We start from the raw sequence: 72,089 nt of genomic DNA, 5'->3' as shown, positions 1-72,089 counted from the left end.
TGCAGATACTTACAATATTTGACCTAAATCTTATCTCCGTTTTTTAGTCTGCTGGGGTGTATTTCATGACGTTTTGAATCTTTCTTTTTGAGCCTGGGGGTGAGAACTCCACATAACTTTATTTCATATTGCAGTGACAGAGGGAAGGGTGAGACACAGAACATCTAGCCTCCAAAAAGTTTCAGTTCAAGCCAGTCTGGTGGCTCAGAGTCAGAGCATCAATTTGCACCTCTTGCTACCTAAGTTTGGGAAATGGATTTGTATCAAAAATAGGGTTGGCCAGGAGAGAAAGGAAGAAGGCACCGAAGGCCAAATTTCCTAGCCTAGGGGAGAAAGGGGGAGGGAATCCAGATGCTTACACAACTCGGGTAGAGACCAAGTGCTTTGCAGAACATTGCAGACTAACACCATGGGGACGGGAGGGCAAGGGCATCCAGACATCACTGTACTAGTCATCTCCATGTTAGAGACATTGACCAGCCACTGCAAAAATGACGTCACCCTAGCTCTGTGTTCATAACTCCCCACTGGATTTCATCCTCCCTGAAATTAACAGTGAGTACTGTTGGGAATGAATCCCCAAGGAGTCAGGGGGCCCTGCTGGTGAAGGGTTACTTCTAGAGGATTTGACAAAGAGTCATTGGGGATACAGGGACAGGCAAAAGTGGAAATATTTAATATAGCATATAGTAATTGAAAGTGTGGATTCATTTAATGACCTGGGAATATAGGCTGACCCAGCTTTGATTCTTTCTGGTCATATCAACCAATTGGTTAATGATCATTATAAAACTACAAGCAGTATAAAACATATATAAATCTAGGAAATCAGAAATGATTAAATAATTGTGTGTAAGTTACATTAGATGTAAACTAGAGTAAGTAATAATAATATGATGGAAACCTTATAAGAAAACTATCGAGTAAATTGAAAAGAATACAGATGAAACTTGTATAATGCCTCATATAGATATTTAAGAGGAGATCTCATTTAGATATATATTGAGCATTTAAAGAAAACTACCTCAGGGAATACCTGGGGTTATCAAAGAGTAATAGGGAATTGTGAGACAATCTGTGTAAGAGGTTATAAAGGTACGACAGATGTATAATACTGATTGGTTCCTAGGCTGGAGCAGAATACCAAATTATATTAAAGTAAGCACTGGTTTTGATATCAGCCATCATCAGATGCATCACTGAGTATAACGTCCTCTTCTACATGTGTCTGAACAGGCACATGCAACAATGGGAATGTCCACAAAGGTTCCTCACACAAAGAATACAGGGCATAAACACTATGTCCTACGCAGATCACCTCAAAGACCTGTCTCTATATTGTGTTTCCTTCAGACTGCTGAGAAGTGATTTGTGCTTGGCATACAATGCATCCTTGGATCACTTTCTAATGGACGTTTTACATACCTCAAAACAAACAGCATCAGAACTACTAGATCTAATGATTAAAACTTTACCTGCAACTTAAACAGGGCATGTTGGAGGAACAGATACAGAGAACACCCATTCTCTGAAATACGTTTTCCATCCATGTGAAGCAGAGCTGTTCCCTAACTTTATTCAAGCTCAACCTGGAACAGTGGATGGGAAATTGGAAATTCATCCCTGGTCTGACATCTATGTCTCTGATGGACAGAGGCAGCCATTAAATCATGTTCTAATTGAAATGCACCTCTTAAGATAACGTCTAAGACAAAATAACTTATATAAGACCCAGTGGTCATTAGCCTAGTGTACCTCTATAAACCTTTGAAGCTAAGATATTTTAAGAACTACTTGGACAATTACTATGGGAATAACTGTTTTGGTACATTGGCAAACTAGAAGGGAAGTATTTTCCATGCCTGAAATATTTGTATGTTTTTATGTATGTATGAATGTAGCTGCATAATTACAGAGAATGGGCACAATACAAGTTAACCTCGTATACCAAACTTAATCTTGTGTTTTAATTCTAAAACCTCAAACTAGTGCATTCTTAAACAATGTGAACACAGGACTGACCTCACAGATTTGCTAAACAACATTACTCACATTTATTCATTTCCCAGGCTATAAGGGATGACATAAGTGAAACTATAGATGTGATGTTGTCCTATCTCGCCTTCATTCTGTACTGGTTGGGTTTGGAACCGATCATCAGTTCCGACTTGGCATATACAAATGCTCGAGGACTTCCACTGGCTCGTGGCTGTAGCCCTATCCCATCATGCTTAGGGAAGATTACCCAGATCTCGTTTGCCGCTAATCAAGATCAGGTGCTTCCATTCAGGCTCTGAGTATGTGGAAACATTTTCTTTATCTAAAGCATTTAGATTATTAGTAGTTTAGTTTTTAGCTAAATTGGAGTATTCGGTTTGTTGTTGGCTGTTTCTTCTGGCCGTCATTTCTACATCTAGGCCTTTTTTTTCTTCTTCCTCCCTATCCTGGCTATCCAAGCTTGTTTAAGTTAGAGAGCTTGGAGAAAAATCTTTTTTTTTTGTGCTTTGGTAGCTCATTTAAGTTAGAGGGCTACCATTGGCCCATTTAACTTAGGGGGCCTTCTTTTTCCTTTTCTTTTTTCTCTACTCTAGTTAGGGGCCAGTTCGAAAGTGTTGATTTTGTACTGATACTATTAATACAAGATGTTGAAGGATCCAAATGAGTCAAAACCTTCAGGTTTTAAAAAAATATGACAAATGCAGCCACAAAATGCCATAAACTGATGGACATACTAGTTGTGTTTATTGTTTAGGTGCAGTTCACTTCAGGAATCGTGTTCTTTCTGTCATGCTTTCAGCTCCAGGGTGTTGATGGAAAGATAGAACAAATGGATCTTAAGAGGACTATTAAAGACTCCTTTCACAGAGGCTATGGAAGAGACTCAGAGTACCTCAAAAATGCAAAAATCCCCATCTCTCAGGTCTGAGAAGTCAGATAAGAGGGCATCTACCTCTGTTTCTCATTCTGAACTGACTAAAAACATTGAGAAAGACTCATCCTTGGACTCCTTGGCTCCTATTGTGATTTCAGGGCTGATGGAGTTTCAAATTCAGTGCCAGTCCCCTGTTTTGGAACCAGTCTCCCCAAATCTTAGATCTCTGTTGTTGCAGCCAGTGAGGTCTCCTACCCCTTTTTCTCAGTACTCCAGGAGCCTCTCCGACGATGATGTGGATCGTGTGGTGAGGAGACTTCTGTGGACACTGGTGCTGACCAAGATACTGTCGACTCCAACCCAGAGGGATTTGGAGCCAGTGCAGACTACCCCCCCTTCATTGATTCTTCCTCCAGCCTGATCTGGGACTTTTGAGCCAGAGTGCCTGGATCTGATCATAGTATAAACGTTGGTACCGAGACCTGTACCAGGACCTTTGGGCTCGACTACCACTCCAACTTCTTTGGTTCTATTGGAATTTGAGGGGTCTAGGAGCCAGTGCTCTCTGGTCGGGTCCTCTGATGAGAGTTGGGTCGGACAGCTGTCTGATCCAAACTTACCTCTCGGGGCTTCAGCGCAGGTGAGCTTAACTCCTACATCAGCCTTGGAGCCCATAACCTTGGTTACAGAGATATCTTCTGGTTGTTTTGAGCCAGAGGTTTCCTTGGATCAGGGCTGGAGTGCTTTCAATCTGATGAGGAGAGTGCTGTCACCATAAACAGCTCCACTTTCAGGTTCAGGTACTCCTCCCCCAAAAGCACCAGTGTCTGTCTCAGTACCAGTGCATCCACACAGCCGTGGAGACCCAATGCCTCAGAATGCCCCATTGGGTGAGACTCTCTCTAGTGAAACCTCTCCAGATTACCCTTCTGAAGAGGTCCCTTGGAAGAGATTGTGCAAGAGGAAACATTTAGACACCCCAGAGGAGTCCATCAATTCAGATACAGACCTCATTGAGTCAGAAGGGTCCCCACGGTCATCCTCTGAGGATATCTCCTTTGCAGACATCCTGGAAATTCTTAAACAGAAAGGTGGCTGGAAGCCCATCACCCCTTCTGAGGATGAGTCTGTATACCTGGAGGCTTTTGGGTCTCTTCCTTCCACCTCTTGGGTGTCTCCACCTTTCGATCAGCTCATGAATGTAGTAGTCAGTTGGAAGAGGTGGGAGTCTCCAGACTCAGTGGAACCTTTTCCTAGGAGGCCAAATAAGTTCATCACTGTGCCTTCGGATAAGGAGTTCCTTAGCAAGGGTGTCCCAGTAAATGCTATGGTGGTGGCGGCAGCCACCAAGATAGAGCTTTCAGAGACATCCTCGTCTGTCCATCCACCAAACAAGGAGTCTGCATGATGGACAGATATGAAAAGTGCATGTTTTCTTCAGTGTCTTTTGCTCTCAGGTCACTGAACTGTCTGACCCAGTTGATTAGGCTTCGGAGGGATCTCCTGAAGGAGCTAGGAGATACCCTCCAAGGTTCTGTAGCTGCTGGCGTTTCTGACAAGGTTTTCTCTCAACCTCCCACCTTAAATTCAGTGGTAAACTCCTCCATGAGACTGGTTTCTTATGCAGCTGATGGAGTGAGTAGGGCAGCAGATACAGAAATGTCCTTAAGGAGACATTCCTGGATGCGCTTATGTGATTTCATGGAACCTTTTAGGTCTTCCTTTATTAATGCTCCTTTTGATGGCCCGTCCTTGTTTGGGCCAAAAGTTAGAGACACTAACCAGGTGTGAACAGGAAGGAATGGCTCTCTCTGCCATTGTAGTCCATTTCTTCCTACCTACCAGACCTTATCCCAAAGGTCAGAGGGGGGAAAAATGTGGTTTCAAAAATCCCAGAGAGCTTTCCAGGGCACACGTGGTGATTCTTCTCCCAGGGGCAAAGGGGGAGTTAACAATGGAAGACACCAACCACATGGCAGAGGAGGTACGCTGAACCAGGGTGACAGCGACTCCTTCCTTGGTAAGCCCTTCCAGCACTCCTGAAAGAAGAACCCGTCTGTCCATCTTTGGAGGCAGTAGGAGGTCACTTATCTTTGTACCCAAGCGCCTGGCTAGAAATAACAAAAGACAAATGGGTACAAGCGCACGTATCCAGAGGTTACTACATTCCCTTTTCTTTTCCCCCTGTAAAAACAAAATCAATCCCAGATGTTCCACCCAGTCAAAGGGATCACACAACTCTAGAAATACAAAAGTTGCTAGACAAAAGACTCATCCAAACTGTCCCTGCAAACCAAATTGGATCTGGAACTTACTGAAGATTCTTTTTAGTTCCAAAAAAGACAGGGGACTGGAGGCCCATTTTGGATCTCAGCAGACTAAACAAGTCTGTAAATAAATCAAAGTTCCGGATGGTGACACTGTAGTTGATACTCCCCTTCCTGGGAAAACATGATTGGATGTGCTCGATAGATCTCTAGGATGAGTGCTACCATATCAAAATTGAAAGGTGATCCAGGAGCCATTTGCACTTTCGGCTGGGAGCCAGTCACTACCAGTTTTGAGCACTGCCCTTTGGTCTCACCTCAGCCCCCAGAGTGTTCACCAAATGCATGGCAGTGGTCATGGCTCACTTGAGGCATCTAGGATTCCGAGTGTTTCCGTACTTACACAACTGTCTCCTGGCTGCCACCACCAAGTATCTACTAACAAAAGCGAGAGACACCACCATTCATCTTTGCTCTCACCTAGTGATCACAATAAATTACAAAAAATCTGCCTTGTTGCCATCTCAGCATATCATCTTTATAGGAGCAGACAAAACAAGTGTTGGCCAAGCTTCCCCCCAAAAGGATTCAAGCCCTCCATCATCAAGTAAAAAATCTTATGGCCAAGAAAAAAGTGCAAACAAAGATTGTCCTCAGAGTTCTGTGTACTATGGCGGCAGCAATAACCTTGATACCTTTAGCACACCTGCACATAGAATTTTGCAGTGGCTGCTGTTCACTCAGTGGCCCATGCAGGAACTTTCCATGTTTCAGCAAATTATTATTACAGAATCCTGCAAGAAAGACCTTTGTTGGTGGCTTCATTCCACTCAGGTGATCCTAGGCGGACTGTTTGTTTTTCTACAACCATTAGCCACAGTGACCACGGATGCTTCCCAGATAGGGTGTGGGGGGGCATTATCTGGGAAAGACAGTCAAGGGCACTTGGCAGAATCATGAGACCCATTTGCATATCAATGTCCTAGAGATGAGAGTGGTGCTTCTAGCATTGCAGGCATTCCAAGACTCCCTTCCGCTAGGAACAATTGCGATACAGACAGACAACATGTTAATTGTGTGATACATAAACAAACAAGGAGGAACCAAGTATTACTCCCTCTGTCAAGAGGCCCTAAGAGTATGGGAGTGAGCAGTCTCTTCCCAACGTTTTCTGATAGCAATGCACATCCTGGGGAAATCCAACGTGATAGCGGACAAAATCAGCAGAGCTATTCTGATGCCTCACGAGTGGTCCCTAAAGCCAGAAGTAGGGGAAAAGATCTTCCAAAAGTGGACCCAGCCTTGCTGCGATCTCTTCACCACATCCATGAATGCCAAGTGCAGCAGCTATTTTGCCCTGACCCCCCCCCCGGGGGAGTCACCAAGGAACGCACTCATACACGATTGGCCCTGTGTCTCCTCTACGCTTTCCCCCCTTTCCTTTGATTCTCAAAGTCCTTCAGAAAGCCAGCTCATTCGGAAGAAATTTGATACTCATCGCCCCATACTGGCCTCATCAAATTTGGTTCCCCTTTTTTTGGCCCCATCTCCAGGAGGAGCCATGGATTCTGGACCCAATTCTAGACCTCCTGATTCATTCCTCATGGACACTTCATCCATCAGTTCAAACCCTCAAGTTGACAGCTTGGCTGCTGTAGTTGCACACATAGCCAGGTTTCCTGACATTTCCCATGCAGTGAAACATATTTTGATTTCGTCTCATAAGGCTTCAACCAGGAAATTATATTTAAGCAAATGGAAAATATTTTCCCATTGGGCCTTCAACAACCACATTGATCCTTTCACTGCCCCTATAACATCTGCATTAGACTTTCTGGCAAAGCTTTTTAATGAGGGTGCAGCTGTGGCTATATTCGAGTTCAACTAGCAGCTATATCCAACTACTATGTAGGAAAAATGGGATTAAAAATCATGTCCCATAGGCTTTGCAAAGCTTTCCTGAAGGGTACCTTCTTACTCAGGCCTTCAGTCAAAGAGCCCCCAGTGTCATGGGACCTAAACTTTATTTTGTCCAGTTTGATTCTACTGCCCTTTGAACCTACATCATCCTGTGACCTAAAGTTCTTAATGTGGAAGACAACTTTTCTGGTAGCCATCACATCTGCTAGAAGGGTATCAGAGCTACAAGCATTGTCAATGTGGCCCCCCCCTACATGGTTTTCCACAAAGCTAGAGTTTCTCTGCGAACAAACCCTTCCTTTCTACCCAAAGTGTGCTCAGAATCTAATTTGAATCAATCCAATGACTTACCAGTTTTTTCTCCAACTATGGCAACAGAGCAGAGTATAAACTACACCAGCTGGATGTACATAGACAGTTACATTTCCACCTAAATAGAACAAAGGATTACAGGAAATTGGACCAGTTATTTGTATCATTTTCATACAAAAAGAAAGGTGCCCCCATATCAAAGGTCACTCTTTCAAAATGGCTTACAGATTGTATTAATTTCACTTGCAAATCTCAAAACAGAGAACTTCCTGGAAAGGTAAAAGGTCATTCTATAAAGGCTATAGCAACCTCATCTGCCTTTCAGGCGAAGCTACCTATGGATTCTCATTCATACCTTTATCACTCATTACAAAGTGGATTTGGCCTCCAGGAGCAGGGCCTCTTTTGGGTCCACTGTTCTGAAGGGTATTCTCCCTTGAGCCACCCAAGAAAGATGGTGCTAGGGACGCTGTCCCAACCAGTACAGAATGAAGGTGAGATAGGACAACATCACATAAAGAAGTTATGTATTCACCATAACATTCCATGTGTGTTGTCCATCTTGCCTTCATTCTTACATCCTACCCTCCTTCCCCCAGCCTTTCGTTCCTGGAGGACCGAGCGGTTCTGATTGGAATATAATGTCCTGTGACTCTCTTCATTAGTCTGTTTAGACATGTAAATATTTTTTGACAGTAGGTCTAATATCTGCAAGCAAGATCTAGGTAATGTTCCCTAAGCATGATGGGACAGGGCTACAGCCACGAGCCGGTGGAAGTCCTCGAGCCTTTGTATAGGCCGAGTCGGAACCGATGATCGGTTTTAAACCCAACAAGTACAGAATGAAGGCGAGATGGACAACACACATGGCACATTATGATGAGTACATAACTTCTTTATTTCAGCTATAAAACTCACTAATCTGTCACTGAACGTATGTTGACATGCCATGTGATATGTTATCAAAAGTTTTTTTTGAATATCATCCTCAATAAAAAAAAACAGTTTCCAATAAGCTGCATTTCACTCCCAGCCTCATAACAATAATAATTCCTAAAATCCTTCTCCTTTCTCTTTTCCACATACTTCAGGCTTTATAATAAACCCTGTAATCTGTCAGAGTATTAGCTACAGCTTTATAGAGAGACGTTTATAAGCAATTAATGACTTACCTCTCAACTGTATGGATTTTCGGCTCATATTTTTGGTGTATTCCTCATAAAATTGTGTTTTTTGACAAATCACTGATATGATCTAAGGATTAAAATCATCCTTTACCTTTCCATATCAAGTAAGTTATACTTTCAGATTGTATTTCTAGGATATTCAACTTAAAAATACCTGGAAAACACAGAGTATAGAAGACATTCTAGTAGAGCATGGACTAACTCAACTAATCGAAAACAAGAACCAACTAAACTAAAGGGAAGACAACCACTCTTCACTTGACCTGCTTGTCACTTGCATCTCACATCACATACATAGGCTAACTATCCTTTGCCACACTTTAGTGATCATTATCCCCTAACCTTTCCCCTCACAAATCCAGCACTAATTAGTGTTCCCAGCTGGTTACATAATATGCAAGTTCAATCAAATCATCACCAAATAAATAAACACATTTGCTCTTTAAACTGGAGCACAGGTCTGGACTATTAAAATCCAGAAGTAACTAATAAATGATCCAGAAGTAACTAATAAATGTAATATTTTCTTTGATAAGACCATAAGCTTATCACCCTTGATATCCACATCCCGCCCCCCCCCATTAAGGAAACCACAGTAAAAGATTTCTCCAAAGCCAACTTCATGCTTCTTAAGACAGAAGTGGTGAACTTCATGACACCCACACAGATGGACAATACAGTTACAACTGCTGAATCCTGCACAAATGCACTCTATAAGCACTTACACGAGTGCATGGATCGTGCTATCCCAAACAGAACAAAGATGCTATCCTCCAAAAAAAGGAAGCCAATCTGGTGGTCTCCTGCCATAAACAAACTATACAACAGAAGGAAGAAACTGTTGCAAAAGAGAGTAAAATCCCATGAGCTCCCTGGTCAGCCTCAGTAAGAAGATAAGATCCCTTATAAGATCCTCCAAAGCTAGCTATGAAAACAAAATTGCCACTAAATCCAAGGACAGCCACAAAGCATTCTATAGCTATGTCAAGAATCTAGATGGCAACACCCAGATCTGCTTTGAGTTACAGCACAAAGGCACGAAAATTACAGAACCAACTGATATTGCCAACATCCTGGCAGATCGGTTCAGTGCTAACTTTACCCCCCTCTCACCCCCTAAGAGGCCCATATCTATACAGGAAGAATGCAGAGTCCCTGTAATCACAACTATGCAGGTAAAAGTTGCACTCTCTAAAGCCAAAAACACAGCATCCATGGGACCGGACAACATCCCAGGCTGTGTTTTACATGAACTTCAGAACGAACTGGCTCCCCACTTAAGCACCATGTTCAGTAATAGCCTGGCATCAGGCTTTATGCACACTGAATGGCGCACAGCAACAGTTATCCCACTCCACAAAGGGGGAGCACCCACTGATCCCGGGAACTATTGACCTATTAGCCTGACAAGCCTGGTCTGCAAGGCCATGGAACGTATCATCATGGAACTCATAAACAAAGACATTTGTAACCTCCAAACTCTGGATCCCACCCAGTTCGGATTTGTGAAAGGCAGATCATGCCTCCTGAACCTGATTGACTTCTTTGAGGCAGTCACCAAAGCCGTGGATGAGGGTAAGGTGGTTCACACAGCCTATCTTGACCTCGCCAAGGCTTTTGACACCATCCCCCATTCTGGAATTATAGCTAAACTCACTAAACTAGGTATAAATCCCTACTTCACAAAATGGGTTGCCAAGTGGCTCACTGACAGAACCCACACTGTAAAAGTTGCAGACTCCAAATCTGACCTCAAAGCAGTGACAAGTGGAGTACCACAGGGTTCCGTCCTGGGACCTCTCCTGTTTGGTATCTACTTCTCTGAAGTACAGGCTAACACAGAAGGCCTCTGGCTAATGAAGTACGCAGATGACTGCAAACTAGGAGCCATAGTCAAGTCCCCAAATGATGTGGACATCCTACAGAAGGGCCTCACTGAGACAGATGCCTGGTGTCAGAGCCATGGCCTCAAGCTCAATGCCAAAAAGTGCAGTGTCATCCCCTTTGGTAAAAACTCTGTACCCATGAACTACCACATAGGCAGAAATCTACTTAACACCGAATGCGTGATAAGAGACCTTGGGACCCAGGTGGACAGTAGTCTCTCCTTTGATAGTCACATCACCACAGTAGTCAGGCAGTCCTTCTATGTGGCACACCTCATCATAAAAGGGTTCTCATCCAGGAAAAAAGAGGTCATCGTTCCTCTCTACTCATCATTCATTAGACCCATTATAGAGTACAACGTCCCTTTTGGAATGTACCTCACAAGACATCTGCAGCAGCTGGAAAGGCCACAGAAGTACCTCACAAAGAGGATTACTGGCCTCAAACAAATGCCCTACAGCTTTACTCTGTAGCATATCGCCTACTCTGAGGTGATCTCTGCCTAACATATAAAGCTATGTCAAACCCAGAGCTGTTGGACATGCTGCACCTAAAGAAATCCCAATCCTTCCGAGCTACACGCTCTTGGGACCTAAACCTTGTCACCACAATAAACAGGACACGTTGGAGGGATAGATTCCTGTCCCAGAGACTTCCTATACTCTGGAACAAGCTACCCATCTATGTCAAGCAAAGTTCTTCATTAGCACTCTTCAAGAAAAATCTTGATGGGTGGATGGGAAATAGGAAATACACCCCGAGGATCACTTCTGTGTCTCTGCTGGACAGTGGCACAGGAAAATAACTTTCTTGGGTGGCGTAAGCTATGGTACCTTGCTGGCTAGGCTTACGTAGGCCCTTGATAGCCTAGTACCTACCTACGAGCCTATGATAATTTAATGTTTATTTTCCCCAGTAACATGATTTCTTAACCCCAGAAACAGTCGCTGACTAACTTCTTCTTCTTCTTTTGGCTTTTCCCGGTAAGGGGTCGCCACAGCAGATCACATGTCCGCTCATGATTGGCAGTGGAGTTTTATGGTGTCGAGTTGCCAGCTCAGCGCCCAACCTTCCACAGAAGGCACACACTCACACCTAGGGCCAATTTAGAGTGTCCAATCCACCTTTGGGATGTGGGAGGAAATCGGAGCACCCGGAGGAAACCCATGTGACCACAGGGAGGACATGCAGACTCCACACAGAAGGCACCCCAGCCAAGGATTGAACCAGGGAACCTCTTGCTGTGAGGGACAACGCTAACCGCTGCACCACCGTGGCCACCTCATGAGTTAAAATCCCTCTTCAAGTTAAGAGACCAAACCTGGAACACATGAAAAGACCCTCAAGACCAAGAACATCTGTCATGACTTGTCAACCTCTGTAATTTAGATAACAACATTATAAGGCAAGATTAATCAAACTGCTCAGGAATTAATAATCCTCCTTTATCAAAATAAAAATCCTTTACAATCATATTAATAACATAATAGACACTAAAACAGTAAATAATACAAACTCATTTAGCTTTATCAAGGCAACTAATGGACCCCACAGGATTTACTAAAAGGATTCTTTTCCTCCCCTAACTCACACATTAACATTAACAGCATGCCACCCTTTGCCTTCCAACAAATCAAATCCAGGAAAATTTTAAAGCAAAAGTAGGCTTACATGTTCTCTACATTCCCACTTATTAACATGGGCCATTTTCCATGTAGGTCCTTACCAAATTTTTTTTCTTCTACACTGACCTGATTCTCCTTTCTATGTAAGTTGTGAAAATTCCCTTGGATTCCCCTCTTGGAGCAGACAAACATAACACTTGGTGCACTCAGCTTTGCAGAAAACATCTCACACTACCATTGCAACACAAGTACAGTCTCTCTGTCTCTCTCTCTCTGTCTTTTTCTCTCTACTAAAATATTTTCTCTATATTAGGAAAATAAACATTTTTAGGCACCTAACAATAACAACAAATCTTACTCTGATTTGTCCCACTGTGTTAAATATTTAAAAAAAAACTCAAATTATTAGAACAAATATGCCATGCTCTCCCTCATCAACATGGACTCTGGTCAGGTAGGAGCCAAAGACAGCAATTTGGTCCATTACTGATCACATATTACTAAACATGTATAACAGTAAATTAATCCAGGGAAAAAGACTGACTGTGCGTGGAGGCAGAGAAACAAAATTGAATATGTGAAAATCAAGCACAGATACACAGCAGAATTCAGGCAGCACCAAAAGAAGTGAATGATATATTTTCCTATTTTAAATATTTTATGTTTTTATATGCTTATGCTGTTGATGCATTTAATTGTATATTTGCAGTTCTGCATTTGTTATACTATGAATTAGTAGTGACAGCAGTTTGCTTTGTAGTGTGTTCTACCTGTCTCCTTAAGCAACATTGTTAAGAATATGTCTCTGATTGGTTGCCCTTGATCGAGTTTAATTTATGTATTCTTATAAAAAGCAATTTTGGGTTTTAGTAGTATATGGTCTGATGAAGCGATCTGTTTGATTGCGAAAGCGCTCACTGTTACATTAAAAACTTCTTGAGTTTTAATTGAGAGTATTGTATCTTTTGGTGCTGCCTGAATTTTGCTGTGTGGCTGTGCTTGGTTCTCACATATTCATATATAACAATAACTTCACTCTTGCTATATTTTAAATGTAATCAAAGCATTTGACTCGGTTGACCATACCTTTCCTCTTACTGCTCTAATTAATGCAGGCCTTAAAACTCCAACCCAAACTCTGATAGAATCAAAATGATCCTAGAAAAAGACCTCTCCAAACTATTTTCATGGCTGTAAAAATATCATTTATTACAAAACACTACCAAAAATAAAAGCCACAACCTCCAACATCTCTCAAAAAAATCAGATCTGTATATCCTCCCTTCTGGTACATAGCAACCAATGACAGCAGACAGGTAGAAACTACCGACTACTTTCACTACTTAGGTTTTCAGTTTCATATATGACAAAACAAACACAAAATTAATGGCAGTTGATTTTGAAAAAAGAAAACTTCTCACTTCCTAGGGTCAGAAGGCCAGGGCTGCCATATAAAAATGCAAATTACTCCTCCAATTTGAATATTCATTTCCCCTTATAGATTCCACTTCCCAACTTTTGAACAGGTGATCTTACTGCTGCAGCCATATAACTTGAGATTATCCACTGTTTAGTCTTCACGATATAGGCCACAGCAGTTGTGATGCCACTTTACAAGGGCAGACGCAACACAGATGCCAGAAATTACAGACTCATCAGCCTGATGAACTTCATCTTCAAGGCCAGGGAAAGGGGTCACAGCAGATCTGATAAACTATGATATTAAAAATCTTTTTTAAAATACCTTTATTAAAATATCACTTAAGACACAGGCAAACGTAACATTAATAGAAATGAAAACAAAGCATATTAACATTTTTTCCAATTACACACATTATACTTTACCTGTTTTCTTTCTTAATAACAATTCTCTTTCAGTCCAACATTATATATAAATCATTCAATTCCTGCCTTCCTTTAAACCACACTCTTCCCCTTGAGCATTATTCTACATATATTGGGTACTTTTCAGTTAAACCCCCCTACCACTTTCCGCTGCTGTGTTTTGCCGGTATTTTCTCTTTGTTCACCACAATGTAGTGTTTTACAGTTTCTGTTTCACACAATCTTGTGTTTTAACCCACTTGGGCAAATATCACTTTCTTTTTCACACAATTTGGTGTTTGTAATCACTTAGGCTAAAAATCATAAGAAAAGATGCAGCTGTCCTATAACAGTAATCACTGAACTTACAATTAGCACATGCATTTTGAAAGACAGTTGTAATACTCTGTGGTAAAATGGCAACAGAAGACTGCTGGAGAAATCCCAGTTCATTTCTATTTGTTTCTCATTAGTATTTATATTATTCACTGCACACGACTGACATATATTTTAACTTTCACTCTGTGTATTGCATGTATTTGCAGGATACTCACGCATACATATCTGGTCGTCTGGATGATCTGAATGTGTGATCCTTAAAACGCGACTGCAGCCGTAGATTTCAGGCAATCTGTGGTGAAGCAGTCATTGTAACCGCTCTGTGCTGACTGCACTTGCCATTCAAGGCAAAATTCTCTCCCAGTATAATTACAAATTATTTTCTGACTACACAAAAATCTGCAATGTGGGAGGGGCTGTTAAAAGTCTAGCAATGGCAACTTCCCTTGCCTGAACATTTCTTGTAAAAAAACATTGCCATACTTGTCAGAAATGCAGCAATGCAGTCACTGTTATCTGTCTGCTCGCATTTTCTAATAGCAAGAATTATACAAGAAATGAACGGTAAATAATTTGGATGCAAGAATAATGATGTCACTGAAACATGCAGCTGAAGAACCAGGCAAACACAGCAGCACACAAAGTGGTAGGGGTTTAATGGAAAAGTACCATATATTGTTCCCACAAAGTCCATCTATTTGTATATAATTTGCTTCTTCACTTTTCTAAAGATTACTCTTCCAGTTCTTTTATCTCTTTTACAATATTCAATACTTCAAATACAGTTGGTTTAGATTTTGATTTCCATTTTCTAGTAATTGCTTTTTTGGTAGCCAAACAAATTAAAATTAGTCAGGCCTTACTATGTCTAGGCTATTCAGATCCTGTGACCCAGCTCAAAAGAATAATTTCCTTAGTTTACATGCATTTCTCCCCCAATATTTCTGACAGATTATTCTGTAGGGAATTTTCTTTTTAATTTGTCTGCTTATTACACTCCCAAATACATATCCCCAGTTACCTCTTTGTTCCCCATCACACCTCCAACATTTGCTATCTACTTGAGGAAAATTCTTTGAAGTTTGCTTGGGGTATAAAAACACCTTTTGCAAACACTTCCAAAAAAAATCCTAAACCTTCTGGTCTTTGCTGTATACTTGGGAGCCATATGTGAAGCCCGTGCCCTGGTTCAGCAATCAAGGAGCCTCAATCCTCACCACTAGCACCAGAGAGGGCATCTCACATGAGAGAAAAGGATAACAAATACACACAGTAAAGTGCAATTTCCCTTAAGAGCACACAGAGATCACAGTCTGGGGCTGGTTGCTCCCTTGCTCCCCAGGTCCCCAATAAGACTCCCCACTGACACAACTATAGGGTCCAGAGCTCAGCCTAGCTGAGCAAACTAAAATCTTCAGCACCCTCTCTGTCCAACCAGTGCTTTGTATCCCTGCCTAAGTAGCTGACACACACACACACACACACACACACACACACACACACACACACACACACACACACACACACACACACACACACTTTGAGATAAGAGTTTACACAACCACACAGACACTTCTGGGGAAGGCTGGCACAGGTTCTTTAGCTGTGCCCTTTTTACCCAGACTATACAGTAGTAATTACTGCCACCACCCAGCTAATATTTATCAGCTACTCAAAGGCCCTTAAAAGGGTGTCCAATTATTACTGTGCAATATTAATATCCAATTGGTAGTATAGCCCAGGGCTAAAGCTATTAGAATGGCCTTGTACAGTTTTACCAGAGGCATGCAAGTACTCTTAAGAGCTTAACTTATCTCTACACAAACTAGCCACATTTAAAAGGTTTTAAAATATTTAATAATAAATAATTAAACCACAAGACAATACTTTCTACTATACAGTGCTAGTTAAAAGTTCAGAGATCACACAGAAATACTCAAAATAAATCAGTAGTACAGTTCTGACATCACAGAAAAACACTTAGTCTAATATTTCTAATTCCTAGCTATTGCTACAAGAAAACACACTTCTAAAATAACTTACTGATAGAGCAAGGCAGAGTGCTGTGAGTTGGATAGTCAAGGCAAAATGCTTAATAATCTCTGGCTCTCACTGTTTAAATTGCTATTGCAGTTCTGATAAACATTACATCATCTTTTTACACTTTCCTGGTGTTCCCAGGCTGACAGAAACTGCATTTACATTCTTTTACACTTAGAGCAATAAAGGACATTCCATATGTAAATTCTGGTCATTAACTTTAGCCTTAAAACAAGAGGCAGGAAGCCTTCATCTAGCCCGGCCAAAGCCAAATTGTAAACATGAAAGGCAGTGATGAAATCATTTTAATTTCAAAGGACCAACAAGAAATGTTTGGCTTAGCTTTCTTTGCTGCAGATGGCAATGTTGCCACATTGTTTTAAGTTCAACATTTCACAGCATTCTTTCATTAAAAAAAAAAAAACAAGCTTGTAGTTCAACATTCATATTTACAAATGATAGAATTATCTGCCCAATTCTATCTGGCTAGGCTGGCAGCCTTCACCCATCTCTACCAGTCTTCATGCCATACATAAGTCCTCCCTTGTTCCCTTGTAAATTGCTTTTCCACTAACTCTTTCTAATTTTTTAACCTCTGATTAATTCTTATAGATCTCATGCAGTATTTTATGTGCCCTACTAATTGCCCCTTTTTAACTGCAGCAGCTTTTCTAGATTCAGCTAAAAACTCTACCAGAGCAGGTATGATGTTAAAAATCTTGCAGGACTTGACCCCTATCTGTTTGGCTTTGTTAAGGGTATATCCTATCTAAAGAATCTGGCAAATTGTTTTGATAAGGTAACACAAGTCAAGGACTGTGGTCATGTTGTCCATACAGTCTGTCTTGATCTTGCAAAAAAATTGATACTGTACCATATGCAAACATAATTAAGTTAAATATAGTCAGAACTGATCTCTGTATAGTTAGGTAGCTGAGGAATCAGCTAAGGGACAAAACAAGCAGAGTGTCAGGCATGTCCTCTGAGAGCATGAAGGGTATCAGTGGAGTCCCTTAGGGTTCTGTGCTGGGACGGCTGATAATCAGCAGAGAGGTCTATGAGCCTCAAATAAAAAAATGAGGATATCTGGTTAAACATGTCTAGAGATGACTGTAAACTGTGCTCAGTACCTAAATCCTCTTTTAATATGCAGAAACTCTAATGACAATTTACAACTGTTGATAGTGCTAAGAAAAAGGGCTAAAGCTAAGTACTAAAAATGCAGTATTGTTGAATTGGGTAAAGAGCCCTCCACCCTGCTTATAGTATAGAAAATACCCCACTTCAAAATCAAGATGTTGTGAAGACCTTGAAACAAGGGTAGATATGTCTCTCTCCTTTGAACATCATGTTGCAAGAGTGATTAAGAAATCCTTCTGTCTGGCACAGCTTATTACAAACATATCTCCAGTAGATCTATCAGAGTCCTTACCTCTCTGTATTTTGCACTGATTATGTCCGCCATTGAACAAAATGCCACCTTTGCGATGTATCTTACTATGTATATCAAGAAACTGAACAGATCACAAAGGTTACTGACAAAAAAGATTATGGACCAAAAAGACCTGAGCTACCAAAAGAGGCCAGAGGCTATGTCCATGTATTCAGTGTAGTATAGACTGTGGTGATCTCTACCTTATCTTGTGAACCATTATGTCTGCGCAAATTAAATAGTCCAACAAACAGTAGGACTAGAGATGTGAACCTGCTTCAGCAGGTAAACAAATCACATTGGAGAAACAGATTTGTGACACAATGACTATCCCTTCTTTGGAACAAACATGCGATTCAGATCAAGCAACAGCTGCACGATTCCTCCCAGCCAGTGCTTTCTCTTCACTTTTTGTGGCTGATTTTCTTTCCGGTTCTCTAAATTTCTTCTTTGATGGCAGTCAGGCAGTGTACTTATTAACCAGTAACTGAATTTTATCCAAGCTGAAAATATCACTCGCTCCTTTTTCTCAGTTTCTGTTTTCACACTAGGAATACGGAAATTCAGGTGTTGATCAGTATGTTACCATCTTGGAACTCCAAGCTTTAAGTGTCATCTTGTCGATTTTTTTAATCACACTTTAACTTGGTTGTCTTTTGTTTTCATTTTTGATCATAATCTTTAACTTAATTGTACAGTGAATTCATGTTTTACATGTTATTTCTTTCCAAGAAAAATTCACCTGTGCCTAATTCTATTCACAACAAACTCAACCTAGAATTCAAATACTTCTCAACATCTTTCGCATTCCTAAACATAAATTTAAACCACAAGGGAAGAACCATACTGAGCGCAGGATCAGCAAAAACCAATGACCAATAATCTAACTATTTAATCCATAAAACATGCAAAAGGTTTAACAAAGTACAGCTAGAAAGGGGGCCTTGACTCTTTTAAATAAACAAGAGGACTGTCTTCTTCATGGGACACATTTGTGACCACTGTTCTTCTAATCTGATCCTCACAAAACATTCTCCCAATGCCTGGGTATTTGACGCACAGATTGCCATCTCCTTACTGATGATGGCCTTCATTATTATGAACATTTTTATAACCTCATTGATGCCGAATCAGCAGGTAACTAATTCAACAACCAACTCTTCAATGCCATTCATACTCGACAACAGTAACCCATTCCTAATGTGTATCATTCATGTTTTGGTGATCCTAAAATTCTTTCAATTGCATTAAGACCTTTCAGATTTGTAGAAAGTCTTTGTACCTCCAGTGCTAGCATTTAAAATTTGGTGAGAGATATAAATTAAAGGAATGCTGCATGGATCAAGCACTCCCTCCTAGTCAGATAAATGACACAATGACATGCACTCACAGGAGCCATGTTTGCAAGTTCATACACAAGAGCAAATTCATAAATGTGCCAAGGGGGGATATCCGTAGGGGAAATTCCATGAGCTGCTCTCTGCAGAAGGTTTCTGAATTCAAATCTAAGTATACTTCAACTGGAGACTGAGCAGGGGATGGGATAATGCAGAAATCATTCCATTTCATGAAAGTTACATATAAGCATCATTTTTGTCAGCAGGAAACTTAATAAAGAAATAACAAAAAGAATATTTAGAAAAAAAAGACAGGAAGGGAACAGTGTATAGCAATACTGTTTTTTTTTTTTTTAATTTTAGACCAGTAGGTGTGGAGTCACAGAACTTTAAGAGTCCATGCTGTAAATGTTAAAACCATTTTTAGCAATATTTGCAGAGGGTGGAGAGAAAGATAAGGTGGTAGATAGATAGATAGATAGATAGATAGATAGATAGATAGATAGATAGATAGATAGATAGATAGATAGATAGATGTAGAATTGTATGAATATATTGTTCCAGTAATGGACAAAATATTGCAAAGACTAGAGAGATATACCTGTACATATATTGTTTTTAAGAGCATTTGAATACTAATGTTAATCCATTTTAGTTTCATACGCATTTTTCCATTGTCCATTTTACATATATAATATATATATATATATATATATATATATATATATATATATATATATATATATATATATATAGATGCAATGTTTGCTCTGAGAGTGTTATTGGAGAAATACAGAGAAGGTCAGAAGGAGTTGCATTTTGTCTTTGTAGACTTGGAGAAAGCATATGACAGGGTGCCTAGAGAAGAGTTGTGGTATTGTATGAGGAAGTCGGGAGTGACAGAGAAGTATGTAACAGTGGTACAGGATATGTACGAGGGTAGTGTGACAGTGGTGAGGACTGCAGTGGGAGTGACAGATCCGTTTAAGGTGGAGGTGGGGTTACATCAAGGATCAGCTCTGAGTCCTTTCTTATTTACAGTGGTGATGGACAGGTTGACAGATGAGAGCAGACAGGAGGCCCCGTGGACTATGATGTTTGCAGATGACATTGTGATCTGTAGTGAGAGTAGGAATCAGGTTGAGGAGACTCTGGAGAGGTGGAGATATGCTCTAGAGAGCAGAGGAATGAAGGTCAGCAGGGCTAAGACAGAATATATGTGTGTGTAAATGAGAGGGAGGGTAGAGGAATGGTGAGGATGCAGGGAGTAGAGTTGGTAAAGGTGGACGAGTTTAAGTACTTGGGATCAACAGTTCACAGTAATGGGGAATCTGGAAGAGAGGTGAAGAAGAGAGTACAGGCAGGGTGGAATGGGTGGAGAAGAGTGTCAGGAGTGATTTGTGACAGACGGGTACTAGTAAGAGTGAAAGGGAAGGTCTACAAGAGGGTAGTGAGACCAGCTATGTTATATGGGTTGAAGACAGTGGCAGTGACAAAAAGGCAGGAGTCAGAGCTGGATGTGGCAGAGTTAAAGATGTTAAGATTTGCACTCGGTGTGACTAGGATGGATAGGATTAGGAATCAGTATATTAGAGGGTCAGCTCATGTTGGACAGTTTGGAGACAAAGCAAGAGAGACGAGATTGCGTTGGTTTGGACATGTGCTGAGGAGGGATGATGGGTATATTGGGAAAAAGATGCTAAGGATGGAGCTGCCAGGTAAGGGGAAAAGAGGAAGGCCTAAGATAAGGTTTATGGACATGGTGAGAGAGGACATGCAGGCGGTTGGTGTGACAGAGCAAGATGCAGAGGATAGGAAGAAATGGAAAGAGATGATCCGCTGTGGCGACCCCTAACGGGAAAAGCCGAAAGATGATGATGATGATGAATGATATAAAAAAAATATATATATATATATATATATATATATATATATATATATATATATATACACACACACACACACACACACACACACATATATATATATATATATATATATATATATATATATATATATATATATAATGTATACAGTGTGTGTGTTTATATATAAATATATATATATATATATATATATATATATGTATATATATATATATATATATGTATATATATATATATATATATATATATATATATATATATATATATATATGTACATATATATATATGGGTTTACTATCATAAAATCAAAATTCGGAATGTAAAGTTTATCTAATCAGGAAGTCGAAACTCATGATATTAAGGTGATTAGAATGTCAAAAATCATCCAATGTGTGAAAATTTGACTTTAAAATGCATTTGTGCGAACCTCCCTTCACTGATAATGATTTTGTTCTAAACGGATGGTATGCAAGACATCCATGATATATAATTGTTTCTTGCCTAGTAGGCTTCGCAGCCGCCAATGCCATCCCTCCACTGTATTCTGGCTTCTCGGATAGCCCCTTAAACATGTTTCCCAATGATTTCAGAATTACACGTCAAACAATGGCCATAGTCTTTACAAGTAGCACTCTGCATGCCATACTATCTTGGTCGCCCCAGTATGTAATTATGAAAAAAAATCACATATGGTCTGCCAGCATCAGGCATGTCAGCTGCAATGTCCTCCAATATAGATAGCATTGATTCAGGCAATACAAATGCCAACCCTAGTATCTGCTTACAAAGTAGTTCAAATTGTGTATCGTTTCCGAATAAAGATGCCAATCTTAACTTCTGTATTTGCCGCCATAGCAGCTGGCAAAGATGGAACCAGCAGACCTTAGGCATACTTTCAGGGAAATTCCTAGTTATACAATTTAATGCACCTTTTTCAAAATTGCTTAGAATCATGTTTGGCCTTAAGACTAGTTGAAATCACTGCATAGTTGTATAACAGCCTTCCAAAACTGATCATAACATTCTTCGGTCTTTAAAGGCAATATGCCATACACCATAGGGATAACCTTGCCTTCAGATGTTCCTGTGATACTGCAATGGATGTTGTACACCTGTCTGCACTCCCTTGTGCTAATGGGAAAGGTGCTATCTACCAATATAAATTCAGATGTGCACAGCATCTGCACGTTACTCTCAGTTGTCAGTATTACAGTATTGACTGAATTACTGGTGATATTTGTGTGATGCACAATGAATGTGCCATTCTTTATTGGAAGCATATCTGCTGTCAGCTGAGTGAGTGACTCCAGGCTACTCATAACTGACATTCTATTCTTACAGCATAGCCTATGTACTGTTTGCTTAAGAGCATCAGTATTAGGTAGACTAGTAACTACATCAGTAGGCGTTCCTGCCAAAACCTCGCTAACTGTCCTACATGGATCTTCCAGACTCTGCTCTGCTCTCCGCCTTATAACCTGCTGTACCTTCCTTTCCTCATGTTGTACTATGTCCAGTCCATGAAAACGTGAAGTACTTTTCTCCAACTATTCACCCTCAAGACATTCCTCTGTGATGCAATGACCCTTACATCTGTCACTGTTCTTCTTTATGCAACACCAGTACCTTCTAGTCTCAGTACATTTCTCCCGATAGTACTGGTATGCATCCACACTAAGCATTTTCTGACCCTTTTGAGATAATACTGTTTGATATATTGTGCCAAATGCACCTAGCCAGTCTGAGCAAGCACTTCGAAGTGACATCATGTGTACTCACACCTGCAATTCATAGTACTCATTAACATCGTCTGCCACTAGCATACCTTACATTTCAACTTGTTTAACTTAAATGTTGCATCTCAAAGAACCACAGCCATGTGGAGGAAATCTCAAGTTCATGTCTGCATACAATCCTCGCGTGTCTACATCAGTGAACATACATACACTAATTACCTCTATATGTACTCACTCTATATGTACATTTACCTAGATGAGCATAAAACACTATGTATTCGCCCGTGAAGTCACTGATACCATATAGAAGTATATCACCACATGCATACATGCATACAGGATCCCTGTAATCATGGCTACCATATATAGTACTTCATATCTAGCACTAATTTACTATTCATTGTAAAGCACACCTGCTTTTCTTTCACTTACATTGCATTCATCGTACCATACATTACACTCATTTGTCTTCACTTTAACTTGCTGTGCTTAAACAATGATGTGCAACAGACAGAGAAGTACATTGAGAACAACCGGAGTTATAAGGATACACGAATGCAGTGCGGTGTATATATGTTTACTATATACTTATATATATTAACAACATCCTACATAGTGTATTTTTCCACAAAGCTACACATACACAACTGACATGACTATTCGCTAACTATAGTAATATTTCAAGTACATGAACATGTATACCACCATATCTGTTGTACATGAGACTATATTAACACATGTTGATCCATCCCTACTTTACCAGCACAATTTACAGATCACAATCCAACAAACATGTCATTACATTAAGAGCTAACACTGACTCTTACATTAAGAGCTATACTTACCTTATAGCTTTAGGACACTTTAGGAAACCTTGTAAACTGCAATAGCCCCTCTATGTTCGCCCTCACTATGCTAGGGCTCTCTTCGCTCCCCTCCCTGCCCCCAATTTCCTCCCGCTCCCAGTACCTCTAAATTTAAAGTACTATAGCCACTCCCCCACTTTCTAGATCCTATCTGCTTTCATCTGGGATAATTCCTCCCACCTCCATTCTTCTACCTACATTTCAATAGCACCTATTAGCTTTCATCTGGCATTCTCCCATCCCCCTTCCAGTACCTTTACCTCACCACTCTATCTTCTGGTGTTGCATCACCAGGTAAAACAGTTCCTTATCTCACTAGCTGAATCACAAATAATGATATACTCCTCTTTACTACCCCTCTTGTTCACACCAAACCTCCTTACCTTGTATGAAAACCAGTTTCTCACGGGATTTCAGGTCCCGAAAGGCCATACTATTACCCCAGCTGTAAATCCTCCCACCTTCAACCATACTTACAGTACCGGGTCCTATCCAACATCTTGTTCAGTCTATCAACATCTCAACCCCAGGCACATTAGCTCTAGATCCAAACACTACCACAAACTAATAAACAAATTCCTGAAGTTCATCACCAAGTATAGACTTAAACTAATACTTGGTGGTGTTATTCACCCCAACCCTGGCCCACCCACTTCATATATACATATCCCCTCTACTTGCAATCTAAGCTACAAACCTACAATTAATAGGCCAACGAACTCTCTCCTAGCCTGTCATCTCAATATTAGAAACATTAATAACAAGGTACATGAATTGCATACACTTCTGGATGTCCACTCCCCTGAGATTCTCTGTTAATCTGAAACCTGGTTAAAACCTAACACTACAGACAATGAAGTGTTACCACCTGGGTACAACATACACAGGCTGGATCGTGCTTCCAGGAAGGGGGGTGGGGTAGCTGTACTCTATAAATCTGAGTTGAATGTCACCATAGATGTAATACAACCACCTCAGATTAATAACTCAGAGATTCTTGCCACCAAATTGCAACTTAATAAAAATAAATGCATTAATATCATCTGTATGTACATTCCCCCGGGTAACAATATATCTACACTTGAAGATATCCTGCACTGGCTATCATGTCACTATCCCCAAGAAACCCTACTACTTGGAGACTTTAACATAGACTGGGGCACCTGTTCCTCAGAATCCCCAACCACCCATATTAACCTGCATGCATTTACACAAATCATATCCACCCCTACCAGGATAGGTAAACCCAACCAAAAAGAAAGCATACTTGACTGGGTACTCATAAATAGACACCCCAACTGTACACCTCTGGTACCCTCCCTGATGGCCTAAGCGATAACCTTCTCACATATGTAATTAAGCACAAAGCCATTAATTCCCAACAACCCTTACTGAGAAAGGTTAGAAACAATAAAAACTTTGACCCTGCCAAATTTCAACAAGAACTAAACTCATGTAATTGGTCTATTCTAAAACACCTCTCCTTAGAGGAAGCAGTAGCATACTTTAACAACAAATTCCTTGAGATCCTTGATTTGCATGCACCTGTTCATTCAAAGAGTACAAAGGCAAAAACTGCGCCATGGCTTTCTAAAGAGTCTAAACTCAAAATTTCCCTTAGAAACAAAGCATGGGCTTCATGGTGTTCTTCTAAAGACCCCCAAGATCACATTAAATAAGGCAATCCAGGAACGAAACTAAAAAATCCATTTTAGAAGTCAAAAAGCAGTACTACTGTAATTTACAGACAGTAAATCAAAATAACCCTCAAGAAGTTTTGGGCAGGTTTAAATAATCTACTACATCCTGGACAAACTTCAACCCCAATCCCTGCTGTTAATATTGATAAAACCCCTGAAGATGTTCTGACAGTTTTAACCGATTATTTACTGAGACAATTCAAGCCCTAGCTAGCCAACCACCTCCTAGCTCCCCTGGTCCTGAAAGTACCACCCCTAGAAACCTACTTGCGTTCAGCTTCCAACCAGTCGCCACTTCACTTATCCGTACCTTGATAAAAAAATTAAAACCCACTACACTTTCTGCTGATCAACTCCCTGCCGAGTATCTACAAAAATCAGCTGATGCTATTGCTTACCCCCTCTCAATACTAATCAATTGAATCATAGTAGAAGCTAAAATTCCCACCATCTGGAAAATATCCTATGTAATCCCACTTCACAAAGGAGGCAGCTCTACTGAATTCTCCAATTATAGGCCAATAGCTATACTCTCCACTTGCAAAGATTATGAAAAAATGTATTCATAGACAACTCATGCAACACCTAATCCAGAATCACCTTATGGCAGACACTCAGCATGGCTTCCGTCCTCATTACAGCACTACTTTAGCCCTCCTAGCCTTTACCAACACCATAAACCATAATCGCAACAATAATTATATATCCTCAGCCCTCTTCTTGGATCTTTCCAAGGCATTCGATATGGTTTATCACCAACTTTTAATCCACACCCTGCAAACTTCTTCTTCTTCTTTCGACTGTTCCCATTAGGGGTCGCCACAGTGGATCACCTGTTTCCATTTCTTCCTGTCCTCTGCATCTTGCTCTGTCACACCAACCACCTGCATGTTCTCTCTCACTACATCCATAAACCTTATCTTAGGCCTTCCTCTTTTCCTGTTACCTGGTAGCTTCATCCTTAGCATCTTTTTCCCAATATACTCCGCATCCCTTCTCAGCACATGTCCAAACCAATGTAATCTTGCCTCTCTGGCTTTGTCTCCAAACTTTCCAACCTGGGCTGACCATCTAATATACTTATTCCTAATCCTGTCCACCCTTGTCACACCCAGTGCAAATCTTAACATCTTTAACTCTGCCACATCCAGCTCAAACTCCTGCCTTTTTGTCAATGCCACTGTCTCCAACCCATATAACATAGCTGGTCTCACTACCCTCTTTCACTCTTACAGGTACTCGTCTGTCACAAATCACTCCTGACACTCTTCTCCACCCACTCTATCCTGCCTGTACTCTCTTCTTCACCTCTCTGCCACACTCACCGTTACTCTGAACTATTGACCCCAAGTATTTAAACTCATCCACCTTCGCCACCTCTACTCCTTGCATCCTCACCATTCCTCTATCCTCCCTCTCATTCACACACATATATTCTGTCTTAGTCCTGCTGACCTTTATTCCTCTTCTCTCTAGAGCAAATCTCCATCTCTCCAGGGTCTCCTCCACCTGTTCCCTATTCTCACTACAGATCACAATGTCATCTGCAAACATCATAGTCCATGGGAACTCCTGTCTGAGCTCGTCTGTCAACCTGTCCACCACCATTGCAAATAAGAAAGGGCTCAGAGCTGATCCTTGATGTAACCCCACCTCCACCTTAAACGCATCCGTCACTCCCACCGCAGACCTCACTGCTGTCACACTACCCTCGTACATATCCTGTACCACTCTTACATACTTCTCTGACACTCCTGACTTCCTCATACAATACCACAACTCCTCTCTAGGCACCCTGTCATATGCTTTCACCAAGTCTACAAAAACACAATGCAACTCCTTCTGACATTGTCTGTACTTCTCCATCAACACTCTCAGAGCAAACAGCGTATCTGTAGTGCTCTTTCCCGGCATGAAACCATACTGCTGTTCACTAATCATCACATCCCTTCTTAACCTAACTTCCACTACTCTTTCCCATAACTTCATGCTGTGACTGATCAATTTAATCCCTCTGTAGTTACTACAGCTCTGCACATCACCCTTATTCTTAAAAATCGGTACCAAAACACTTTTTCTCCATTCCTCAGGCATTCTCTCACTTTCCAAGATTTCATTAAACAATCTGGTTAAAAACTCGACTGTCATTTCACCTAAACACCTCCATGCTTCCACAGGTATGTCATCTGGGCCAACAGCCTTTCCATTCTTCATTCTCTTCATAGCTGTCCTTACCTCCTCATTGTTAATCCATTGTACTTCATGATTCACTATCCCTACATCATCCAACCTTCTCTCCCTCTCATTCTCTTCATTCATCAACCCCTCAAAGTACTCTTTCCATCTCCTCAACACACACTCCTCACTTGTGAGTATGTTTCCCTCATTATCCTTTATCACCTTTACCTGCTGCACATCTTTCCTAGCTCGGCCCCTCTGTCTAGCCAATCGGTACAGGTCCTTTTCTCCCTCCTTAGTGTCCAACCTTTCATACAACTCTTCATATGCCTTATCCTTAGCCTTCGCCACCTCTCTCTTTGCCAGGCACCTCATCTCCTTATACTGCTGTCTACTTTCTTCATCTCTCTGAAAATCCCACTTCTTCTTTGCCAACCTCTTTGCCTGTATACTCTTCTGTACTTCCTCATTCCACCACCATGTCTCCCTGTCATCCTTCCTCTGTCCCGATGTGATACCAAGCACCTTTCTAGCAGTCTCCCTTACTAGCTCTGCTGTAGTTACCCAGCTATTTGGTTCATAGGTTCATAGGTTCATAGGTTCATACTAGCCTATCTGCCCGAGGGCATTTACAAGCCTAGCCCATAGTTTTGTGGCTTACGCCACCCCTTTAGTATGGGGAACTATACCCATTATTTTGCTGTGCCTCTGTTGAGCAGTGACACTGAGGTAATCCCTGGGGTAATTGTGAGGTGGAGTTCAGGGATGAGTTAAGTCAGGCACTGGGTGGCAGTGAAGAGTGGTTACTCTTCACTGCCACCCAGTGCCTGACTTAACTCATCCCTGAACTCCACCTCACAATTACCCTTTTTCAATTTCTACCATTTGATCCTTGGTGCTGCCCTTGCACTCCTCCTCCTCTTCTTGATCACCAACGTCATCCTACAAACCACCATCCTATGCTGCCTAACTACACTTTCTCTGGCCACCACTTTACAGTCTCCAATCTCCTTCAAACTGGCCCTCCTACATAAGATATAATCCACTCGTGTGCATCTTCCTCCACTCTTGTATGTCACCCTATGCTCCTCCTTCTTGTTAAAATACGTATTCACCACAACCATATCCATCCTTTTCGCAAAATCCACTACCATCTGACCTTCTGCATTCCTTTTTTTAACACCATACCTACCCATCACTTCCTCATCCCCACTGTTCCCTTCACCAACATGCCCATTTAAATCTGCTCCAATCACCACTCTCTCACCCTTGGGTACAGTCATCAGCACTTCATCCAATTCACTCCAAAATTTTTCTTTCTCATCCATTGCACACCCAACTTGTGGAGCATATGCACTAACAACATTAATCATTACACCATCAATTTCCAGCTTCATAAACATCACTCTATCCGACACCCTTTTCACCTCCAAAACACTCTTCGCATACTGTTCCTTCAGAATAACTCCTACGCCATTTCTCCTCCCATCCACACCATGATAAAACAATTTGAACCCACCTCCGATGCACCTAGCCTTACTCCCTTTCCATCTGGTCTCTTGCACACACAATATACCAACCTTCCTTCTGTCCATCATATCAGCTAGCTCTCTCCCTATACCAGTCATACTGCCAACATTCAAAGTTCCGACCCTCACTACCACAGTTCTAGCCTTTCTCCTCTCTTCCTGCCTTCGGCCATGCCTTCCACCTCTTCTCCTTCTTCAGCCAACAGTAGCCCAATTTCCACCAGCACCCTGTTGGCTAACAGTACTGGTGGTGGTCGTTGTTAACCGGGGCCTCGACCGATCCGGTATGGAAATATTAACTGGTGACTGCATGAAAAGATTTGGCAAAGTTTTACGCCAGATGCCCTTCCTGACGCAACCCTCCCCATTTATCCAGGCTTGGGACCGACACAAAGAAATGCACTGGCTTGTGCATCCCCAGTGGCTGGGTTAATCCACACCCTGCAAACATTCTGTCTAAATACTAGAGCCCTTCAGTGGTTTCAATCCTACTTCAATGGTTGACAGCAGGCTGTCCTCTGGCAGAACAAACTCTCTAATCTTCTACCTAACACCCTTGGAGTACCACAAAGCTCTATAATAGGGTCCTTGCTGTTCTCCATCTTCATTACCAACCTTTATACTGTCATCCCAAAAGTCAGCTGTATCCAATATGCTGATGACTCTACTCTGTTTTGCTCAGTCACATCTCCAATAAAGTTATGATCAGCTACCCAGTCCACCTTTAATACAATAGAAACTGGCTTTCTGAACATCGTCTGATCCTAAATCTCAAAAAAACTAAAATGCCGTTATTTTCACCAACACGTAGGTCTAACGCTTTCACCTTTACCATAAATTCAAATGATGGCACAATAATCTCCCCTGACCCCTCTACAAAACTATTAGGTGTCATCCTAGATAATAATATAAAATTCGACCTACATGTTAACCAAACTATCAAAACCATCAATAAAAAACTAGGGCCACTTTACAGAATAAAAGCCTTCCTAACCCCTCCAGCTAAAATTGCCATAGCTCGCTCTCACCTTCTTTCAACCCTTCTGTATGCATCCCCTCTACTCTCGAATTTAAACAAGACTGTCCTTAACAAACTCTCAATTTGCTACAACCACATTGCCAGATTTGCCACTGGGCTGCCTTTTAGGACACATCATTGCATCAATCTAAATCAGCTTGGGTGGCTTGAACTACCCAGCCTAATCCAGTATAACCAACTGATTATGGCATATAAAAATCCTCTATAATCCAGACAATACTCCTGCATTTAAAAATATTATCACCCCCTATAACAATCGTAGACCGCTTCGATCCTCTAACAAACTACTAATTCAGACTAGCAAAATTAATAACACAGCCAGTGACTCTCTCTTTGCAAACTCTGTAAGTAGACCCTGGAACTCTTTTCCAGCTGATATTACCTTACTTTCTACCTTAGGTCAATTTAAAACTAGACTCAAACAACATTTAGCACTTAACTGGCTATGTCAATGTATCAAGCCTGGCTAACTCTCTCTAGAATGTGTAAAAATCTGTTAACCAGCTTACTGTGTAATTTAATTTCATCCCGATTTACGCTCGGGATTAACTCTAACCTGTGGAACTTGTTTAACTTGCTTACTTATGTAATCACTGTAAATAGTCTGTTTGTAATATGTAACGCTGGTATTATGTAATGCTGTATCTGTTTATCCTTGGAGCTTTTCTCCCCGGGCCTCCGCTGAAAATGGACATGCATCCAGTCAGACTATCCCGGTCAACAAATGTAAAATAAAATAAATAAAAAATAAATTTTCTGACATAACTGCTTACGAATACAAACGAGATGACAGTGTTATCCAGTCAAGCTGCTGCAATACCGAACTACTGCATTGCAGACCTTGTACGAACGTACCAAATACCAGAAATTATGTTGCCAAAGTCATTTACCCGAGCCAATGTTCCTGTAATACTTAAATGAGGGATAAGTCATCGAGTCTATTTAATCGAATGAGGCTCAGTATTCGCTGTCCCTGATACAACTATATGATGTTTGGACATGATAATTTCGGCCATTCAAGTTTCAATCATATCACTTTCATACAAATCACTTTCATAGTTACAATAGTAAACTATGTATATATATATATATATATATATATATATATATATATATATATATATATATACATATATATATGTGTGTGTGTGTGTGTGCATATATATATATATATATATATATATATATATATGTATATATATATTATATATTACTGGTGTCTTTCTTTCTAAAGATGTGTCTGAATGAAAGCACTGTTTGTGGCTACAATAAACTCCCAATGAAGACAGATGAAAGCAGTTAAAATCTCCTAAAGATATAGGTGATCAGAACATATGAAGTTACATCTGAGTTCCAAGATTTACTATAAAAGAAACTACCAATCTGAGGTGATGTGTAAGTGATTTTTTTTATTTGCAAGTACTCTTATATCATGTCGTAACGCAGTTTATAAGTTTCCTCAGAAGATTTAGTATTATTAAGTCACATTGGACTGATTCAAGGCAGCTGTCCAAGTCTGATGACAAGCAGCATTTCTGCAGACAGTTGGAAGTCTGCCTGACTGAATCTGCTGTGTTACATCACTTATTTTTATGAATAAATTAGCATCACGGGAACTAAATGCTATGGATTTTAATAGCTTTCTTGTTTCAGTTAAGTACTGTAAAATACATAAGAAATGTTATTTGCATAACAACCCTCACATGAAGTTATTTTAGAGTAGTAATATAATTATAAGAAGTGGAGTATTGAACAGTCAAAGTATATCATAATTTTATATGTCTGCAAACTATGTATGATGGTCTGTTTGTTGCATTCTGCAGCTCTTAATTTTACAGATGTTAACAAATGTATTTTTAAATTCTTTTAAAGGTTGCTTTTCACTTCCATATACAGGTCATCCCCTCAGTTTGGCCCTCAACAGCATTTCTCCTGTTTTTGTATTGAATGTTATTTCAGCTGCCATATGAGATGATAGATATAATAATGAATGCAAGGGACATGTTAGCTGAGAAAAAGAAAAAATCATTTACAAGTGTATAAATTGTGCTCTTTGGTTATACTGTGTGAATTTAAACTTTCCTGTATGTTCCCCCTTCTATTTTCATTAATCATTATAGAAATGATTATAGCGATGCTGTGTATAGCTCAAAACATCAATATCCTGATGATTTATTTACTTTCTAATTCTACAGTAGCATCGCAGTCAATGGCCACCCAGGTCAGTGACACAAAAAGAGAAAAAAATAATTTATTTTTGTAAGGAAACATGCCCAAAATAATTGCTCCCTTACTCCAACTTCACCAAAACTGCCCTCTTGTAGTCATAACTAAATCTGAAGACCAAGCCTTTAACTTTCTTTTTTTTCAAAGATGGGTACTTTTTGTACCCATTCACATTTTTGTTTCAATGTAAACACTGAGGTCTTCTAAATCAAATAATGCAATGCTTGGAAAGTCTTATTTCCCCTGAATCCTGCACTCATTACTTCTCTCCAGTTTGAAATCCTTTGCACCAATAAGACCTGCCTGTAATTGTGCATATATTGGCTACTTATTTTATTTGCATGTTGGCTGAGCCGAAGGCTGGGTGTGCTAAAATCTCACTGTTGCTTTTCTGAAATATGCAGGTCCTGCTCTGGAGGGAGTATTGGAAACTACCTAGTCCAGCATCACAGTGAGGTATAGCATGACACACACACATGCACGCGCACACACACACACACACACACACACACACACACACACACACACACACACACACACACACACACACACACACACACACACACACACACACACACACACACTATCCTGAGCTAAAGGAAAGTTTCTGGTCTCCCATAAATCTCTCCTTTACACTTCAAACATCTAAAGGCAGACTCCAGAAAAGATAAGCTACAATTGTGCAGTTATTCCTTTTACAAACTGTAGTCATTATCATCACAGATATAAACTACTAACAGACCAGAAGAGCAGCCACATAGCACTGTGTCCGAATGGAGAGATACGTCAGCAAGCAAAGGAGAGTCATATTGCTGCAGTTGAATTCATCCTTAAGTCTTGATGAGTACCTTCATGAGGTGGACCCTGTTTTTCACAAAATCTCACCAAGACAACACTAATATATAGAGTGTATTTATACAGCATATATCATGGACAGAAGTAGGTAAAAAATTAAACAAGATAGCTGGGTGTACAAGACCCAGGATAAAAAAGTGCCCAATCCTGGTAGGTGCACTGGTGCCAGGACTGGAAAAAATGACAGTGTAGAATCCTCAAAATACGGAAATATTCCTACAATGGGGCCAGGCCCAGGGGGAGGATGGCCCCACATTGTAGAAGGAAGTAGTAGTCCACAAAAATCACAGAAACTGATAGGCCAAACAAGATCCATAAAGATGGTTGAGTGGACTATTGAGGATAAGAATGAAACTATGTATTGTTAATATTATGCAAAAAGCCCAGAATTTCCAGACACCAGATATACAAAAAGATTTAGAGAGAAATTAGAGGAAAGACAAATACTTCCACAAGAAAAACTATCCGAAGACTCAAATAAAAATTTGTGTTCATTAATACAACAGATTCGTGAAAAACAGTATTTAAGCCAAGACATTTTGATATGTTTTGAAAAAGAAGCGTCTGAGGAAGTGTGAAAATATAAACAACTAAACCTAGTTATTTTTGAAAAGTATAAAAAAGAAATATGGACATGGGAAAGAAAGAGAGATTTCATATACTGCAATATTTATGTAAAAGCAAAAGCAAGATTTATCAATATAAAGAAGGCAGCCCCAAAGATATTTGAAGAGAAATATAGGCAAAGGCATCTAGATATGGACAATTTTACAACAAAAAATATCGCAAAGATGGAATGTAGAAAAGAAGATCAGTAAAGTAGAAGTAAAAAAAATAGAAGTTATAGAGTGCCTGTGAAGTGAAGGATTTGCTGTAAAAGGTATAAGAGGAGGTCAACACTTGCACCACACCACATTGAACACATAGCCCTCTAGAACATACACCAGCACTGTCTTCGTATAAAAAACACAAACGACCCATCCACCTTTGCTGAGGCTCTCAATACAAATCTACCGGAACAACAGAGACCTCCAAGGCAGAAATACACTCGACCACCACAACAAACACTAATCACGAGACACATAACTATCCTAAACAGTGTGCCACACAACCAAACCCCATAAGGCAAAACAGCATGCCCAACACACTAGTCATAGATGACTCGATAGTGAGGCACACTGATGTCCCACTCACTAGGTTGAATAAGGAGAAAGTAACAGTCAGCTGCCTGTCAGGTGCCAGGATCCTCCACATAATGCATGCACTCAAGTCCCTCAGCAACAGGTACAAATATGACTCTGTCATTGTACATGTGGGTGTGAATGACCTAAGACGTACCTCCCTAGACTACATGAAAAGAGACATGAAGGAGCTCTTGGATTATGTAGCCCAGGCGGGTATGACCCTAGCCCTGAGCAGCATCCTACCATCACCCAGAATGATACCACAGTACAAGCAGAAAATGATTAATTTCAACAATTGGCTAAGTTTCTGGTGTCATTCTAAGGGGATCCAGTATCTGTCTGCCTGGGATGACATGACTGACAGACCTCAATGCTTTGCCAGACATGGCCTGCATCTGTCACCCCTAGGCTTCTGGATACTGGCCAAGGCTCTTGCCGCCCCTATAGTGCCTTTTTTAGGTGGTGTTCCCAAGACCAATTTACCACTGTAACAGCTACAAACAAATGCAATCTGAGGGTCATGCTGCTCAACATTAGAAGTCTAAATCTCAAAATGCACTCACTCGCAGCACTCCTTAAAATGGAGAACATCGACATTTGTGCTGTAACAGAGACCTAGTTCGAGGCAGCAGAAAGCACCCCTGCACTACCCAGCTATAACTCATTCCACACCTTTCGGCCCCAGAACTTGGACCAAAGCTACAAAGGTTGTGGCGTTTCCATATTCATAAAGGATGTGCACATCTACAGACTGGTAGCCCAACATAACGCATCTGAGATACTTCAGGTGGAGCTAACATTGAGTAAGATGGTGATTCAGGTCGTAGCCTGCTATAGGTCCCCAACCATGTCCCAAGACTCACACTCCATGTTCCTAAGCACCCTGGAGACTATTAGGTTCCAACCTAACACTCTATTACTGGGCAACTTCAACTACCCCTCCATTAACTGTGAAAATTACTCATGTACCAATACACTTGCCCAATGCTTTCTGGAATTCATTAATTCCAATGTCCTGGACCAGCTCGTTCTTACCCCCACTAGAGGTAGCAACATCCTTGACCTGGTCATTACTGACATGGGCGACCTTTGCTCTACACCAATAGTCAACTCCTTCCTGGTTATATCTGACCACAAACTAATCACCTTGAAACCCCCCCCCCCCCCACAAAGGTAACCACCATGAAAAATTTCTCCAAAGCTAACTTTGGGCTAATAAAAACAGAGGTGGCTAACTTCACGGCACCCTGGAAAATGAAAAATAGTTGCATGACCGAGTCATACACCAATGCACTGTATGAACATGTACACAAACACATGAATCTCACCATACCCGATAGAACCAAGACACTCTCCTCAAAAAAAAAAAAGGAAGCCAATCTGGTGGTCCCCTGCCATAAACAAACTCTACAACAGAAGGAGGAAACTGATGAGGAATAAGGTGAATTCCCAAGACTGGAAAAACTACGTTATCAGTCTGAACAAAAGGTTGAGCTCCCTCATCAAATCCTCTAAAGCTTTCTATGAAAACAGAATTGCAGCAGATAGTAAAGACAACCACAAGGCCTTATATAGTTATGTAAAGAATCTCCACAGCAATACCCAGATTTGCTCTGAGCTACTGCACAATGGTATCTCCTATACCGAGCCAACAGACAGATATTGCCAATATACTGGCCGACAGATTCAGTGCCAACTTTACCCCCCCCCCAAAGGACCAATCACAATACCAGTAGATTGCCAGGCACCCAGTATTACTACTGCACAGGTTAAAACAGCACTGTCCAAGGCCAAGAATAAAGCTTCTATGGGACCTGACAATATCCTCGGCTGTGTTCTACATGAGCTACAGAGTGAACTAGTACCTCTCCTGTGTGCCATGTTCAATTACAGCCTCACCTCAGGCATTGTCCCTACTGAATGGTGCACCACTACAGTCATCCCTATCCACAAGGGAGGAGCGACTACAGACCCCGGGAACTATTGCCCCATTAGTCTGATGAGTCTGATATGCAAAGCTATGGAATGCTTCATCATCAACCTATTAAACAAGGAAATGGGGAATCTCCAAACTCTGGATCCTACACAGTTTTGTTTTGTGAAGGGTAGATCATGCATGGTATTGAAACAGATCAGGATCTATCATACAGTATCGCAGATAAACTAAAAATCTCAACACAGGTAGAAAACGTAGAAGATACACAGATACATATAAAGGAAAAGAACAAATAAGCAATTTATTGATGACCCCAAAAAGTTTTATAGAGAACTGGGAAACAAGGTAAAAGGAATTGAAAGACCACCAAAAAAGAAGAGATAGATATATTTTGGAGAAGTATTTATGAAGATCCTGTTGAACATAAAGATGCTAAATGGATAGAAGAAGTAAAAGAAAGAATAAGAAGTTTAAAGGTGCAGGATATGAAATGGGATGAAGTAACAGCCATAGAGATTGAAACAAAGTTAAAAAAAGCCTGTAATTGGAAAAACCCAAGCCCACATACAGTATCTAACGTCTGGTTAAAAGTATTAGCATGTAAGTATGGCATAGATTGACTACAAAACAGCATTTGATAGTATCCAACATTCATGGATAAAAGAGTGCTTAAAATGTATAAGATACACCCTACACTAATCAACTATATTACAGTGACCATGAAACAATGGCAGGCCACTTTGCAATTAAGCCATGATAAAGGGCAAATTATTATCCCAGGGATAAAAATTCAAAGGGAGATATTCCAGTGTGACTCTTTGTCACCATGGCTATAATTTGGCTCCTAGAAACAACCAAATGTAAAGACTTCTCATCTTCTCTTTGTCAATGATTTAAAACTGTATAAATAAACCGACTCAGCTCCCACGAATCCGTAGACTTTAATAGACTAAAACCGCTATAATTAAGCAGCAAAGGAACACATACACGTAAAGACACTAATTGAAACAGTAACCGGTTACATAGAGGGGTGTGTTCTTAAACTTAAGCTTTAACTGCAACTGCTTTAGTGATGAGCTGTTTTACTCTGATGATGCCCGATCATGCACACGGGTGAAAGCACTTAGTTACTGTTTCAATTAGTGTCTTTACGTGTATGTGTACCTTTGCTGCTTAGCTATAGTGGTTTTAGTCTATTAAAGTCTACGGATTTGTGGGAGCTGAGTCAGTTTATTTTTACTGGTTTTGTGTGGCATTTTGTTAGCTTGAAGTTTATTTAAAACTGTATAGCTCATCAAATGAGAAACTGAAAGCATAACTACAAGTTGTCAAAACTTTTTCTGATGATATAAGAATGGCATTTGGTCTTGATAAGTGGGCAAAAGCAACCTTTAAAGCAGAAAAACTGCAGCACCAAGAAAACATCAGTTTGGGACAAGAATATGATATAAAAGAACTTCAGCAAGAGGGAGTGTATAAATATTTGGAAATTGATAAAGGATCAGCAATAAAACATGAACAAATGTGAATAAAACTTAGTAAAGAATACTTTAAAAGACTTAAATTAATCCTGAAAACAGCATTGACATCTAAGGACAACATTCACGCTATAAACCAGTTAGCTCTTCCTGTTCTAACTTACAGTTTTGGAGTGACTGACTGGCCCCAAAACATGTTGGGTAGATTAGATTTGAAAACAAGAAGGATGCTTCATGCTCAAAAAATAATTTATAAAAATCAGTGCATACCAAGATTATATATGCCTCATTCCAAAGGAGAGATGGGCCTCCTTGAAATTGATTACATGTATAGATCTGCAATCATGGGACTCCACACATATCTAATGACCTCACAAGACTCAATCGTAGTGAATGTTTTGAAACATTAAGAGAATAAATCTAACATGACTTCTCTGCTTAGACTAGCAGAAGCATATCGACATCAAGCAGGAATGGAAATCAAACCAGAGGTAGATAAAAATCAATAAAACGGGATAAAGACTATGACCACCAAAGCTGTAGAAAACACTTTAATAACTGGTAAGCGCTTTCGTATAACACTTCATCACACCATACCATATACTGAAACACATCATTTAAATACACAAGCAGTAATTCAATTAACCAATCAATTTATAAAAACAATTAATGCAATAACCTCTGAGTTTTTAAATAAGGTTTTAAAGGGACACTGTCATTTAATCCAAAATCTTTGTCTGCCTGCAACTTTAAAATCCATTTCAACTCTTCACATTCTATTTTATTTAACAGGCTACCTCCGCTAACATTCTCATATAAAATGCTTAACACCATCAATTCAAAAGCATGACCCTCATTGGCTTTGCTGTGTTTATGTAATGCGTTAGTGTGAACATCCCTCTTAATGTCTCCTGCATGTTCAAGCACCCTGTCTTTCAATTTTCTACTGGTCATTCCCACATAAAAACAGGGGAATCTTTTACACATAGCCAAATAAACTAAATTTGCACTAGTACAGTCTGCGTAAAAAGTTACTTAATATTTAATCCCTGTAGTGGGATGGTTAAAGACATTTTTCTTTGAAATAAAAGGACAGGCTTTTATCTGAGATCTTTACTGCCTTCAACTTTCCCCTATAACATAACCTTTGCTTCAGTGTCAAGCCATTCTTAAATGCAAATGAGGGACTTAAACCAACAATATTTCTAATCTTTTCATCAACCAGCAATACCTGCCAGTTGTGTTTGATCATGTCACATACCCATTCAAGTAATATAGGTTTTGTAAGGGAAATCCTAAGCTTGGAATCCATCACATTCACATTTTCCTTATCAGAACAATAATAAGAGTAAAAAGGTCTTCCTGTAGTCTCTCTTAACCATTTAACCTGTGTCAATACTTCCAAGATTTTATCTTTCCTATACCCCAGTTCAAAAAATTCCTTTTGTAAAACATCAAAAGCCCTATCTCCAGGCTCTGTATATAGCCTAGAGACTCTTAAAAACTGGCTCTTCATGGGACTTTTAAACACAAACTGGGGGGTGCATACTCAAACGATGAAGCTTACTGTTCTTCCAGCATGTTTTTTTGAACAGTCTAGTCCCAAATTTATCTTCCGAATCCTTGAATATGCTGATATCTAAAACCTCTAAGTTAGAAAGGGAGTAATTAGCCATACATTTTAAAAAATCTGTACTAGTATTTAATAACTGGATAAAATCAAGCAGACTTTGCACATCACCTTCCCACAACAAGAACATATCGTCAACAAATCTTTTATAAAAGATGACATTCTTTCCATATACCTCATTTTTATAAACATGTTTTCCCAAAAAGCCATAGTCACGTTGGTGTAGCTATGGGCACATGCTGTGTCCATAGCTACGCCCAACTTTTGTAAAAAAATAACTGTCTTTAAATATAAAAACATTATTATCTAATGCCATATTTAAGAAAGAGATAATCAAATCTGTGTGTGCTCTTATCATAATCTACTTCTGAAGTTATGAAATACGTAACTGCTTGGGAACCATACTCATTTGGGATCACCGTAAATAAGGTCTGCACATCTAGTGTTACTAACCACAAATCTGCCTTCCTTGGAAAACTTTCTACAAATTTAAACAAACTAACCAAAAAATCTTCCATATATTTTAACACAGCAGAAGTCTGACTTAAAACTTTTTTTAAAAACTCAGAGGTTATTGCATTAATTGTTTTTATAAATTGATTGGTTGTGTTACTGCTTGTGTATTTAAATTATGTGCTTCAGTATATGGTATGGTCTGATGAAGTGTTATACGAAAGTGCTTACCAGTTATTAAAGTGTTTTTTACAGCTTTGGTGGTCGTAGTCTTTATCCAGTTTTATTGTTACATTGGTGGAAGAAGACTGGCTATGTTCTTGTGGAGGTGCTCGACTTTGGAATAGTAGATAAAAATCAGGCAGCAACTGAATATGCCAAAAACAAAAGAAAAAAATATAAGAATATAATGTGAAAGACCAGATGAGAAGCAAGAAACGCGGAAAATACATAAATATAGAATCTCACGTTGATCAGTATCGAACTGAGTAATGGTTAAAGAGAGGCAAATTAAAATCAAGAGATGAAAGGTAAATATTGACAGTGGTCCATGAAAAGAAGACAAAATAGCACTGATCATTGAAATTTCCACACCCGTTGACTGCAGTGTCTTGCGTACAGAGAGACACAAAGTCATAAAATATCAGGATTTGCATGCAGAAACGAGAGCAAAGTAGAAGAAAGATACCCAGACAGTTCCAATAGTAGTAGGAGCAACGGAACTTAGAAAAAAGAATCTACAGTCGTATTTAAATATGTTTCCAATACATGTAACCCCATACGAATTGCAGGAGTCATTACTGGGCAAATACTAATTTCATGAACTTTAATTGTACTTTGATTTAGGAATGGGATCCATTCCCATCATGATATTAGAAACCCAAAAGACAAGGAAAAATTAAAAAAGACAAACACTGTAAACTTATTATAAACCTTCTGGAATTAACAGACTGAACCATTTAAAATGAAAAGTTGCTTTAAATTTCATTATGAGATTATATAATTTTATTGTCTTTCTATTTTATTTTTCTATCAGTACAATCCAATAGGCATAAGATATTTAAGATTTTAAGGAGGCAAGTCAATTGCAGAGCTATTAGCACAAGGAACTAAAATTTCAAATCATTCACTCTAAAAAGTGTAGATTTTTTTTGATTGATAGTAATTTAAGTATTTCAGATTGGAGGTATTTCAACATTTCCTTTATTTTGTATTTTACTTGCTTGCAGAAAACTGTAAAATGTGGAGTTTTAAGATTTTATAGTTGTTATAGATAGAAGGTGGGAATAATAATTTCTCAAGAATATGGTGCTTTCTAAAATGTTTTTAAACATTAATGGTCTCACAGATAAATACAAAAAAGAAAGTAGTGAACTATATTAAAAATGTATAGTGCAAATAGCTATGCTACAGAAACACACTTGGAAAGAACTGAACATATGAATTGATAAAGAAAGTTTTTTCAGAATAGTTTTTCAACAGAATACTTGAGAGTACTTATATTAATTTCAAGAGGACCTCCAATAGTAATAGCAGAGGATAAAAAAAGACAATAACGGTAGATGTGTAGTACTAAGGGACTACTGGCAAGGGAGGAGGATTACACTGTAATGCATTTATATTCCACTGAAAACTGCTATAATGAAGCTTAAGAAAATTCTGGGAGAAATAATGAATTTTCAGCAGGGTATATTACTTGCAGGTGGGGAATTAGGCTAGGCTAGGCAGAATTTACATTTCACAGGAATATGTACATTTAATTGAAGGTCTTGATACGTGCTCAGTAACTATTTCAGATCGTGTGCCAATAATAAGTAAAATAAAAACACACGGTAATGAAATAAAAATGAGACACTGGTGCTTTCCCACCTATCTGTTAAAAAGAGAGGAATTTAAATAATGGGTAGCAGAAATTATTCAAGAGCTATTAGATAAAAATTTCTTCTGAAATATAGCTAGGGATTGGGATAACATTAAAAATACGGTAGAAATGAAAGGGAGATATGGTTAAGAAGTAACATGAATTATTTAAAGGGACTGACAGATATTACAGTATTGCAAAATAGGGGGAGTCTCACACAGCAAGAGGAGGAGCAACTGCAGAATGCTAAACAGAAAATGGATTACCTTGATAATATACATGAGTTTAGAAAGATTGCTGTTAAGCAACTGTTTTTTGATAATGCCTCTAGAGTACAAAAACTTTTAGCAAAACGACTTGGGCAAGAGAAAGTAGAAAGGGCGGTCACCAAGCTTAGGGAATCTATAACAAGGAAGATAACAAGGGATCCTGTAGAAGTATTAGAAATATTTTGGAAATTCTATGAAAGTCTATATAAAGCAGAGAAATATGGAAATCAAGAAAAAATACAAATGAAATGTTTATGGAAGAATTAAATGTCAGTGTTAGAAGTACAGAAGGCTGAATTACTAACAGTTAGGATAGGAGGAGATGAGATAAAAATGGGGATATATATAACCAATCTACAGGAAAGTCTCCAGAAGTAGATGATATTCCTGTGGAAGTTTGGAAGTTAGGGGGGAAAACTGATAAAGATCTGGAAGGATTTGTTTAACAGTATTTTAAGAGGAGGAGAAGTACCAACACCCTGGAAGAAAGCGGTAGTACCTGTAATATCTAATGAGAGTAGAGACCCATCAGATCCAGCTTCATATAGGCCCATTTCAATACTAAACCATGATTATAAAGTGTTTATGTCTATAATGGCTAAAAGAATGGCAAATGTGATGCCAAAACTGATAGATATGGATCAATGTGGTTTTATGGAGGAGAGGCAAACATGTGACAAAATTAACAGAACACTGATGATTCAGAGGGAAGCAGAATGCAAGAAAATACCACTGTGGTTGTGGGTCTTGATGCAGAGAAAACATTTGACAGAATATGTTGAGACTTTATGAGCAGAGCAATGGAAGCATTTGCATTCCCTGATAAAATTATAATATTGATTAGGAGGATATATGAGGCATTGGAGGTGAAGATTAAAGTGGTTGGTCTCCTGTTTGATAATCCGTGCTTGAGCAGAGGAACCAGGCAAGGGTATCCTCTTTCCCCTTTGTTATTTGCATTATATGTAAAACTACTGGCAAAGAAAATAAGGGACTCAGAAATTCAAGAATATAATTGGTATTGTAGTCAAGAAAAGCTGGGTGTATTTGCAGATGACATTATTTTATACCTGACAAAACCAGAAGGAGACATTACAGCATTGTGGAGCATATTGAGACCATTTCAAATCTTTTTGGGATACAACATTTATGAAGCTAAAACAAAGGGAATAGCAGTAACTTATGTACCAACATACAAATTGGTTCAGCAATATCCATACTTATGGGGACATGATAAATTGAAGTATTTGAAGTATGGACAGAATGATTCTGTTGTGGTAGCTAAGGATATATGGAAAGAGACTAAGCAAAAGATAATACAAAAACTGAGTAAATGGAAGCTCTGTTATATGGATATTAATAGATACAAGCAGTTAAAATGTTTTTTGTCCCTTTAGTCTTATGCACAAGTCAGGCATATTTTTTATCAACCAGAGGAGAAGGTGCAGATAACAGTGAATTAAGAGCTGAAGGATTTTATCTGCAAGAGTCAAGTGGGATAAGCTTATTTCTCTAACAGAACAGGGTGGATTGGGATTACCTGATTTGAAGGGGTATGTCACAGCAACACAGTTAAGGCTCCTACATATAGCACAAGCAGAAAACTATAATTCAAAGTAGAAAGAGATTATGATGAAACAGGGGAGAAACTCAAGAAACAAGGAGATACTGGGATTTTGGATGCAGACCTTTAGGAAAAATAATAATCATACAGAATATTATATTCATAAAGAAGCAGAAAGTATTCTAAGAACTAAACCAACATGGAAATGGAGAAAGGAGATCCTGCAGATAAGGATGTCTGCAATTAGGGATACAGACAATAGGTAAGAGGGAGCTGGAATTTATTGGAGAAAACTGGAAAAGAAACCAAGGTATTGGGAGCAAAATAACTAGAGAGGGAAAGATGATAGAATGGGAAGAGGCCAAGAACTCATTTGGACTGCAGGTTAGAGAGTGCCTTCTGTATCAAGGCTTGATATCAGAGTATAGGCAAAAAAGAAAGAAATGGAGGGGTCCTAAATGAAAGACCAGCACTGGTAGAGTTTTTAGTGAAATCTAGAGTAGAAGTTGCCATTAAGAAAGGAATAATTAATAGACCATATAACATATTGCATGATAACTATAAGAATCAATTAGAGGAGGTTAGAAAGTATTGGAAAGTGAGATTGGATAAGCAATTCACAAATAAACAGTGGGGTATATATGTATGTCTCCCAAATATGCAACAAAGTCTAGAAGAGTTAGGATCTTTGCTTGGAAGTGTTTACATGGGTATTTTTATACCCCAAAAAGACTCCAAAGAATTTTTCCTCATGTAGACAGCAAATGTTGGAGGTGTGATGGCGAAGAAAGAGGTAACTGGGAAAATATTTTCTGGGAGTATAATGAGTTGACAGAATTTAAAGTATCCCAGCAAACTGCTCTGCTGGAGATGCCAGATGGGTAAATTGGTGTAAATAAGTAAATATATATATATTTTTTTGAGATATGATACAGAATTGAAATTGCATAGACAAAGTAAGGCCTTGCTGACTCTACTTATGATGTTGCCAAAAAAGCAAATACTAGAAAATGGAAATCAAAGTCTAAACTAACTTTGCAAGAAGTAGGGTAGATAGCAACAGAGATAAAACAATTGAAATTGGGATCTTGAAAAAAGGGTAGGAGCAAATTACATAGGAAAAATGGGAATTGTGGCAGCAATACAAGCAGAGGAGGAAGGAGGTTTAAAAGAAGGCAGGATTTGAATGAGTTATGTAATGGTTGACTGACAATGACTTGATGTATTATAAGTGATGTATAATTTTTGTAGCTTCAGTTCTGTCAGCATGGTTTGTACTATAAAGTTTGCAACTGAATTTATGTTGGTATAATTTATTTTAATTTATATAAATGTAAGATTGCCTATGTCCTACATGATAACTTAATAAAGATGTTTTTTGTTTCTTTAAAAAAGGATACACAATATGATGCACTTAAAATGCTGCTAGGCAGTGCAACTACAACATGAGCATAGCTAGACATATGCCGTGCATGTCATGCCACAGAGTTTTCACAATAATTTTGTGCAAGGAGGTATGCTGGAATCTGAATTTAAAAGCATATGGTATATTTATAATGGCATAGGATTAGATATATTGTTGAATGACTTGCACATCATTTCAAAATTTTGTTTGTTTGATTCAATAGTGAGAAGGTATAGCATACAGAAGCATGCTTTCTACCACCAAATGATACTCTAGCAAAGTTTCTGCCCCCATACCCCCACACCCTGAGAACACTGCTGCCTATGCAGGATTGTTCATGATGAAAACCCTTTACAGTCATGTTATTGGCTGTATAGAGACAACTGTACCTACCTGGTATTAGAATGGGAAGAATATCATGGCAAAAATTAAGAAATGCAGTACCCAGCTAGGTAAAACCTTCCCCATCGATCTAAACATGCAACTTGAGAGTTAAATCAAGTCTATCAAAGCCAAATTTTAGGTACAATAACCTCTCAGGCCAAATAAGGACAATCAGAAAGCATTCTTAAGCTATTTCTGTAACTTCAAATGCAATAGACAACAATGTGCCAAACTAATTGTAAATGGAGGTACCTATACTGAGCTAGAAAATATGGCACATCTAATGGCTGACACATTTAGCTCCAACTTTACTCCCATTTCTCCTCAGACACTCCACAGGAAATACCTTTCAAACATAACTCCACTGATTTCCGCTAGGTGACAGATCCTAAATGCACTGTCCAAGGCTAAGAATGCTGTGTAGATGGTCCCAGATAAAGTCCCAGTATAGCCCCTTAATAATATGAAACATGACCTGCCAAGACCACTAGAATCACTAACCATAGCCTCCAGACAGGCTTTGTGACAAGCGGATGGAGGATTGCAACTGTCATCAATCTGCATAAGGACAGGCCATCTATGGACACAGGTAACTACAGACCCATAAGTCTGACTACTCTTCTATGTGAAGTCATGGAACGAATTATCATGTAATGATGTACAGTGATATAGGAAACCTTCTGACACTGCAGCCAGCCCAACTTGATTTTGTCAAGATCAGGTCGTGCCTGTTCAACCTTGAGGACTTCTTCAAGAAGATCACCAAATCACTGGACAAGGGCAAAATGGTGCATAATGCCTACCTTGACCTGGCCAAAGCATTTGACACAATACTCCACTCAATCATTTTAGACAAACTCACAAAATTACATATAAACACCTATGTCTCGCATTTGGATAGCCAGCTGGCTCAGAGATGGGACCCAAGAAATTAATATAGGGGAGTCTGCTGACACAAAAAAGGCTAGTGACTTAACACAGTTCATAAAGCTTTGGTGCTGGGGCTATTCCTTTCTGGTATCTACTTCTCTGAAGTCACAGCTAGCATCAAAGGCCTCTTGCTGAGCAAGTTTGCAGACAATTACAAACTAGGCAGTCATAGAATCCCCCCAAAACACAAATGCACTCCATGAAGGCCTGACACAGAGTCAAGATCTAAACCTCAGTGCCAAGAAATGGCATAATAGTATCCTGTGGGAAGATGGCTACCTATGGAAACAATGACATTGATGATACACACCTAAGAGTAGATCCAGTGGTCCGGGATTTGGGAACTTATGTAGAGAGTAACCTGGCATTTGACCATCATGTGCCTATGGTAGTAAGGAAATAATTCTTGTGCAACTTATAAGCATGTATATGGCATCTAGGACCAAGGATATCAATGTTCCACTGTACTTGGCTCTCATCAGACCAGTCATTGACTACAGTCACCCCTTAGGTATGTACCAGACCATGCATATGCATGAACTGCAGCATCTACAGGGGTTCCTCACAAAAAGAATACAGGACATAAACAACATGCTTTACATGGTTGATCTATGCCTGGGCCTGCAAAGCATCCTCTGATGCTGGTTCGATGGGCCTGTTGCACATCTGCAAAACAAATAGCATCAGAATTACCTAAATCTAGAGACCTAAACATTGTCTGTAACATAAATAGGACATATTCGATGGACAGGTATGTTTCTCAGAGAGTACTCCTTCTCTGAAACAGGTTTCCCATCCATGTGAAGCAGAGTTATTCCCTAACCCAGTTCAAGCATAACTTGGACCACATGCCTGTATTACACACAGGCAGGCTGTAAATGCTTGACCACACATGTCAAAGCCTACATACACCAATTACAACATCCTTGGAGTATTAAACCTTGTCAGATACATTTGGGAAGTATGCCTAGTCTTACAAAGGCCCCTGGGGGATGTTAGTCTAGTAATCACCTATGATCCTTTGATGTAGAGTAATCCCATAATGCAGTGTCTTAATTGATTTCAAGACTTGTCTAAAGCCTTCAACATAGTTTGGCACAGCAAACTTCTACTTCAAATGTCCTCTAGATTTCTCTCAGCCCAGCCTTCTGTAGTTTGAAAACTACCTGTCCAATATGTGTCAGTCAGTAAAATGGCACTCAGAAATGGCACTTCATGCTCTCTCCTTACCTCCCAGTCACCACTCGTGTACCACAAGACTCTATCCTTGATCCCTTCCTCTTTAACATTTTCACCAATACCCTTTCTACATCCACACAGCAGACCATCCTTGTACAATATGCAGATGATTCCACTCTTGTTTGCACATCTGACAACATGGTACACCACCACAAAATTACTCAGAAACCTTTAACAGCCAATGAAACATGGCTTTGTAACTCATAACTCATGCTCAACCAAAAAAAAAAAAGACCAAAATACTACCCCCCCCAATCCCTCTCTCATGGAAAAACAAAATTTAAAGTCCTTTCTCTTGATAATGCAACCACTGAAGTCACTTCTCATAGCAAGCTATTAGGAGTGATAGTGGATGATAATTTTACATTCAACTTGCATGTACAAAATTGCATAAGAAAAACTCATCAAAAAGTACGGATGCTTTACAGAGCCAACAATTTTTTCACCAACAACACTAAAACTATACTTGTCACTATTTATTTCCTCCCCACTTTTCTTTATGGAGCTCCCATCCTTACAAACAGGCTTTACAAAAATTAAAACTTGGACATGCTATAACAAAGTTGCCAAATTTGCAGCAAATACTCCTTTCAGAACCCACCACTGTATAGCACTGAAAAGCCTAAATTGGTTAGAACTACCCTATCAACTAACATATACACAGCTTCTAGCCAACTATAAAATTCTACAGCATCCCTCTGCCTGTCCAGCACTAAAAGGCATTCTACACAACTATGTTTCCAGTTGGTCATTGCGATTCAGTGACCAAAACGTCCTGTCTGTCTACAAACCTAGCAAATCTGCTGGACATTGTCTGTAGTCATACAAGGTTGCTAAGGACTGGAACTCCTTACCTGTATCCATCAGGTTTATACCCTCTCTCCCATCTTTCAAAAGCACTGTAAAATACTTCAGAGCTAAAATCTGGCTCTATTCTTGCTCAAAACCAGGATAAGCTATATCCCTAAAACCTTTTCATTCCCTATAGCTCCTTACTTTCCCTTTTGAATCACTTCCTTCATTCCTGCTATCAAATTCTCTACCCTAACTTTCTCTCTAAATAATACCATAAGCCTGTTTTTCCCTCACTTCATATTGCAATTCCTACTTCTGTTAGACTAACTTACCTTTATTTTCTCTACTGTCTAAAATTTCTCTAAATATTAAATGATTGTCATATACCTTGCATAGATTCATATCCAATGTTTTAGATTATATTTAATGTGCTGTAATTATTTAAACTGCAGCTATTTTTGTTTTATTTATGAAGATTATAATATTATTGTTCTTAAAATGTTTTGTAATAATTTGGAGCTTTTCTTCCCAGGCCTCCTCTGAAAATGGGCTTCTATCTTGTCAGACTTTCCTGCTAATCAAATGTCAATAAATAAATAAATACAATTATATGTTTTTCTCTGTCTGCAGCACATTAGCAAAGAAAATTACACAGACTCTAAACTAGTATATCTCTCTGGCTTAATTTAAAAAAAAAAAAAAAACGGTTGTGCAGAGCATCTTGAATGAATGAATGAATTCATTAATTCATTGGAGATGTAAGAGTTAGCTATTTGAAGGTTGAAGCAATTTAACAGAGATTGTTTGATTTATTGTCTGACTGATTCCTTCCTGGGACTGGGACTTTTTGCATCTAGTAGGTTCACCACTGGCAAATTGTTATGACAGCAGAGGCCAAACAGTGATCTAAAATATCTCCAATGATTGTTCAGTGGTGTTTGTCAGGAAATCCCATTTGCTTGTTCAAATGCACTAAACAAACTACATGGCACTTTATGGGCTTACCATCCACAAAGCAAAGTTTAGAGGTTTGGGTCAGATTAACAGGCTAGAGCCTAGCGATATAAATTAGCTTTTGGACACAGAATATCACATTGCTGTTGAGGAAGGAGGGGGTGGTTAAAAAGTACAAACTGCATTTATTTGCTCATATCTACTAAAGCAGTGATTTTTGAACTAGAATTCTCAAGTTTCTCTACCACTGTTCTTACCTCCCAACTATATTCTGTTCACTGTTCCAACTTCTTCTAGTGTTCCTTTTGCCCTGCTATCATGATGTTTCACCATACCAAATACCCTCATGCTGTCATATTGTTATGTACTTTATGTTAAGTACAGTTCCTGAACTTTGCAAATATTCATGTGTCTTATTTGTAAATATTACTTGCTAAGAGTGTTACGTCTACTCTTAATTTTTGTAAATATTAGCATATCAGCTGTTCATTAAATAAGATATTTCCATTCATGTAGACAACTTATCATAAAAGCAAGATGGTAGAACTCTTTCCTCTGGAAGGTTAGAATCATATTTACGTTTTTCGCTAATATTCTTAAAGTTTCAAGATTTTAAAAATATGTTTAATTATGTTATTCTTGAGAGATTTACTATGATCAAATCAGAGATTTTTAAAGCACTTGAGAATGTGGATGGCCTATAACCATACCTCTCAACCTGGAAACATCAAAATAGGTACAAATCTGTATGCTGGTTAACATAAAATCTGCATACATAATTATGTAACCCCACCCACTCCAATGGAATTGTGGGATACCAGCTTTCAAATGCAAACTGAAGAACAGACAACCAAAATATGGCACCAGAGTCCCCCTGCAGCCATTCCAATGTCCCATTGCATACTGCTTTACTTCTACAATGATTATTTGGATTTTATTTAACATTTCATAGCACAATGCACAAACACTAATAGACATCTGCTAAACAAAGCAATATTGTCTCATAGTGAAAATAGACTTAGCATTAAAACATCTCTGCCCTTGAAACTCACATTCATTGAAACAGCATTGAAACCCGCATCACATCCAAAGAAAATGTGTCTGGTGGCCAGTGGTGGATAAAGATTACCTTTAGGCTGTTTTCAAATCATAGGCCCCTTGCACACAAAACATGAAACATACACATGTTATTTGATACACCTTCCTGATTTTATTAAATTATATTCCTTGTATAATACATCACACTTGTTAGACTTAGAGCACATTTTAAATTTATTGTTTGAACATTTTTCTAGTAGGCAACGAAACAAAATACATGAACCAATAATGTCAAAACTGCCCAATTCAGAACATTTTCATCATAAAAGTCTACTTACACACACACACACACACACACACACACACACACACACACACACACACACACACACACACACACACACCTATATATATATATATATATATATATATAGATATATAAATAGAATAACAGTAGTGTAAACCATGGGCATCTTGCACAGCTTCTCAAACTTGTTTTCAGTTTCAGTTTTTTGCTTGACTTACTCTGATTTGTGTTATCAGACCAACTCAATAGCTGTAAATACTGTAAACTAGGCAAACTGCATGTTTTAAGACTTCCAATTTTTAGTCCAAGACCAAGTACTGACAGACCCTCTCCTACATTCATCTTGAAGCATCAAAACTATCATTGTAATCTAGATGCTAACTGGCCATTCTTGCTACTCCACTGTCTGCAGTGGAAAAATATTTTATCTTGAATGCTGGAAAATGTACTGTACTTGTTTAAAAATATTTTCTTAAATGCAGCACAGAACATAATAATTCTGATTTTCTGTTCCTGAATTTGGGTTAATGATATTTGTTGCTGTTTCCACTGAGGCACAAATGTCCTTGTGCATGACATTTTCTCACTTCTGTTGTATCTGTAGCTACACCCTTGACTTGTTACACCCACCCCCTTTAAAAGTGCAACAACACAGTACAGTATCAGCAATGCATGTACATACTGTGGGAGTAGAACTCACAGCCTTCTGCATCAAAAGCAATTATTTAAACTGTTATGCTATTAACACTGCAATCAGACTCAGCATAAGCAACACTAAACTTCTCTTCCCCTGAAGCTCTCAGCTCCTTGTAAAATCCACTCGATACTCAACTGTATCTCTCAACTTTGCAGCACAAGATATCTGGAAAAAGCCAACATGTATGGGGGGGGGGGAGCCCAGAAACTGGGGACACATTTTAAACATTGCTTGTATAATTTTGGGAAGTTGCTAGTATAAAATGTGTTAACACCGTGCATTTCACTGCCAAGCCTTGAACCCATGGCTCTGTGCAATACAGTCAGAACAACATACCACTATGCCAGATCAGCAGTTTCCTGCAAGATAGGAAGACTGAAACTTAAATGGCTATCATTTATTGAATTCAATTCTCACTTCTCACCATAGCTCTCAACCTCTTAGCACAAAAAAACCTGGACAAACCCAATAATGGGGGACTACAGAATTCAGTTCTCACTTCTCACCATAGCTGTCAATCTCTTAACACAAAATAAACAGCTGGATAAAGCCAATAATGGGGGGATACAACCCCAAAAACAGGGACAAACTTCCAATACTGATCTTATAAACTTAGAAAATTGCTAGAATAAAAGGTTTTGTGTTACTATTTATTTTTATGAAGAATATGAAGTCTGAAGTTCAAATCCTTGTCATTATTCAGTGAATTTAATCATTCACTGATTTGCCAGAAATATCCAGAAAACAGAAAACCACAGATTATATGAGGAACAGAACAAAAATATGAGGCATAAATGTGGAAGTGGTGCTGGGTAGGGATGTCATGCTCTTTTTACCTGTACTCAAGGTACAGAGCTTGAGCCTGAGTACCTCTAGCAACCAGGTATATTCACCTGGGGCATTTTACACACACACACGCACAGACACACAGATGCACACTAGCCTTGCAAGAGTTCCATTTGTTCTCAGAAACAGTAGCTTACTCAGCTAAGGATTTACAGTAGCTTACCCAGCTAAGGATTTCCATTTCCACTCGGCTGGCTGGAAATGAATGCATGTTTGTTCCATTCTTGGGAAATAGTTCCATCCTTGGCTTAACTCGGCAGCAGCCAGCAGTCTCTTGGCTTGTTCCGTTCTCTCTGCAGCAGCCAGGCTCATTCCATTCTCAGAAACAGTAGCTAATTCAGCTAAGGAGTTCCAGAGTTCCATTCCCTCGTGGCTGGCTGGCTGGACATGAATGCAAGCTGACGCATGTTGTTTGAGCTGCTGATTGCATTATTGAGCATTCCGACAGCATTCCGACAGGCTGGCAGGCCATTTGACGGAGCTGACGTCATCATGAACATGATGATGTCAGCTCCAAAAGCTGGAAAAAAAAAAAAAAAGCTGGGAAATTAGGAAATTAAGGGGTTCCACTCAGGAATCATGGCACTCCATTATTTGGACCCCAAAACTCGGTAAAAAACGAGTAATTCAGTACGGTTGGGAGGTATGCCTATAACCAACCTAAGGCCTTTCACAACCCAGACATTTCTGATTGATGTCATAACTTAGCTAGGCATTCCCACTCCAGTGAACTAGGGGGTACAAGGTGAGTTTTCTCTCTCTTAATGAAGTTTTATTGTTGTTGCTCTTGTTGTTTAGCCCTTTATTCAAACCTGTCTCTTCAAGGCCTTAAGGACTTTAGCACACCAGGTCTGTCTGTAAAGAAATGCTTCTTTAAGTTCTTACATATTCATATTCATACTTCAGTAATGCTGTCCATTCACATAAACCTCTGCTGTCTGTACTTCTTGTAACTTACATCTTTCCCAACATCTAGTGAATCCTGTCTACATTATGTGGCTAAAGTATTTGATTTTTAGTTTTACTACCAGGACTTCTGGTGAATAGTGCGTGTTCATTTCCTTAAGCATTGACTGCTTCAACTTTCTTGCTGTCAACAGGATTCTCAAAAGTTTTGTAGAGTTCAAAAGCATCAGTTTTCCAGAGCATAGCCTTACGTCTAGTCCAACTCTTGCAGCCATAAGTTATCATTGGGAAAAGCATAGGTTAGAATATATGAACCTTTTCTGACAATGCTATTGAAATACCTACCAGATTTGCTGTACCATTTCTTCCAAAAAATCAAAAATCAAACCCTCAACACGTCCATGGTTGACAAAAAATACAGCTGAAGAACAAGAATTCATTCATCACAATGGACAGCAGCCTATAGAGAAGTATAGTTTAACTTTGAAGTCATAAATCATGTCATCAACATGTATCAGTAGCAGAAACCCTGCAATTAATATAACAACAATGTACATATTTGCTTTGAAAAATGTGAAGCAATTGCTCAAAATATAATTTTAGATCAAATTACTTCTTGTAATCAAAGTGTTTGCATTAAGTCTATTGACTAATCTCTGTATAGTTTAACATAAAGAAAATCAAATGTAAGAATCTACATGTATGAGCCCCAGAATGCCTACTATTAATATTTCAACAACATACATCTTTGCTTTGAAAAATATGAACAAGTTGCCAAAAAATATAATACTGGCAGGTCTTGTTATTCTTTCTAAGGAGTGTTTGTATCCTGAATTAATTATAATGAGCTACAGCCACACCATAAATATTCTGTCATGTCATGTGACCATATACCTCAACCCATTAGCACAAAAACTCCGGACAAAGTCAAAAACATTGGAAATAGGGAACAATTTTAAATATCGCACTTATAAACTAACTTGCTAGAATAAAAGGTCTTGTGTTACTGTGCATTTTCTGAAGGATATTAAGCGTGAAACTCAAATGCTCATTATTTAGTGAATTCAATCCTCAATGATTTGCTGCAAAAATCCAGAAAATCACACATTTTATGAAGAGCAGACCAAAATTATGAGGCAGAAATCTAGACATTCTGTGAAAATCTGGACAGTTGAGAGGTATGCATGATATGGCCTCCCAACTGATTTCAAGTTACAACATTTACAGGGCTGTCATGTAAGTATGGCTAAGCATCTCACAACCATGTGTAACAGGCCATACAGAAATACTTTAATTTATTTATGAAAAAATGAAGGAATGATAATATCAGCATACACAAGCAGCAGAATCTGGGTCATTACTTTGACAGATAAAAGCACAGTAGCGATCATCTGTTGTTCATAGGACACATAAATATTTCCCTTGTAGTATTACTCAGACTATTCTTTCCATTCCTCTTCCAAGTCCACTGAACTAGAAATACCAGCAGACTTAATGAAACTTTTCAGGCTCACCTGTTGCATTTCTTGATTTAACACTTGTGGCGTTTCTTTTAATTTATCCAAAGCTGACTTTCCATTAATGAAAATTTGCATGTCATTCAACATACTTTCAAAACCACAAGAATTCAATTTATAAGTAATTTCCACTGCCTACATTCACTGATCAGCAATTTAAATTATGGTCTCTCCTTTAGTGAGTTCTCTGAATTGTCATGTTTTATAAAAACAGATCATCCTTTTACCATACATCTCTTTCTAGGCTGCCAGTTGGCCACAAAGCCACCTCCTTTTCATAATGAGGAATAAATTCCAACAAGATTACATTAGGTTTGCATATTTCTGTTCCAGTGCAAATTATGGTAACACATCCAGTATGGCTCATTGGTAAAACCTGTCCAAAATGGTATTTTGTTTCAATGAAGTCCAACTAATCTGCTTTTTTTTTCTTGATACAAAACACTATTTTTTCACAATTTTCTCCTTCTTGCCTCAGTGAAACCAGTAGTTGGTCACAAACCTCCTTTTTTTGAACCTGACCAGGTTTTTGTTTTAATGGAAAGAATTGTTCTTACTGTTGTGTTAATAAATCAATGTCACCACTTTCAAAAGATCTGACTTTTCTAACATATTGAACTAATAGACCCAATAAACATCTTAAATGAGGCACTATTCATTCCAATGCTTTCCCAACAGTTTTCATACAAAGTCTCATAATAATCCGTTTTCATCAATTTCTGTAAAATCATAGTGAGCAGCACCATGTCTAGCAATCTCACTTCACATCTCTGTTTCTAAAATTGTGTCTTTGTCGTGTTTTATCAAATCAGCATTTATTATTAAGTTGATTATTCTTTATTTCTGCCATCAAACTTGTCTCAATTAATGAACTTTGTAGAATTACATCAATTTTAGTCTTAATATAAAATGACTAAAGGAGGCATTCATCCATATGAAGCACCACAAGATTTCTGGCCTTCCCATTTAGGAAACATATTTCACATATTTTGGCATAATTTTGTGTTCCCATGTAATGCACTTCTGTCTCTCCTTCTATAGCATCTGGTCATATAATTTGCCTTCATTATATATACCTTTATGGTGGCTTTTTTCTGCATTCCTTCCAGCAGCCTAGTGTCTGCTTCTTGCTATGATTCCTAGAAATAAAGACAGCATTTAAAGTCTGGCCTGGCCAGGCTCATTAAGCTGGACTTAATGGCCTAGGCCATTAACAGCACCTCAGATTCCTTTCCTGTTCTATTGCCATCAGTTTATTTATTTATTTGCCTTTGTTTACTAGGCAAGTCTGATTGGGCAAATGCCATTTTCAATGGCAACTAGGGAGAGAACTGCAAATAGAGAATACAAATGCAGATGAGCAATAATGTTGAATAAACTGAATATAAGAGAAAACAAAACAATCACCTGTTAACTTAAAAGTGTTACAAGAGAGGAACAAAAAAAGAATACAAGATACAATTAAATGAGATATATGCATATGATATAGACAGTATCCATCTGGTATGTTAGCAAATGAGAAAACAAAAACAGTTTAATTTATGGTAGATGTATTTAGGAAGAGTGAGAAAGTGGTGGTAGAGGTAGGAGATAAAGGAGGAAGTATGTGGCTTTGGAAGGATTTGGGTGAAAAGGAAAAGAAAGTACCACATAATGAGGAGGTATGAGATGGCAGACTTAACAGGACCAAGAGGATATTTTAATGGAATACAGTGGATATAAAAAGTTTACACACCCCTGTTAAAATGCCAGGTTTTTGTGATATAAGAAAATGAGACCATAATAAATAATTTCAAAACTTTTCCCACCTTTAATGTGACCTATAACCTGTACAATTCAATTGAAAAACAAATCTGTTAGGGGAAAAAACATAAAAAAATAAAAAACATACAATATGCTGGTTGCATAAGTGTGCACACCCTTAAACTAATACTTTGTTGAAGCACCTTCTGATTTAATTACAGCATTCAGTCTTCTTGGGTAGGAGTCTATCAGCATGGCACATATTGACTTGGCAATATTTGCCCACTCTTCCTTGCAAAAGCACTCCAAATCTGTCAGATTGTGAGGGCATCTCTTGTGCACAGCCCTCTTCAGGTCACCGCACAGATTTTCTATTGGATTTAGGTCTGGGATCTGGCTTGGCCATTCTAAAACTTTAATTTTCTTCTGGTGAAGCCATTCTGTTATTGATTTGGATGTATGCTTGGGGTCATTGTTGTGTTGAAAGGTGAAATTCCTCTTCATCTTCAGCTTTCTAGCAGATGCCTGAAGGTTTTGGGCCAAAAGTGACTGAAATTTGGAACTGTTCATAATTCCCTCCACCTTGACATAAGCCCCAGTTCCAGCTGAATAAAAGCAGCCCCAAAACATGATACTGCCACAACCATTCTGTGCCATGAGGATGGTGTTCTTTTGGTGATGTGAAGTGTTGTTTTTGCGTCAAACGTACCTTTTGGAATTGTGGTCAGAAAGTTCAACCTTGGTCTCATCAGACCATAACACATTTTCCCACATACTTTTGGGAGATTTGATGTATTGTTTTCAAATTTTATCTGGGCCTGAATGTTTTTCTGTGTAAGAAAAGGCTTCTGTCTTGCAACCCTACCCCATAGTCCAGAGATATGGAGAATATGGGAGATTGTTGTCACATGTACTACACAGCCAACACTTGCCAGAAATTTCTGCAGCTCCTTCAGTGTTGCTGTAGGTCTCTTGTCAGCCTCCCTGACCAGTTTTTGTCTTGTCTTTTCATCAGTTTTGGAGGGACATCCAGTTTTTTGCAACATCACTGTTGTCCCATATTTTCTCCACTTTTTGATGGCTATCTTCACTGTGTTCCATAGTATATCCAATGCTGTGGAAATTTTTTTTGTACCCTTCTCCTGACTGATACCTTTCATCAATGAGATCCCTTTGATGCTTTGTAAGCTTTCTGCGAACCATGGCTTTTGCTGTAGCAGGCAACTGAGTAAATGTCAGAAAAATCCTACTAGGACAGCTGAACTTTATTTGGGGTTAATCAGAGTCTCTTTAATTGATGGCAGGTGTGTACTCAAGAAGACTGAATGCTGTAATTAAATCAAAAGTTGTTTCAACAAAGTATTAGCTTAAGGGTGTGCACACACAACAAAGTATTAGTGCACACTTATGCAACCAGCATATTATACGTTTTTTTATTTTTTATATTTTTTCCACTAACAGATTTGTTTGTTTTTCAAATGAATTGTATGGGTTATAGGTCACATTAAAGGTGGGCAAAGTTTTGAAATGATTTATTGTGGTCTCATATTTTTATCTCACAAAAACCTGGTATTTTAACAGGGGTATGTAAACTTTTTATATCCACTGTATTTATTGAGATTGATTTATTGTTTGCTTATGATGCTGAGTGCAGTTGAAATGAGAAGAGTTTTAGAGATGCATTGCGAAATCACTCAGATGGAGATACATAATGACAAATCCAGTTTGTAAGAAGATGATGTTTTCTTTGTGATGTGAATTGGTAAGGGATTATAGTTGGACCTATTGCAAAAACAATGGAAGGGAGATCCATAGTTTGGATACTTGGGAGGAGTAGATGGCATCTGCATTTCAGTTATTGGAGACATTGATGTTAGAGAGAAGTTTTTCAGAGGATCTAAGGGGCTTGGGAAGGGGAGTACCATGACATGGGTGAAGATAGTAATGGACACTTGTTTGGAAAGTTTAATATTTTATGAACTAGTATGTTGTTGGAGTTTAAGGAGCTTATGCCACTTTAACTGTATCAAAGCTTTACACTTATGAATGTACGAGAATAAGTCTGATGTGGATTTGGGTTTTTTATTTTAGGTGTATTCTAGTACAGAGAGATGAAAGGCTTAAAAGTTGGTGATAGTGGAGGTAGCGTAAAGGAGGGTCAGAAGAAGTAAAGCAGCTGCAATATGTTTTCTGGTAGATTCAGTAAGCCAGGTTTTGGTTCAGTAGTGCAAGGTCAGTTTTGATCTATGGTTAGCCCTAGCTGCTTAGTGTGCTTAATCTGTTCAATGGACATCCCTATTGGTGGGGAACATCATCAGTTTAGTTTTGGAGGAATTAAGAATGAGGTTAGAGTCAATGAGTTTTGATTCTATGAAAAAGAATGCTCTTTTTCCTGGAACTTTGATTTTGATGCTTTACTCTTGTATAGATGTCTGTAAATTTCTCGGTATGGCTTAATGCCATTCCCCACTGACAACACAGAATTTGAATTCATTGGCCATACTAGCAACTTTAGCTTTAGGCTGCATACTTTGTGATAGCTTATGGATCCTTACTTTATCTCATGTATCCAAATCTGTTAGTTTTCTGCAGTTCTGCCATAGTAGCATTTCTGCCTTTGCTGATGTTTCCAGTATTTCCTTTATTTTGTATTAATTTTCAGGTATCAACAATGTAGCTGAAGTAGTCAATCTGCTTTTTAACTTTCTGTCCTTTAACAGTTGACATGGTTGCTTTTGCTTCAGCTCTTCTTCAGTAGATTATTTTCTGTTTTGATGCTTCTCACTTTCCATCATACTGAGGATAATGTGTACTGTACAAATCTTCTGAATTTCTGACCTAGGTATTGTAGACCGATATCAGATATATACAATATCTGGTATCCCTTAGCTACAAAATATTGGCGTTAATGCATTGATCACACTTACACATATTGTGACTTTCACTATAATGCTTTCAGGAATAATAACTTACAAATAAAAGATGCACAAGTCCCTTGACCTGGAGTAAATATGTGCCAACTCTCTTCTAGGGAGGATCAGTTACTAGATTTACTATCATCTCTAATTTTGGATTGTTATTATAGTATGCATTGTAATTGGCATAACTGTGTAATGCTTCTTCTGGATTAGTTAACATTCACTTTTCTCCAAGATAGTGTGAACTTGGATATATGATACATAATGACTGGAGACAGTGTCTGTCTTTGTAGTGAAGATATATAAAAGCTGAAGCCCTGTCTATGATCTGGTTGTCTGGAGTTTGAGTACAGGCCGCAGCATTAAAGAATACAGGCATGGTGAAATAGGGATGAAAGTCTTAGCACACTTGTCTTTCTCTTTGATTAAGGGGGCTATGAATACCAGAGGATGAGCGTACGGGAAAAAATTGAGTTCTGTGGTGGAAACCGAGAAAACCACCTTCTATTCTTTATGTTTGGTGGTTGAGACTGCTAGGTAGTAACATGTTTCATGGAAATGAGGGAGCATCCATTATTGACAGACCATTTTGTGTCTTACTTTACCTTGTGGAGCTAAGCGCACATGAGGACATAGGATTACAAATGGAAAAAAAAAACCCTTGATAGTTCAGAAATGATGTCCCTGTCTCAGACAGCTATTCCCTTGTTAATAAAGGAATGAATGGGTCAGCTGGTAAATGTGGGATAATGATCAGCAGTGTGAAAGGGACAAAGAGTGCAAAAAAGAAATTGGGTTGTTAGGCAGAACCTCCACCTTAGGAGTATATGGAGTGCAACCCCCTAGAAAAATGCTTAAAATGCTCTTATTAGCTCTACTTGACACGTTAGTCAGTTGAGGTGGTGGGATAGTGTACTAAACAAGTCAATGTTCTATGAGATTGATATTGATATAGCCAACAAGACCATGTATGTCAGTTTTGTCTCGTTCAGATTTTTATATTTGCTTATTTAACTTGAAATTATTTTGCCTCACTCTACTCAGCAGCTTTATCAGTCTCATTGCCATACTTTCCATGTCTCTGATGAAACACTAACACATCACCAGTTATGTTTCAGACTATTCCAAAACTTCAGTTACTTTGGCATCAGCTCTCTGGAACATTTCATGCTAGTAAAACTTCAAATGAAAACCAAAGGAACCTCTGTTTTCCTAAAGGTGACGAATTGCACACAGTTTAGAGATTTGTTCATTTAGTCTTAAAAGAAAATAAATAAATAAAACATTGTTTGAATCTAATACCAAATAATTAGTATTTGGATTTTTTGGACCATTTCTTAAACTATAAGCAATCGTTGATTCTCTCTTCCTAGTCCTTTGTTGACAATTTATAGATTAATGCACTTGTAAATCTTGTCTTTCTTTAAAATGGTGGCAATTCTATTCATCCATTTTACTTATTGTAATTGCTCCTTAATGACACCTTGAAGTTTCATTCTCTTCATCTCCTGCTCTACCTTACTTCTGAGTACAACTGCATTTTTGGAAGCTAGAAGCACTAGTACAACACAGTGTTTAATTTATATGTCATATTTTCCTGGCAAGTATTCTAAACCTATGGATAAGTTATTATAGTTATGCAAAATATGCAATAATCTGCAGAGAATCTGAAATACCTCTATAATGGAGTGGCTGGTTCTCTAAGTATGCAGGGTTTACTTTTAGAGATTGGGCCCATTTTAACATTCTTAGCGTCTTGCAATTGATGCAGCTCAGAAAAAATAATTTTATTAGATACAACTATTTGGAAAAGAAGCTTGAATATGCATGTAGCCCTTTCTTCAAAACCATCTAGCCCGGTTTGTTTAATAGCAGTTTTGGCAGAATAGTGCACTCTATATCTGTGATTAGTTTAAATCTGACATTGTGGGGGAGGTTCACTAGCCCCATATGATATGATGTAGGAGTGGTGCGCAGAAAAGTCACATATATAGAAGTCCTATGTAATTCACGTTATTCCCCTAAGTTCTATAAAAATGTCTTTATAAACTACTGCATACCTGGAAAAGACCAAATACAAAGCAACATAATTCCTCTACCACCTTCCATCATTTGCATATGTGTGAATTGCTGTTTATGGCAAGCTGGCACTGGTGAATTAATGCAGATGAACCATGCCAAAAACAGAGGTAATGTCTCTGATCACCCTTAAAAGCTACTGATGTGCTCAGCACAAAATACGTTATCTGGTCCCCTTGAAGGCTACTGATGTGCTTATCAGAAAATATATTATGCAGATTAAATTCAGCACCCTAAACAGTTCATTTTTTAAAATCTCACTGACAGGAAATGCAAGTAAAATTGATTATGTCACTTCCTATTTAAATTAAGTCACTCTCAATAAAACACATTTTCTCACACTCATTGACTTGTTAAAGTAACAACACACTCCAAGTAAAATAGTGTGTTGTTACTTTAACAAGTTGATGAGTGTGAGAAATTTTATTTTATTGAGACTGACATAATTTAAATAGGAAGTGACACAATCAATCGTACTTCCTGTAAGTGAGATTTAAAAATGAACTGTTTAGTGTACTGAATCATTCTGATGAAGCCTTTAATGAAGACAAAAGTGCTCAATATATTCCGTGTTTCATAAAATTATCTCAGTTGTGTTGGTCAGGAATCCTTCTGTGAACCATTTCCGAAGTGTTTTTTGTGGTTATTAGTTTCTGTTTCACTTCAGTGCCTACAGGTTTTTTGTTGGTTCTTAGTACATTGGTTCTGCAGGCACAATAACTTCACTGTCTTTGCCATTCCAACCTCAGTATTTGGAATGTGAAGGGCAACTTTCAGGTGAGCTTACTAGGTTGATTAACTTATTTTCGCAAGATGAACCTGCAATGCAGACCAAAGGAGAAGAAAACAGTTCACTGGGTGGAACAGTCAGTTCCACTCTTCTTTATTTTCAGAAGCCAGCTTCATTTGTGACTGAAATGAATACTCAGGGTCATGTTTTAGCTGGCCAGTCATCAACCTCCACTCAAACTGGAACTACTATCACTGTTGTTTTTGTTAATGGCAATGGTCCTCTTCAATGAGGGGGTGAATGTGAGTCCTGGCTTTGATTGTTACTCTAAATACCAGCACATGGATTTAAACACATGGTTAAATCATAGAGACTTTTCTGTTTCTCATCCATTTGCCTTGTCTGATTCGTATTGAGGTATGTTGTTCAAACCAAAAAACAAGATTGCTAAATATAGGACTATACCGCTGGACAATGCTTGTTTAATGGAATGTATTTCAAAAAAGCAAGTACCTAGGGGTTTAAGCATTTGTACGTATGCAAACCATACCTCCCAACCATACAGAATTGCTCATTTTTTACTGAGTTTTGAGGTCCAAATAATGGGGTGCCACAATTCCTGAGTGGCACCCCTTAATTCCGAATTTCCCGGCTGTTTCTTTTGAAATTTTTACCGGCTTGTGGAGCTGACGTCATCATGTGCTTGATGATGTCAACTCCGTGAAATGGCCTGCCAGCCTGTCGGAATGCTCCAATAATGCATTCAGCAGCTCAATGTGCATCACCATGCATTTATTTCCAGCCAGCCAGACGCTAGGGAGTTGAACTCCTGAACTCCTTAGCTGGATTAGCTACTGTTTCCAAGAACAGAACAAGCCTGGCTTCTGCAGAGAGAATGGAACAAGCCAAGAGACTGCTGGCTGCTGCAGAGTTAAGCCAAGGAGGGAATTGTTTCCCCAAGAAGAGAACAAACATGCATTCATTTCCAGTCAGCCAATGGAACTCCTTAGCTGGGTAAGCTACTGTTTCCAAGAATGAATGGAACTCCTGCAAGGCTAGAAATTGTGTGTGTTTGTTTAACTCCTTAGATGGATAAGCTACTGTTTCTGAGAATGAATAGAATTCCTGCAGGGCTAGCTACTGTTTCCAAGAATGAATGGAACTCCTGCAAGGCTAGCTATTGCTTCTGAGAATGAATGGAACTCCTGCAGGGCTAGCTACTGTTTCTGAGAACAAATGGAACTCCTGCAGGGCTAGCTACTGTTTCTGAGAACAAATGGAACTCCTGCAGGGATAGCTACTGTTTCCAAGAATGAATGGAACTCCTGCAAGGCTAGCTACTGTTTCTAAGAATTAATGGAACTCCTGCAAGGCAGGAAACTGCTGATTTGGCATAGTGGTATGTTGCTCTGACTGTGGTGCACAGGGTTCTTGGTTCAAGACTTGGGAGTGAAATGCATGGTGGTAACACATTTTATTCTAACAACTTTCCAAAATTATACAAGCAATGTTTAAAATGTGTCCTTGTTTTTTGGACTTTTGTCTCCCCCCAATACATTTTGGCTTTTTTCAGATTTCTTGTGCTGCAAAGTTGAGAGATACAGTTGAGTGTCGAGTGGATTTTACAAGGAGGTGAGAGCTTCAGATTAAGAGAAGTTTAGTGTTGCTTATGATGAGTCTGCTTGCAGTGTTAGCATAACAGGTCAAATACTTGCTTTTGATGCAGAAGGCTGTGGGTACTACTCCCACAGTAGGTAGATGCATTGCTAATAATGTACTGTGTTGTTGCACTTTTGAAGGGGGTGGGTGTAACAAGTCAAGGGTGCAGCTACAGATACAACAGAAGTGAGAAAATGTCATGCACAAGGGCATTTGTGCTTCAGTGGAAAGAGCAAAAAATATCATTAACCCAAGTTCGGGAACAGAAAATCAGAATTTTTATGTTCTGTACTGCATTATAAGAAAAATATGTTTAAACAAGTACAGTACATTTTTCAGCATTCACGCTAAAATATTTTTTCACTGCAGACAATGGAGAAGAAAGAGTGGTCAGTTAACAGCAACTGGATTACAATGATAGTTTTGATGATTCAGGATGAATGTAGGATAGGGTCTGTCAGTACTTGGTCTTGGACTAAAAATTAGAAGTCTTAAAACATGCAATTCACCTAGTTTATTGTTTTGTGCATTTACAGCTATTGAGTTGGTCTGATAACACAAATCAGAGTAAGTCAAGCAAAAAACTGAAATTGAAAATAAGTTCAAGAAGCTGTGCCCATGTCTTACACTACTGTTATTTATTTATATATATATATATATATATATATATATATATATATATATATATATATATATATATATAAAGTATATGTGTGTGTGTGTGTGTGTGTGTATGTAAGTAGACTTTTATGATGGAAATGTTCTGAATTCGGCAGTTTTGTCATTATTGGTTCATGCATTTTGTTTCATTGCCTCCTGGAAAAATGTTCAAACAATAAATTTAAAATGTGCTCTAAGTCTAACAAGTGTGCTGTATTATACAAGGAATATAATTTAATAAAGTCAGGAAGGTGTATCAAAGAACACATGTATGTTGATTGTTTTGTGTGCAAGGGGCCTATGATTTGAAAACAGCCTAAAGGTAATCTTTATCAACCGCTGGCCACCAGATGCATTTTCTTTGGATGTGGTGTGGGTTTCAGTGTTGTTTCAATTAATGTGAGTTTCAAGGGTAGAGAAGTTTTAATGCTGTCTATTTTCACTGTGAGACAATATTGCTTTGTTTAACAGATGTCTATTAGTGTTTGTGCATTGTGCTATAAAATGTAAATATAAAATCCAAATAATCATTGTAGAAGTAAAGCAGTATGCACATTAGTGTTTATGGTAAATGGGGTGAAATAGCCAGGTAATGGGACATTGGGACTCTGGTGACATATTTTTGTTGTCTGTTCTTCAGTTTGCGTTTGAAAACTGGTATCCCACAATTCCATTGAAGTGGGTGGGGTATGTAATTATGTACTCAAATGTTATGTTAATCAGCATACATATTTGTACCTATTTTTCATGGGCCTTGTCCAGACATTTGATGTTTCCAGGTTAAGAGTTATGATGTAAACAGGGTAGAAACAGGGTTGGACTTTCAAAAGGAACTATTGGACATTTTTTATTGTTGTGGTATGGTTTACTTTCATGCCCACTGCCAAGACTGATGTCAATGAAATACTTGTTGACTTAAAGCTATTTTTGAGGAAAGTCCAATGGTACCTAATGTTAATCCACCATTTAAGAAAAAGAGTCTCTTTAACCCCCCCTTTTGCATTCTACACTCACTTTGAAGCGTTAGTCAAGCATGATATTAGACATTACTTAAAGACTAACAAGATGCATGTATTTAATTTACATTCTGATGAAAAATATATTTTGTAAGAATTGAGCTTAAACAAGGAAATAAGAGTTATGAAACCAGGCAATGGGGGAGGTTATTATGGACATGTGGTGTTATAGGGCCAACATTTTGGATTTACTGAATAGTGATTCTAGATGTGTGCAAGTTTCAAAAAATGAGATCAACATGGCCTATAGGAGAATTGATTTGATTTTGAATTAAATCTTTTTACAGGGTGGTCTAGACGAGAGTTTATTTGAATTTCTTACAAATCCTTGAACAGTTATTCCATTTGTCTTTGGGATACCAAAGATTTTCTAGATCTACCCCTTAGGCCAGTAGTATCTGCTGGACAATCAAAGACTTACCCCTTGGCAGTGCTTGTGGACAGGAAATTAAAATCTATATTCTGACTATATATGATCATATACTAATCGATTCTTGGAATTTCTTATTCAAGGTTCCTAGTGAAGGGCAGTTTTCATAATGTATATTTGTTATTATAGATATCCAAGATTTGTTCTCTGCAATTTCTCAGAATACAAGAATGGAATTATGTGAAGAAGTTTTAATCGAACATGAAATTTTGACCAGAAATTAATTTAAAATTGTTAAGGAATGTTTGAAACTTGTTTTGGACAATAGCTATGTCTACTTTGAAGGAGAATATTATAAGCAAATGGGGGGGTTGCTATCGGAGTGACCTGCACCCCCTTCTTTGCAAGCACTTTGTGTTTAATTCCCCTTTTTATATAAATATGGTGTTGTATTTTCATTTTTTGGACAATGTGTTTGTTTTATGGAAAGGCACCAAACTGAATTGGATGAATTTATTCAGTTTATAAATGCTACCACCAAATTGTTAAAATTTACTCATCGTATTACAAGAAATACGTTATTTAGATGTCAGGTTGACAAGATTCTAGAGGGCAATAATTTAAAATAATCTCTGTACTGAAAAGAAAATTTTACCAATTTATATCTACTTTTAATAGCAGCCATACCCTTCATCAGAAAAAAGGAATAGTAAAGTGTCAGATGATATGAATTGCCCATATGAGATCTAATTAAGCAGGTTTTAGAAAGAGAATACCCAAACAACTAGTTACCTACTTGAAAAAAGAAATATAAGAAGGGAGGGGTACCAAATTTACTCCCCTTCCTGGTACAGAATAGAGGGGTGAACATTGTATCAACATAAAATATGATGAACGTCTTTTGAATGAAATGGAATCAAACTACATGTGAGCTTTGACATTGAGATATAAGCATGATACAGTGGTAATGCAGAAAAGTATTTAAAAATATTTGGAAATGTTTCCAAGGTTACCCAATATTTTACATTTTTCCAACCCCCCCATATAGTTATAAAAGAGGATGCAAATTAAAAACCTTTTTGAAAATAGTGTTGATAGAGAAAGACTAAGACGTATGATAACATAGGTACTTACAAATGCGGTATGTGCCGTCAGTGTAATTTTATGGCACACAGCACTGATATTAAGCTCTCTATTAATATTCCCAGTACTGTAAATAAATTCTTTGTCTCTCAGAATGTGTTGTTTGCCTTACCTATTGTAAGGTGTGTTGGGAAGACAGTGTGAGCCCTAAAGGCAATAGTTTATGACCATTATTACAAAATAACTAAACAAATGGAAACAAATGCACCATATCAGCATTTAAAATCATGCAAGAAAGGTGCATTCCTGTTTTGGGCATTACAACAAGTAGAGATAAACCCGTATGGGGGGTCAGTGAGAGAATTTATTTGAATAGCAGGAATAAATATGGTAGTTATGCCTTAATATGAGTCTACCCCCAGGATTTAATGGACAACTGTAGCTATATCCAGTTTTGAAAGTGCATACAGCCAAGTTATATCAACACATTTTTTGCACAGTAATTTTTTATAATAAAAATAAAATACCTTGATTCATAAATTGATGTGAGAAACACTGTCAATAAAATTAATGATGCACTTTATGTATTTTACCAAAAGCATTTAAGATGTAACAAGTTTTGTTTTACAAAACAATATATAAGTATTAATTTTACTTGGAGTCTGTTGTTACTTTAACAAGTTGAGTGTGAGAAAATTTGTTTTATTGAGATTAACTTAATTTAAATAGGAAATGATGTATCAGTTGTACTTGCATTTCCTGTCAGTGAGATTTAAAAATGAACTGTTTAGTGTAGTGTACTGAATCATGATGAAATCTTTAATGAAGATGAAAGTGCTCAATAAATTCTCTGTTTCGTAAAATTAATGCAGTTGTGTTGGTTTGGAATCCTGTGAACCATTTCCAAAGTGTTTCTTTTTGAGGTTATTAGTTTCTTCTTTACTTCCGTGCCTACAATTTTTTGTTGGTTCAGTGATTGTTGTCCAAGGTCATCCCTGAATTCACATCCATTGCTTGGCCAGGGTCACTAGCTCACACCCCAAATTCATTTTCATCTTTCATAGTTCAGGTGCATCCCAATCCCAGCTCAATAAGTCATGTTCACAGTTTGTTTCCAGTGTTAGACAACAACTGCATTAAGCTTTCATGCATTTTTGTCCATAGTCACTCTCCCACCTCCTGAATTTATGTTCAGTGTTCATCCTTTAAAGTGAGTTACAGCTGTTGGATTGTTGTCTCACAAGTGCAGGATGTGGGGCTTGTTTCTGATCTCCAGTATGTTTTTTCATGCTTTCACCTCTCACTTTTGGTTTCTTTTTAGTATTCTGGTTTCCTTCTATTTCTCAAAGCCTACTGTTTAAATGGCATCTCTAGATTTTTGCATGAGTAGATTATTTCTCTTTCTATCTGTCCTTGTTATCTAGGTTGTAGACGAAAAGGATCTACAAGAGCAGCTCACTTATCCAGTTATCATATGATAAAACTAGACACATGATGGTGCAAACGTCAACCTTCTTAAAGCTGCCGTGTACTGAGCTTCTGTCTTACCATTTTACTGGCCAGCATTTTACTAGTCAGGCATAAAGGAATGAAGCACACAAATTATATCTAACCAGTGTTCAAAAATATCTGTAATAATAAAGCCTATGTAGTTCAGGGTTTTATGTTATTTGCCTGTAGTGTAATTCTGAGCAAGTTACTTACCAGGAAAGTGCTTTGGGCTACGTGGGTTAGGCTTTTCAATAGCCTCCTTGGCAGAATGCCTAGTAACTACCTATGAACCTGTGCTTTATTATAGACACATGTATTGCAAGGCTTTATTGCGGGAAATAAAGCCTGTTCAACTGGTACACAAAAACAAGGGATTCAGAAACATTTTAAATGGGGGTATGGCCAAGATGGGTAGCTGAGAGCAGCAACTGGTGAAAGCTGTTTGTCTAAAAACTTTTTTTGACAGAAAATCTAATAAAAAAAAATAAAATTTAGAGATACTTGGTAATTTAATTCAGTAATAGTGAAAATATTTATATCTTCAAGTTCTTCAAAAGCTATAATGTTCATGTCAGAATTTCAACTGCTCAGTTAAGAGAGATGAGACTTCATCATGAGCCACTCAAAAATGGTACTTGGGATTATTCTGTTAAAAATGTCATCCAGCCACTAATATTTATTATGCAGGATGTATTATTGAAAATAGACACTCTGGACACCAGAATAGAAAGTTTCAAACAACAGTCCAGAAAAAAAGATGAAACATTAAGAAATTCTTATGAAACATCAAAGTGCACAAATCAGCATTATAGAAGAAGCTGTAAATGATCATAAAGGGAAAATAACTGAAGGTGAGTCTTAGACTGAATTTCTTTTAAAACAAAATAACTGGCTTATAGATAAAGCTGATGATTTAGAAAATCGACTGAGATGAGATAACCTCAGAATCTATGGTGTACCTGAAATGTATGAGGGAGACAATGTAATATACTTCTTAATAACCTGGCTACATAAAACATTAAATCTACATGAAACTTTATCTTTTGTAATTGAAAGTTCACATAGATCTCCAAGTGTCAAAGAAGGAAAACTCACTACCACATTCAATTATAGTTAAGTTTTTGTCCAGCTTAGGAAAATATAAAATATCAAAAACAGCATGGTCTACCCCACCCATCAAAATAGATGAACATGTAGTCAGATTTAACAAGGATTATTCTAGTAAAGTTATGAGTAAAAGAAAATCCTGCTCACTACTGATTGAAGAACAGAAAAACAACAATATAAAAACCATGTGATGTTTCCTGCAAAGATCAAATTATTTCTTTCTGAAGGAATTAAAATGTTTGATATACTAGAGGAGGCATCACTTTTGGATTGGAACACTGTATCCCTTGAAACACAGAGTGAGCTGAATACCTGCAAAACTGTTTCTAAAATGAAAAAGCTTAAAAACAAGTAACTTTTATTATCTGATTGAATGACTTTTCTTTTCTGAAACAATAGATTTACCCTTTAAGTAAAAGTTTTTTATTGGAGTTTAAACTTAAAAACATCTGTAAGTATGTATTTATATTTTAAGCTAAAGTGTTTTTCATGATAAGGAATACAAATGATTAGTTTTACTGTTTTAATCTGTGTCAATCCTCCGGGCAGACCAATAGTGGCAGCAACTATTTTCTACATAATATTGGGATTCTTCTACACAACTTTTTATTGCCTTATGTTGAGAAACTGCCTTCTTATGTCAAGGATTCATTTGATTGTCTTGATAAAATATTGAGAATAAAGTGGAATGTCAATATGTATTGGATTTCGCTAGATGTATGTAGTTTATATACAAACATCAGACATAGGGATGGTATAGCAGCTTTGCATTATTTTCTGGAAGATAGTCCATTAGCTCATTTTATAATAGAATTATTACAGCTTGTTTGCTAAATAATTATTTTAGTTTCAGTAATGTCATCTATCACCAGTTACAGGGTACAGCCATGGGGGCTTTTTTTGCCCCCATGTATGCCAGTTTATTTATGGCTAAGTTTGAAACTGATTATATATATCAGAATAAGTTTACTCAGGGACATGTTTTGTTTTATTACAGATATATAGCTGATTTAATATTTGTTTGTGAAAATGGTATAGATAAAGTTCAGAACTTTCTTCAAGATATGAATAATAATAGGTATGAATTGCAATTTGATGGTTTAGAATATGGTAAGAAAATTAATTTTTTAGATCTTCACTTAATTGGTTATGATGACAGATTTATATGTACTTCCATACACCACAAATTTATAGATGGGAGTCAGTATTTGTATGGCACCAGCTGCCACCCCCACACACAATAAATTCCCTACCTTACAGGGAACTATTAAGGCTAATTAGAATTTGTAATAATGAAGTAGATCTGGATAAGGAAGTCCGACAAGCACTGTCAATGTTTCTGTGGGATGATATAATAGGGATATTTTGGGGGAAGCAATGAGGAAAATGGAAGGAATAAATTATACACAAAGCTATGAGTATAAGAGTAAAAATAATGGACATGAGACAGATAGCATAGATAAAAAGCTTTTTGTTACAACCTACAATATCCTGAGTGAAAAGATTGGGAATATAGTTAACTATTACTGGATTTTCTTAAAAAGAGATGTAACCATACATATGTGGCATTTGTGGAAAAAGGTTCATTTCTTCAGGAGAACTCACAAAACACTTCTGCTCACACACAGCTTGTAACCCTCCTGACAGGATTAACCTCCCCAGATACTGTGCCCCTTGGCCTGGTCAAGACCTACAGAAATAACAGACTTCATACTCAAATTCTGTTACCTCATCCCAGCGCTGAAAAGGACCACTGTCGTCCCTGTGCTGTACTTGCCTAGGAAGCAGGAACTATAGTAAAAGAGTATGTGTTATCTTCTACAACTGTACCAATTCCTGTTTTATTAGCTTAAGTGAGCGGTCCCTACTGGGAATACCAGCAGCCATAGTCTCCCACTCACTATCCTCTATACCATCCATTACTCTAACCTCTATCTTTCCCTTTGGCTTTCTAGTGTTTCCTCTCCTTTCCCAATAACTCTCCCAATCTTCCCCCTGTGATATCTCAAAGGAATAACCACTAGAGGGCAGTATAACATTGAGACCCCTGTGTGCCATTGCATTTAGTCTTATCTTTCTTCCCTTCCCCCCACTGGTAAGCCCCTGACCTCCTTGTATACCTTACCTTGAACTTACCTTTCACATCTCTGATTGTTTTCCTCACTACTTGGCTCTACCTGCTCCGTTCGCCCTGCGGGCTCTCTCCGCTCCCCTACCCTACCCCCAAATCTCACCCACCCCCACATCACTTACACTTATACCTGGCCTGTCCCTTCCACAATTAACTTACAACCACTGAACATCCTTCCCACCATCTACATTTCCTGTAACCTATCATAACCTTACTACCCTCATGCACTTAATTACATCACTCTAATTCATTCCTGTCAATCAACCAATTTCAATCAAAATGAAGATCTACTTCCAGCAAACAACCCTCCTACTCCTCCTAGCATTTATCTACCATATTACTTGTTACAATTACCCATTACAAAATAGCTCTTCCTTCACCCATAAATCCACATCCATTATCTCTCCCATCCCTTCTACATATTCACTCACAATAAGCCCCTCCCTATTCAACACCACTGCCAGTACTTATACCCTTCTTAAAACAATCAATACCAACCCCAAATCTAATATTACACACAAACACATAATAATATTACAAAAGATAGTAAAAACTCTACAAAAACAAAAACATGAACTATTAAATGATGGAGATATCCACCCTAACCCAGGCCCTTATGATACCAATCTTACTACTAATACTAAACCTACCA

The sequence above is a fragment of the Protopterus annectens genome, chromosome 2.part1, assembly GCF_019279795.1.
Source record: "Protopterus annectens isolate FY-2018-M chromosome 2.part1, PAN1.0, whole genome shotgun sequence".
NCBI lineage: Eukaryota > Metazoa > Chordata > Ceratodontiformes > Protopteridae > Protopterus > Protopterus annectens.
The sequence above is the reverse complement of the archived record's forward strand: the minus strand, read 5'-3'. Positions refer to the sequence as shown.